The following is a 72,089-nucleotide window of genomic DNA, read 5'->3' as shown; positions in this document are numbered from 1 at the left end:
TCTATTTGACTTCCTTTACTAGTTGAATTGAAGAAGATGGGAGTTGAAATGTGCATGCATCTTTCTAGGGTACTTCTAGTAAGTTTTTAAATGTGGCAAGTTTCATTCAATAACATTTTTGAAGTTCAAATGGAAGGCCCCAAGTTAAAAATAACCAAAAGCTTATATTTCTCTGTAAGAATAGATGAAGCCTTAGTGTATAAGGGTTGGCTTTGTACTTCTGATATAAAGGAACCAAAAGGAGAGATTTTGGAGGAAGTGCATAATTCAATATACAAGATGCATCCAGGATGTACTAAGACGTATCAGACATTTACAAAGTACTACCAGTGGATTGGTATGAAGAGACAAGTTGTAGAGTTTGTATCGAAATGCTTGGTCTGTCAACAAGTGAAGGCTAAAAGAAAAAGCATTTAGGACATCTCCAATCCTTACCAATTCCATATGGAAGTGAGAGCATATCACTATGGATTTTGTGTTTAAACTCCCTCTTATTGCAAAAAGGTATAATGGTATATGGGTGATCGTCGACCAACTTACTAAATTAATATATTTTTAGAATGGTTTTTTCTAAAAATGTTGGCTGAGTTATTTGTGAAATGTATAGTGAGTCTGTACAAGGTACCAATGAGCATCACATTAGACAAAGATCCGCATTTCACCTCGAGGGTGTGGTAATATTTGGTGAATGTAGTAGGATCAAAGCTAAATTTTAGCACTGCTTCCATCTGCGGATAGATGCGCATTGTCAAACAACAATTTAGACCTTGAAGGACATGCTAATTCCTTGCATCATGTAGTTTAAAGCAAGATAGGATGAGCACTTATCATAAGTAAAATTTATCCATAGCAACAGTTAAAAATCGAGCATCTAAATGTCTTAGTATAAGGCACTATATGGAAGCAATGTAGGAACCCACTATGTTGGCTAAGGTGGATGAAGAAAAGCTTATTAAATCTGAAGATTTGGTTAGGTCTAATTACACTTGTAGATCGACCATGCACAAGATGAAAATCATCCGAGAAAGACTAAAGGTAGCAGAAGATCGACAAAAAATTTATGCAGTTGTGCAAAGGAAGGATCTTGAATTCGAAGTCGGTGATTGGGTATTTATGAAATTATCCTTATGGAAAGGAGTTTTAAAGTTTGGTAAACAAGGGAAACTAAACCCTTCGTAATAGATCCATATAGATGATAAGGAGGATTAGCCCAAAAGCATACAAGTCGGCTTTGTCAAAAAAGTTGGTATGGTGTATAATGTATTCCATGTCTCTATGCAACAAAGTACATTTCCAATCTATTGCATGTACTAGAGGCATCCAACATCAAGCTAAAAGAAGATCTATCTTACATGGAGCAATTAGTGCATCGCAACAAAACCATCCCTTTAGCAAAGGTTCTTTGGAAAACCTATTTGGTTGAGGAGTGAGGTGGGAATCCAACGAGCAAATGCGAGCCGAAAACCTTTACCTATTTCAGTAAAGTATGAAATTTTACAAATGAAATTAATGTAAGGGGTTTATAATAACACCCCTTACCAAAGTGTACCATAAATATTGTTCACATTTTAACTAAGTTTGACAGGAAATGACCAGGTTAATCGAGCAAGTCCCACAAGTCTTCCAGATGGAATTTTGCTTTGACCAAGGCAACACTGAGAGGCACATGTCATCATGAGTTTGTAGACTAGTAACATGCAAAATCAGAGTTGGGATAAAAAATTTATGGTCAGAAAAAGGTAAAGACTAAACTGATCGAGCGAGGTTGAGGTTAACCTTTTATTTGTATGAATTATGGTTTTTACTTATGTACCATTGTATAGTACTCATTGATAAAAGTCTATAGATTAGCAACACGCTTAATTTGAGCCTACAGTTGAAAAGTTATGGATGTATAAATTTGCAATTATTTTTCTAGAACTGACTTTATCGGGTATTTTGGACACCACATCTAAAATGTAAGATTAAAACATCAACTGACACATGCCACATGTCAACATGGGAATCACTTTTGTGAGTGCATAGTGGCACATTGGAGGGCTTTATTGGGCCACTTTGACCCATGAGAGAGGAGAGAAAGAGAGAGGGGAAAGAGAGAGAAGAGAAGGGACAACCACTTTCCCAGGCCAAACCACCCACCTCCAGCCACTATTCAACCTCACATGCCACTTCACTAGAGAGCCCACTCGACCATGCACTGGCCTACAAAATTTCACAACGAGTAAGCCGGCAATGCATAGGGATAGAATCATTTCTCTAGTGGTAATAGCAACATATTTCTTGGCCAATTTCATCCCTTTCCGACCTCCACTCTTCCTCACCACCCAAACCACCCTCATACCCACTTAAAAACTGATAAACCCTCAACTTTTCACGACTGATGGACCACTAACACACATAGATTGGAGACTTTTTTCTGCAACAATGATGGCTTGCCAATCCCCCCTTTTTGGGCAAGTTTCAGGCCGATCCACCACCATGTTTCACCATTTTTTACCTTCCTAAACCCAAATTTATGGCCTCTTTTAGCTCAATTAGAGCTAGTTTATGAGATTAAAGAGTATTAAATGATTGAGTCTTTCCAATGAGAACCCCACCATTGCCTAGCCGAATCTTTAACAGGTAAGATTTCATTCATAACCCTTGTACTCTAAGCTTCATTTCGATACATAGGTTGCTAGTTTTGACTGTGATTTATGTTTAATCCCACTAGTAAATTGTGTGTAAATACTCTATGAAATAATATTTTAATGGCTGTTGTTATTTTTGTTGATATTTTAGACAGCAATATGAACCAAAGAATGAATCCTGTGGAGGATTTGGTGTGATTCTCATTTTTAAATGACTGGCAAATTTTCTGAAATTTCTTTTTAGGTTTAAATTACATAAAATGCCATATGAATTTTGATGTCATTTAAATAAAAAAAAAGGAAGTTGGTATTTATATGTGTTTCATGAATGTATTTTCATATATGTTTTTGCAAAACAAAAATTGTTGGTTGAGTGCTATAAAATAAATTTTTCATGGAAAATTATGCTTTTGTAAGGATTGTGATTTTTACAAATACAATTTAATTAATTAAATAAATTATATGAGTTGATGTATTATGACGTCCTGGTAAAATTTACAAAAATGGAATTGTGGTGAATTTCGTATGTCTGTATTGTTTTTAGATCCATGATGTAGTATTAATGTTGCGTACTATGTTTATTTTTTATTAGCATGTAGGTATTATTTATCCATCCTATGGGAGTTAATGAGAGAGGGTTGGCAAGTTAGTCGCCCTCCCCTTAGCCATAGGATGGTAGGTTGTTAAATTAATGTCTTAGAACGCCAAGGGGTCCGATTGTAGGTGTCTTTTCCCACCTCTTTTTTAGTAAGTAGGTATTTAGAATGCCAAGTGCCACCTGGCATCACTCAGTATAAAGTGACATGCTTCAAGTATAAACCTAATATATGCTTGAAATATGTTTTCGATATATTTATTTAATTTATGATTTTAAATTAATTAATTAATCATTTATTAATTTATTAATTGTTTAAAATATAATATTTATTCTATTATATTATTTGTTTTCTTAATTTTACTTTTTTATTTTTAAAAATAAGACTTTTGGGGATATTTATTTAAATAATATTATGTTTCATTTTATTTAGATTTAATTTTATGTTATTTTACTTTATTTTATTTCATTCTCACAATGATATTTAAAAATTTGAGGATACAAAATCATGGATTTTGTGAAAATGATTTTTAATCAAGGGAATTTTTCAAATTGAGTGAATTAGTGAAGGTTTTGATAGAAAAATTATTCCTCTAAATTTTTATTTTAATTTCTTAAATTTTCCCAATTATTATTGTTGTTATTAATAATGTTGCTATTATTAAGGTCATGCAATTATTGTTGTAATTGGAACGGCACTAATGACTAGGGCAAACTTAGAGTTCTTGATTGTTTGATTGGTTTTTTCATCATGATCGATCTCTTTGCAATGTTTTCTAAAATTCTCGATGCTCCATCAACTTCTAAATTGATTAATGGTTTGTCTTCTTACATGGTTGTGTCATCTGCTCCTGCAACTGATGCAATTTAGATGACCTCAATTTCACGGGATGCTCATTCTTCTATTCCAACAAAGTCATTATTGACTCCTCATGTTTCTACTGCAAAACCCACTGCTAATTTTTTATTGAAGGATGTTTTGTCTGCATCTTAATGTTCTGAAGTCCCTAAAGGCCTCATGTTCATTTACCACTGTCGATAAGAATCCGCCTAAGCCTGCACAACTGACAACCCACTTGGGTGCTGACCCGAAACAGATGAAGATTGGACCGATTACTAGGGCTTAAGATAATAGATTTAAGGACAACCTGGCTGCTTTTATCCAGGGGGTAATTAATTCTCAAAAGGACTTGTCAATACCTGAAGATACAAGACCCGTTTTAAGCATATGGACTCCGGGCAACAAGAAATTGTTCCAACACTTCATGGATTCAATGAATATCATTAAGAGGACATGGAACCTAGCCAAGGAGGAATAAAAAGCATCTAAAATGGGCTTGCACAGACGGCAAGTCAATTTGGCCGAAAATGTGTTGTTTAGCCATTGGCTTTTACTGTTCTTCTTGTTCAACCAAGTTTGACCCATTCCAATCAAAAGGCAACTTGTGGGAATCATTATTTAATCATATTTGGCATTCTATATGGCATATGGAGGCTGATTTGGAGCCTAAAAAAGCTGAAAATTGGTCAAAATTAGCTTACTTAGAAAGATAGTCAATTTGTTTCCTAATTTGATTTTAACTTTTTGTTTTAGAAAATTAGTCTTTTATTTGGTATCTATTTATTGATTTGCTGAAAAATCAACTTAGAAAAGTTATTATTTTATTAGTTTCATTGTAAATTAATTAATTCCTATTTCAAAATTAAAAAATGAATTAATCCAAATTATATTAGGAAAGGAGGTGATTTTCGGCCATCATTAGGTTTCCTATTCTATGTGGCCAATTTTACCTAGTTAATTAGGGTTTTATTTTGTAGCTTTTTAGCCTAATTAAGGGCTCATTTTATCAATAATATTCAGTACATTATTCATATAGAAAATTAATTTGTGAGATTGAATTTCTCTTTATTCTCTTTGAACACTTAAAACACCGTTAGAAAGTGAGTGTTTTAGTTTTGACTTATCAATACGATATCCATCACCTATTGTGGCGTCTTCATTATACCAAGGTGTCTAATCATAGGTTGGTTAGGTGTTGAGGTCAATCCATTAAAATCTAAATTTAATTAAGATTTGGGCTAATATAATATGAGTTTATGCACGTGTCTACCTAGGTTCGTATCATTTGGTATCACAACCAAATTTTGTTCAGGTTTGATCTCTCTTTATTTGCTCTATTTGTTTTGTGTTAATCTACAATTTTAGCATTAGGTTAAGGTTACTTCTATCATCATACACGTTCTGCATATACAAAAAAAAAAAAAAAAGAAAAAAAAAATCATTCCTAGTTAAATTAGGTTTTCCTAGTATTACCGTATTTTTTGTTTCCTAGTTTGTTGATTGTTATTCATCATTGTTCTTGGTGATTTAGTTTATTGTTGATTTTTCTTTACTGTTTTGATCTTAAATATTTGCATTCGTATATTAAAACAGAAAAGCAAAAAAATAAAAAAAAGAAGTGTGTTTCTGGCAACATATCTAGATTTACAAAAAAAAAAAATTGCAAATTTGTATTTTGTTAATCTATCATGTTAGTATGAATATCACAAAAATAGAGTAGTACCTCATCAAATTCACTCTCTTACGTGTTTCACTCAATCAAGGTCTCGACACTCGTGTTTGCACACTAGTTTTGGCTTTTACCCTTTTTTAAGTTCACACTCTCTTGCCTTTTTCCACTCAAAGAATTATCTTAAAGTTCAAATTAAAGCACCCATGAAACAACAATTAGATCACAAGTATGTTTTAATTAGACTTATCAACAAAACAGTAGCAAAAAGCAAGCAATACTGAGTGAATTGTAAACACCTAATTCTAGGTTTTTCTAAACAAAAATAGGGCAAATTAACAAAGGAAATTTCGAAACGAATAAGAACTGGACCAGAGGGTAAGAAATTAAGAATCCAAGAATAAAATTTAGAGAAAGAAATTCAAACACGAAAAAGACTCAAATTGAACAAAACATAGAAAGTTGTTGGCTGTTGTTCTTTGTAATTCAAATTTTCGTATCAAATCCCTTCACTAATTTTAATCCAATATTTTTTGCACCAAAAATTCAAATATCTAGCAGCAAAAATAAATCTCCAGAAACTCCTCATCAAAAATTCAAATATCCAGCAGTAAAAATAAATCTCCAACAACTCCAAATATTAAATAAATAGTCAACAATTCAGCAGTTAAAAGAAATTTCTAGCAAACACCAAATTCAACAAACTGATTTTTCTTTTTCGGCATTTCTTCTTCTTTTTTTTGTTTTTTTCACTCACAGAATGTAAAACAACTCCAGTAGCAAAGATCAACACCAAAAATAGCAATTCCACACCAAAAATCCACCAAGAGGTGATCGATTCAAGGGTTAGAAGAGGAGATCCACCTTTGAGAATTAATGAAGAGGAGTCTATAGGATTTAAAGGCGATTCAGTAGCTACGGGGATTGGTGAGCAAATGGACATGAGAGCTATCTTAGAGCAATTACAGCGGATGAATGCTGAATTTGACCATATAAATGAAAGGATGGATAGATTAGAAACATTCCAAGGAATGCCGAATACAAGGTTTGATGTTCATGGAGACTAAGGTCAAGGTCGAGGAGGCCGAAGGTGACCTAAAGAGGAATTTTGTGAATGTAATTTTGAAGATGACTTGGACAAGGAGTTTGATGAAAATTTTGCACTCCAATGAAGGTAAAACTGTGGGAGACCAGCAAGGAATGAAGATGATGATCTTGGGAATATCAAGGTAAACATTCCACTTTTCATGGGAAAAAATGGCCCGGAAGCATATTTGGAATGGGAGGAGTGTATGGAGATGATTTTTTATCATCACAACAATTCGAAGGCTAAGAAAGTTAAATTGGCAGCAATGGAGTTTGGAAATTATGCACTCCAATAATGGACCAGTGAACAAAATACCTGAAGGAGAGTAGGTGATGAATTGATTACTACTTGATGACAAATGAAAGGAGCCATAAGGAAGCGATTTGTACCGACTAACTACCAGAAGTTGCTGCATCAAAGACTTCAATCTTTATCTCGAAGAAATAGGTTTGTGGAGGATTATTACAAGGAGATGGAGATGCTTATGATGAGGATAAGCATGAATGGAGATAGGGAAGCAACCACGGCAAGGTTTCTTGGTGGATTGAATCGTGAGATAGCTAACCAATTGGAATTACAACAATATGTGGAATTGGAGGAGATGTTGTATGTGACTAGTAAACTTGAGCATCAATTCAAGAGGTACAAGCTCAAGGTTTGGAGAGGTTTCAGCAGCGAGTGGAAAAATTCAACTAGTTGGAAAAGCAACCCCACGTTCGAGCCAAGGCTAAAATTGAATCAAGACGAAGGAAGTGCCATTCGGCCAAGGAAAGACAACCAAGCCGAACTTGTTCAAGCACACAAATCTGAAGGTAAATCTGATCCTAAACCTTCAAGGACTCAAGTATTGTTTGTTTTAAGTGCTAGGGTCGAGGACATATTACCAACCAATGCCCAAACTGAAGAATAATGGTGTTGAAGGACAATGGCGAGTTGGAATCTGATAATGATGATGCTGAAATTGAGACCGAGCATGAAAAGGAAGAAATTTAAGATGAAGCCAAAACCCTAAAGGCTTCAAATTCTGAATTGAGCTTGGTGGCAAGGAGAATGTTGAGTGTATACAAAGATGAGAATCAAGTTCAAAGAGAAAACATCTTCCATACCTGATGTGAAATTCAAGGTAATGTATGTAGTATGATAATTGATAGTGGAAGTTGTGCTAATATAATTAGTAATGTAATAGTTGATGAATTAGGATTAGCACCATTAAACATCCTAAAACATATAGATTACAATGGCTTAATGATAGTGGTGTGATGAAAATAAATAAACAAACCAAAGTAAAATTCAGCATTGATAAATATATGGATGTTGTATCGTGTGATGTTGTTCCTTTGCATGCGGGTCATATTTTATTGGATAGAACATGGCAGTTTGATAAGGATGCCATACATTATGGGAAAAAGAATTCCATTGTATTAAAATTTAAAGGGAAAAAAGTTAAGCTGGAGCCATTAACTTCAAAGGAAGTATTTAGAAATCAACTTCAAATGCAACAAAGGAGGGAGGCCGAAAAGCTTAAAGAAAGGACTAGTATGGCATCCACGGCAACAACACCAATCCAAGGAGGCAAGGCTGAACAAAAGCAACCAAGTAAGTGTTCTAAACTCAAACTTGAGGGGAAAGAAAGAGAGAAAGCCAAGAGAGAGAAAGAGAGAGAAAAACCCGAGAGTAAGAATGGAAAAAGTGGTTCCATAAGTCGGAAAGAAAAAGAAAGAAAGGAAAAGAAAAATAAAAATTTTTATCTTAGGTTTGGTGATGTTAATAAAGCAATTTTGAATAAAAAACCATTACCGGTTATGATTTATAAAGATACTTATTTAAAAATGCTTTTGTTGTATTGAACTTTATCTGTATTATTGAGAGCTTTACTTAGTGGAAATTTGAAAATTTGGAAAAGATTATTTGCTAACTTTAAAAAGTGCAATTTTTACCATAATGAGCATATATTTGTAGACTTTTTTGTGTTAGTGTTTCACCCAGGAGATTTGGTTTGGTTGCACTTAAGGAAGGAGAGGATTCCCAAACAAAGGAAGTCCAAGCTTATGCTTCATGGAGATGGACCTTTTCAAGTTTTGGAGCGGATTCATGAAAATGCCTGATTTACCGGTGAGTATAATGTTAGTACTACATTTAATGTTGGTGGCTTATCTTCTTTGGCCGTAGGTGATGATTTTGATTTGAGGGCAAATCCTTTTCAAGAGGAGGGGAATGATAAGAATCCGCTCGAGCCCGCATAATTGACAATTCGCTAAGGTGCTAATCCGATACGGATGAAGATCGGGCCAATCACTAGGGCTCAAGATAATAGATTTAAGGACAACCTGGCTGATTTTATCCAGGGAGTAATTAATTCTCAAAGGGGCTTGTCAATACCCGAAGATACAAGACCCATTTTAAGCATACAAGTGGCGAAGATCGATACGGACCCAAGTAGCTATTTTCGTGCAAATATAGACTCCGCACAGCAAGAAATGGTCCTAGCACTTCATTGATTCAATGAATATCATTAAGAGGACATGGAATCCAGCCAAGGTAGAATAAAAATCATCTAAAATGGACTTGTATGGATAGCAAATCAATTTGGCCGAAAATGTGTTGTTTAGCCGCTAGCTTTGACTGTTTTTCTTGTTCAAGCAATTTTGACCCATTACAATCAAGGAAAAATGTGTAGGAATCATTATTAATCATATTTGGCATCCTAAATGGCATATGGAAGCTGATTTGGAGCCCAAACAAGATGGAGAGCGGTCAAAGTTAGCTTACTTAGAAAGATAGTCAATTTGTTTCCTAATTTGATTTTAACTTTTTGTTTTAAGAAATTAGTCTCTTATTTGGTTTCTATTTATTTATTTGTTGGACAAATCAACTTAGGAAAGTTATTATTTTATTATTTTCATTGTAAATTAATTAATTCCTATTTCAAAATTAAGGAATTAATTAATCCAAATTAGATTAGGAAAGATTTAATTAGGGTTTTATTTGTAAATTTTTTAGCCTATTTAAACCTATTGTGGCGTCTTCATTATACCAAGATTTCAGATCACAGGTTGGTTAGGGGTTGAAGTCCATCCATTAAAATCTGAACTTAATTGAGATCCGAGCTAATATAACACAGGTTTAGGCGCATGTCGACCTAGGTTCATATCAACTGTTAATGAGGATAATCATGGGAGCACTCAAAGATGGAGTCCTGAGCCATTGGAGTTGCCAACTGGACCAATTACTAGAGCTCGTGCAAAGAGATTTGAACTAGCATTGAATGGTCTTATCCGTTGAATGGTCTTATCCGAGAAGTGTTTATCAATCAAGAATGCAAGAGTTTTGCTAAGGAATAATCAAAATTAGCAACAATATTGAGCATTGAAGGCTATGGATATGAAAACTTGAAGAAAAACAATATTAAGGGCAATTTGGTAATTTTTCAATAGCATGATGATGTGGAACTTTGATGACATGGCATCTTTGGACATGTGGCATTTAAGTGGCTGTCCAACATGGCTTGAAAAGAAAGAAATCGACTTGTTTCCTTTTTAGGCCAATTAGGTGTCTTACTTTACTTGATCACCAAATTACTTAATCATCAAGTTTTATTATTTTAGTCTTATTTTGATTTTAGGAAACCTTTAATTTTATTAGGTTTTTAATTATTTTTGGTTGGAAAATTAACTAATTTCCTAATCTTAAGTTGCTATGTAATTAGTCACTTTCCTAAACTATAACGGAGTTGAGTAGTCAATTTTAAATTACGAAATAAGTTAGAATTTAAGGTTTTGAGTTTAGGAAGGTATTTTAGATATTTTTTATTATTATTTCATGTATTTTAGCCTATAAAAAGGCTTCAAGTTCATTAATACAACAACTTTTAATCTTTAACAAAATTTAATAATTGTGAGAGTTAAACCTTTTGATTCTCTAACAACTATCCTTTGAACTTTTCTAACTTAAAAATTAAAGTTCAATCCTTTTGTGGTGTCATTCATTCCATAAGAACCTGAATCAGTTAGATGATCGTGCTTTAGTTTGTACGAATCTAGGTTAGATTAATTAGGCTCATCAATTTGGTATCAGAGCACAGTTTCTAATTTTCAGGTTGATTATCTTTTCATTTTTATTTTTGTGTTTTTGCTGTAATTTAGCATTAGGTTAGATTGCATTCTAGTATATTTGTGTTAGTTCTTCATTATGATCAACATCTAAAAAATAAAAATAAAAAAATCCAAAAAATTTCAACCAAAAAAATCTTGTTGCATTAGATTTTGTTTAAGTCCAATTCTTATTTAGGTTTTATCGAGTATCAAACTTTGTTTGGGTCTAAAACTTTTTGGTTTCCTTATTGTTTTCTAGTCTTGAATTTTGGCCGAAATTGCATCAATTGTTCTCTTTGAAGAATTTGGTTTTTGTGTGATCTTTTCTTACTAAATTCTAGTCATTAATTGTGCATTATTATGATATTATCTTGATAAAAAAAAAATTGCATCAAATTGCATCCTAGCCAAAATACATTAGTGGAAACGAATTGAATCAAGCTTCATCCATTGGTGTAGTTTGTGAGGTGGGTTGAAATATTTGGATTGAGATAGATATTTGGTGATATTGTTGCTATTGAATTACTTGATATTTGGTGATACTTCGTGATACATGGAAAAAAAAAAAGGTTAAGAAAAAAATAAAGTCAAAGTCAAAGTTTATTGTGAAGATTGCTGAGATCTTGTTGTTGGTTTTGGTAAAGATATATATATATATATATATTGTAAATTGAGTGATTTAGGTTTGGCTAGAAAAAGGAGCACTAAGCTTTAAGATTCAGAGAAACAATTAAGGCCGATTCAAGGTGTTATTTTTTTACTCTTTGATTCTTTGGTTTACTTGATTCTTTGTCATCTTAAATTGTCTTTTTGCAATCCAAATGATGTGTTACTTCTAGATTTGATATTGTGCTCAATTTGTTTCAATTCTTTGGTCAATTTCTTTCATTGGCTAAAACTAGTTGTTCTATTATTTATTCTTGCTTGCTTCTTGTTTTTCTAAGTTAGTTAATCTTTTTTGGTAAGTTAATTGGACTTAATTTTTATATTAGTATTGTTTGGGATTTAGTTGCAAATAACCAATAGATTTAACTAAAAGAGAAAAAAAGCAAGAGAGTGTGAGCTCATTAGAGGGTAAAAGCCAAATTAGTGTGCCAGCACGAGTGTTGAGACCTTAATTGAGTGAAACACGTGAGGGAGTGAAATTGTGAGGATCTCTTATATTATTGTGCTTTTATTGCTAATCTTTTTCTAGAATAAATGACACAAAAAATAGATTTTGATCCAAGACTTTACAAGTTCTAATTGGTGACATGACTGAGAAGCTCAAGGCAGAAATAAAGGAGCTTAGGGGAGAAATTAATGAAGTCAAATCAATGATGGATGCTTCCATACAACAAAAAACCTCATAAGTTAAAAGAAATAGGGGAAAAGGTGTGCAAAAATATGAACATACTAGTAGAATCGATGGGGATGGATCGGGAGAAAAAGAGGTTGATTCAACTAGCACAAGAAGGAGAAACCGTGGGCAAGACAATGGTCACCCCGAATCCGAAGGTTACGTGGCGCTATCACTTTTGAACGATTAGGATTGCTGATTGCTGGTGGTATCAAGCTTAAAATATCTTCATTGCATGGTAAGATGGATCCTGAAGCTGACCTTGAATGGAAGCAAAGAGTTGAGATGGTTTTTAACTGTCATGATTACTCGGAATCTAAGAAGGTTAAGCTGGTAAGTGTGAAGTTCTTGATTATGCTTTAAAGTGGTGGGATAAGGAATGCACTACTAGGAGGAGAGCTAGCTGAGCACCAATTTCTACATAGGAATAGATGAAAACTTTAATGAGAAAGAGATTTGTACCTAACTATTTTTATCATAATATTTATCAAAAGTTACAATCTTGTTCTCAGGGTTCAAGGAGTGTGGAGGAGTACCACCAAGATATGGAGTCTCTAATGCTTAGAGTTAATATGGTGGAAGATGAGGAATCTATAATGGCTCATTTTCTTGTGGGTTTGAACAAGAACATTGCTGACCAAGTGGATTTACATCAACATATGGATCTTGAGGAGATGTTGCATATGGAGATCAAAATAGAGCAACAACTAAAAAGCCCACACGTGTATCTAGTGCACCAAACCCTTGGAAATCAACAACCAATCTGTGGAGCACCAATAAAGCCAAACGAGATTTCAAAACAACTTCAAAACCAAAAATGGAAGCAAAGGCCAAAAGTTCTAAGCCACTCCAATCAAGTAAGTGTGATCCAACCCTTTCTCGTAATCGTGATATAATGTGTTTAAAGTGTCAAGACAGAGGACACATAGCTAGCCAATGTCCAAATTGAAGGACAATAATCATACAAGAAATTGGAGAAGTAGAGTCTGAAGAGGAGGATTCAACCGACAATGAAATGCCACCTTTGGAAGATTGCATTGATTATGGAGATGAGGAAGAGCTACCATATCATTAAGGATTGAATTTGGTGGTGAGACAAGCATTGGAATTGTACAAAAATGAGGAGGATATACAACATGAGAACATCTTCCACTCTAGATGCAAAATCCAAGACAAGGTATGTAGTGTGATAATTGATGGTGGTAGTTGTACAAATGTTGCTAGTACTTTGTTTATTGAAAAAACTAGGTTTACCTACATTTAAATATCCAGAACTCTATAGGTTACAATGGTTGAATGAAAGTGGTGATGTAAAGGTGACTAAACAAGTTAGGGTTACTTTTACTATCAAGAAAGACATTGATGATGTTTTGTGTGATGTAGTTCCTATGGAAGCTGGACACTTGTTATTAGGCCGTCCTTGGCAATATGACAAGGATACTTTGCATCATGGTCGAACTAACAAGTATGAGTTTAATTCTAAAGGTAAAAGAGTTGTACTTGCACCATTATCTCCTAAACAGGTACTGGAAGATCAAATAGCCTTACAAAAGTCAATGGGAAAGCAAAATACAAGAGAGGCCGAGTTGCATTCCAAGAAATTGAGTGTCAAACTCATAGGAGAAAGTGAGAGGAAAGAAAAAGAAAAACAAGAGGGAAAGAGGGAAAAGCAAAGAAAGGCATTTTATGTAAAACCAAGTGAAATAAAGAAAGCTTTCTTAAACAAAAAGCCAATGTTTGTAATGATGTATAAAGAATGTTATTTAAATTATTTAGATAACCCTAATGATCATGTTTTGCCTAGTTCTATTATATCTCTTTTGCAAGAATATGAAGATGTATTTCTAGAAGAGATTCCTAAAGGATTACCTTCATTAAGAGGAATTGAACGTCAAATATATATCATTCCTGGAGCTTCAATTCCCAACAAACCTGCAGATAGGACCAATCCAGAGGAAAGAAAGGAATTACAATGTCAGGGAAGTGAACTTCTTTATAAAGGCTATGTTAGAGAAAGTATGAGCCCTTGTGCTATGCCTGTGTTATTGGTGTCTAAAAAAGATGGAACATGGAGAATTTATGTTGATTATAGGGCCATTAATAACATAAAGATTAAGTGTAGACATCCAATACCTACGTTAGATGATATGCTTGATGAATTGCATGGTCTTGTGTTTCCTCTAAAATTGATCTTAAAAGTGGATATCATCAAATTCGCATGAAAAAGGATGATGAATGGAAAACAACCTTTAAAACTAAACATATATTATATGAATGACTAGTTATGCCTTTTGGTTTAACTAATGCACCTAGTATATTTATGCGTCTTATGAATCATGTTTTAAAAGCATATTTAGGAAAATTTGTTGTTGTGCATTTTGATGACATCTTAATATATAGTCAAAATTTAGAGGAGCACGTTGAGCATCTTAGGACTGTTTGTGATGTTCTAAGAAAAGAAATTGTATGCAAATCTTAATAAGTGTACTTTTTGCACTAGTGAACTTGTGTTTTTAGGTTTTATTGTTATTGCATAAGGCATCAATGTTGATAATGAAAATGTAAGGGCAATTAGGGAATAGCCGACCCCTACACCTATAACCAATGTTAGAAGTTTTCATGGTCTTGCTAGTTTTTACAGGAGGTTCATGAAGGACTTCAGTACCATTGCAGCACCACTTACAGAAGTGGTCAAAAAAAGTGTAGGCTTTAAATGGGGAAAAGAGCAAGAGAAGTGTTTTAATTTATTGAAAGATAAACTTACTAATACGCTTTTGTTTTTTTTTTTTGCCTAACTTTGCTAAAACATTTGAAATTGAGTGTGATACATTAGGTATTGGTATGGGAGCTATTTTTATGTAAGAAGGTAGACCCGTTGCCTACTTCAATGACAAATTGAATGGAGCCACATTGAATTATTCGACATATGATAAGGAGCTCTACTCATTAGTTAGAGCATTAAAAACATGACAGCATTACCTTTAGCCAAAAGAATTTATATTGTACACTGATCATAAGTCTTTAAAGCATTTGAAAGGTCAAACTAAACTTAGTCGGCATCATGGACATTGGATTGAATTCATTGAGACCTTTCTATATGTGATCAAGTATAAATCAGGTAAAGATAATGTAGTCGCTAATGCATTATCAAGAAGGTATACTTTACTTTCCACTTTGCATACTAAATTGTTATGGTTTGAACATATTAAAAGTCTTTATGCATGTGATAATAAGTTTGCTGATATTTATTTACAATGTAAAAGGCATGTTGAAGGAAAGTTTTATCTTTCTGAAGGTTTCATCTTTAAGGAAGATAAATTATGCATTCCTAACTGTAGTTTGCGTGAATTATTGGTTAGACAATCTCATAGTGGTGGTTTAATGGACATTTTGGTGTAGATAAGACATGAGCAATATTGCATGAACATCTTTATTGGCCGTGGATGAGAAAGGATGTAGAGAAAATTTATGACAAGTGTATTAAGTGTAAACAAGCTAAATCAAAGTTGAACCCTCATGGATTATACACGCCATTACCTATTCCTAGTCATCCTTGGATTGATATCTCTATGGACTTTGTGTTAGGACTACCTAGAACAAGGAATGGTAGGGATTCTATTTTTGTTGTAGTTGATAGGTTATCTAAATTGGCACATGAATTTTTTATTATTTTTGCATGTATTTTAGCCTATGAAAAGGCTTCAAGTTCATTAATTCAATAACTTTTGATCTTTAGCAAAATTTAATGCTTGTAAGAGTTAAATTTTTTGGTTCTCTAACAACTATCCTTTGAACTTTTCTAATTTGAGTATTCAAGTTCAATCCTTGACTTATCAATAGGATAATTCCGCAACCCTTTTATGGCATCATTCATTCCATAAGAACCTGAATCAATTAGATGATCACGCTTTAGTTCGTATGAATCTAGGTTGGATTGCTTAGGCTCATATTAACTGTGGTTACCTCTTATCAAGTTTCATATTTGCATGTCTACTAATCTATGTACTATTCCTATTCGTAAAGGGTACCAAGTCTCAGTTTGGGTTAATCAGAATGCTTAGAAAGAGTGTTTGAACTTGTGCCAACATTCTCTAATTGTTAGAGTGATAATGGCGAAGGGTGGCATCTCCATGGATGCTAGAGGAGTTGAAACAAAATTTCAATCTTTTTGGAAGCTTGACAATTGGAAACTTATATCTCCTATACAAGGCTATTATTAAGTATTGCTTTATTCAGCTGAAGATAAACAAAAGGTATCTTCTCTTAAGTCCTTAATCTCAAACCTGGTGTTGTTCACTTGCAAAATTGAGTGAAGAATTTTAACCCTCTTAAACAAAAATCTACTAATGCTCAAATATGGATACAGTTTTACAACTTGAGTTGGGAGTTTTGGCTTCCAAGAATTCTCATAGACTTAGCCAAAGGGATTGGGGTGCCTTTATGGATAGTTAACAATACTATTTCAGGTTCCCTTGGTCACTATGCATGTGTGTTGATTGATATAGACATGGCTGGCTTCATTTAAAAAAAGTTGTTACTTAAAATGGATGATTACCTTGAAATTGAGCTGTACCATGAAACATTCCCTGATTTTTGTTCTTCCTGCAAATTTGTTGGCCATTATGTGGCTTCCTTTCATTCTTTACTACAGAGAGTAGTTTTGAATAACAAAAAGAACTCTACTGTAAAAAGGCCTCATAACAAGATGGTAAATCTCATCCTATTTCTCATGTAGATGCTTCTACTGATAATAAACAATCTCTACATGTTTTAGGTTTCTAAGGTAGTGGGTTTACGAAATTCTTTTAAGTCTTTGGCAAAGCATCCTGACATTTTGGAAAAGTAACAAGAAAGCTCTTATTCTAGTTTCCTAGGTTTTCAGATCCACTCTATGACTGATCTAGATTTTAAAGTCATAGGTAGATACTACAAATGATGATGGTGGTGTTGAGGATTCTAGTGAACCAGGGGGTTCATCGGCAGGTGATAAAGAGGATGATATGGTTGCTGATGAGTTTGTTTTAGTTAGAGATAAGGTTATTTATTTTTTGAATATTGAAAATGTGGATGCAAAAAAATTGGCAATTTTTAATGCATGATAGTATCATGCTACGAAAGATGTTGTTCCTATCTCTAATGAAGCAGCTCAATTGGAGCTTGTTTCCATTGCTAATGACCCAACAATGACTGAACACAAAGATGTTGGTCCATAGCAATTGCCTAAGGAGAAAGCTAGTCAGCTGAAAAAAGAGGATTGAAAGCAGATTGCAGCTTTTAAGAAGAAAAAAAGTAAGTCTCTCACTGGTCAAAGCCTATTACAAGGATATGAAACAACCTCATTCTGAATAAAGGTCACGATTTGGAATTGCTGTGGAATGGGTAGTTTATCTACTTAGGGTACGTTGTATAATTTCTGTAGAGATATTTGGCCTAACTTGCTTTGTTTGGCGAGACCATTTATTGACTTTGATTCAATTCCTTCAAATTTTTAGCTTTCATTGGGTTTGTGTATTTTGGTTAATAATACGATTCCCGTAAGCCTTCTCATTCAGTATTTGCTTCTTCCATTGTTTTGTTGCACATAGTTATTCTTTTGGACTCACAATAAGTATCTTGGAGGGTTCTACATAATGGTTTGGCTCAAGTGTTTACTCTCATTTAAGGCAATGTTTTTATTTAGCAATGTAGGGAGCTTTTGGGATGTCTTGGTTACTCTTAGTCATACTTATCAGCTTCCTTGGCTATTTTTTGGAGAATTTAGAACAATTCTTGGCTTATACAAAAAAATATGCATTCTTCCTAAAAGAATTTCACGTGATAATTTTGAACAGAGATGAAGGATGCTAATCTCTCTGAAATGCACCTACATGAGGCTAAAAAGTTATGTCCAACATAAGCTAGATAGGGCTTTATGTTCCACTTCTTTTTTAGATTTTCGAAGTTCTATGACTTGTTGCTTTCTCCCTTGGCATCACTCAAATCATAACCCCTTTGTGCCTATGATGGATAATGATAGTGGTGGCAATCCTAGGTATTTTAAATTCTAGGGCATGTGCTTTCATCATCCTAGGTATTTTCCTACTGTAGAGGATCTTGCAAAGTTCATATCTGAAGCCCTCCGATGTATGTGTCTATAAGAAAATTGAAGCGGCTCAAGTTGGTTTTGAAGTAATGGAATCATGATGTTTTTGGGGATTTAAATATTTAGATTTCTAATGTTAAGGATTGGTTTACTTTAGCTCAAGCTCAAATTATGGAGAATATAGAAATTTTTAAGGAAGAAGTTAAGGCTCATTTGGCTATGGATAATTTGCTAAATTATAAGGATTGTGATGAGAATCCACTCGTGCCCGTTCAACCGATAACCTATTGGGGTGTAGATCCTATACAGTTGAAAACCAGGGCAATCACTAGGGCACAAGCCAAGAGATTTATGGAAAAATTGGCTGGCTTCATACAAGGAGTTATCAATTCTTAATAAGGCTTGTCAATACCCGAAGATTCAAAGCCTGTTTTAAGCATCCAAGTGGTGGAGGCAGATATGGACCCGGGTAGTTGTTTTAATGCATTTATGGACTCCGGGTAGCAAGGAATGCATTCAAAACTTCTTGAACTCAATTGATATCACTAAGAGGTCATGGAAACAAGTCAAGGCAGAAGCAAAAGCATCCAAGAAGGCCATTTGTACACGGAAGGAATTTTTGGCTGAATTTGTTATATTTGCCCCTAGCTTTGCTGTATTTTGTTGATTTGGCATTTTCTCTTTGTTCCAATCAAGGGCAATGTATGGGAATCATTATTAATCCTATTTGGCATCCGACATGGCATATGAGAGCTGATTTAGAGACTTTATAGGCTGGAAATTGGTCAAAGATAGCTTAGTTGTCAAACTAGTTAACTAGTTTCCTAATTTAAGTTTGACTTTTTGTTTTAGAAACTATCTTTTATTTTGGTTTTTATTTGTTTATTTTCTGGACAAATCAACTTAGGAAATTTAGAATTTTATTATTTTGATTGTAAATTAATTAATTCTTAATTCAAAATAAAGGAATTATATAATACAAATTAGCTTAGGAAAGGAGTGTGAAAATCGGCGAAGCTTGGTTTCCTAATCTCTTTGGCCGGTTTTGACTATTCTTTTAGGGTTTTATTTTGTTCATTCAAATCCTATTTAAGGCTTATTTTCAATGAGAAATTAGTATAGAAAATTTATTTGTGAGAAAGAATTCTCTTTGTTCTCTTTGAACACCTAAAACACCACTAAAGAGTGAGTGTTTTAGTTGACTTATCAGTAGGACATCCATCACCTATTGTGGTCTCTTCAACATATACCAAGTTTTCTAATAACAAGTTGATTAGGGGTTAAGGTGGCCATAAAAATTTGAACTTAATTATAATATGGGCTAATAATATAATATGGGTTTAGAAGAGTTGACCTAGGTTCGTATCAAATTGTCATCTAAAAGAGCAATGCAGATTAAAATGGTTACAAGATGGTGATTGGAACAATGAGTTCTTTCATTCTATGATGAGGTAGAGAAAATCTCAAAGGGCTATCACCTCTTTAGATATTGATGGTCGCATGATACTGGATAAGGATAAAATTCGGTCCCATATTGTTAACTACTTCAGTGGACTTTTTAGTGAGATGAAAATGTTTACAACATTGATTTTTCTTCTATTAGCTTAACTATTTTAGTTTTACTAAGGAATGATAAAATTTGAATTTAAAACGGTTGCCTTCAAATGAAGAGATAAAAGAAGGGGTTTTTTAGTCTTTGGACCCCTTTAGTGCACCTAGTCTCGATGCTTGTACAGGTAACTTTTTCCAAACTTGCTGGCATATTGTAAGTAGTGATCTTATGGCTACTGGTTGGGAATTTTTTTTTTTCTACGGATGTGCTTGCTTCGAGCTTAAATTCTAATTTTTTGGTGCTAGTGCTAAAAGTTTGGGATGTTACTTTTACTAATTAGTATCGTCCGATTATGGTTGGAAATTTCGTTTATAAAACTATTCCTAAAATCTTAGCTGATAGTTTGGGTGGCATAGCTACTCAAATATGTTCTCAAAACCAAATTGGATTCATTAAAAGTCATAGTATTGCAAGTTTAGATTGAGTCAACTCACTGAATACTAAATGTTTTAGAGGAAACATTGCTATGAAAGTATATATAAGGAAGGATTTTGAAGCAATGAAATGGTCATTTATTTTAGAAGTTTCAAAGGCTTCTAGGTTTTCGGCTACTTTTTGCTCTTATATCTTCACAATTCTTAAGTTTGCTTGGATTTATATCATTATTAATGGGTCTCATGATGGTTACTTTAAATGCTCTAAGGGCACTCATCAAGGCAATCCTTTATCACCTTTTCCTTTTGGTTTGGCAAAGGTTTTCCTTAGTAGATGTTTATTGAGACTCGTTCATTGAGGTTAATGGGATCTAATGTCTTTTCCTTGGAATAGCAAAGCTCCTACTCATCTTCTGTATGCGGTTGATATCCTATTGTTTTGTAAGGGTTTTATTTCTAATGTTTTATTGGTGGCACAACTATTTGATTTTTATGCTAGTATGTTAGGTCAGTGAATGAATTGGTAAAAATCTTACATCTACTTTGGTTCTCGCTTTCTAGTGCTAAACAACAAGCCTTATTAAGAAAGGTTGGCATGTACAGAGGTGCTTTTCCTTTTGTCTATTTGGGTGTCCTTTTATTAAAGGTAAGCCAAAATCTATCCATCTTTATCCTATTGCTAATAAAATTATATCTCAATTTATCACTTGGAATGGCAAATCTCTTTCTATGGCTAGTCGTGTTGGTATTGTCAAATCAGTAGTTTTCTTCAGATTTATCCATACTATTATGATATATAGATGGCCTTTTGATTTATTGAAGACTATGAATGTTGCTATTCATAATTTTATTTGGACTGGGCCTATTTCTCAACATAAATTGGTTTCCATTTCTTGGGACATTTGTTGTTCTCCTAGTAAGGATGGGGGGGTTTAGGTATGAAAGATCTGCTTTTCATGAACAAAGCTTTAATTGCTAAGGTTTCTTAGAAATTTTTGGCTAAAGACTCTTTTGTCTATATCTTTCAGAGAGCCCATTATATGAGTTCGCTAAATAGAAGTTATAGTAACCATATTCCTTCTGCTAAATAAAGGAAGCTTTATTCACTTTTAAATCTCAAAGTAAGTGGATTGTGGTGACTAATTCAAAAGTTCTTTCTTAGCATGATAATTTTTTAGGGCATCCTGTTGTTGATATGCATAACATTTTATATAGAGGAGGTGTTTCTAACTTCTTGGTTTTGAATTTGATCAGCTCAAATGGGAAATGGCAATTTCCTAAGGCTTTTTGTGCTAGATTTCTTTATATTTCAAGTCTCATTATGGATACTGTTATTTCTTCTTATTTCCCTAATTTGCTTGTTTGGATGCTAGATTTTAATGAAGATTTAACTATGAAAGGTTTTTTTTAATTATTTGGTTGGTGATCAAATGGGGGAGCCTTGGGGTAAGCATATTTGGCATAAATTTGTTCCTCCTACTCATTCTATCCTTTGTTGGCATTCACTTAGTAATCAGCATCCTATAGATAATGTGCTTGCTCATTCAAGTTTCATTTTTTCTTCTTGATGTCACTTATGCAGTCATAGTGAGGAGACTATTTCTCATATTCTTTTTTTGTATTGTGCTAATGATAGGGGCATTTGGGAAAGTATTTATTTTGTGTTTCATTGTTTTATGGACTCATCAGATAAAATTTAGAATTTTTACTTAAAAGCTATGACTATTAGTATGAGTTTTCAATTGCTATGACTGTTAGTATGAGTTCTCAATTGCTTAATGTTTGGAAAACAGCTACTTTTACAGGATTGTTTGCGACTTGTTTGCTTGGAGTAATGCTATTTTTTAAAGTGTTCAAATTCCTATTGCTCAACCATCGGTTTTTGTCTAGAAGTCAGTGAGGGAGGCCAATTTGTGGCAAATGGGTTCTATGCATAATACGATTTTCTATGCATAATACAATTTCTGATTCTGTCATTTTATATTCACCTGGTGTTAAAGGTTATGTGGCTAAAGCCTATAAAATTATTCATGCGTACTGGCTAGCTTCTAGCTTGGTTGGATAAAGTTGAATATTGATGGAACAGCTAATGGGAGTCCTAGTGCAACAGGTGGTAGTGAAAACATCCAGGGGTTTGCTAAAGGTTGTTTCATGGTTCCTTTTTATTCTTATACTACTTTTAAGGCAAAGTTACTTTCTATTACTTATGCAATGGATTTCATTAAGAGGTTTTCTTAGGATTTTATCTGGACTGAGTATGATTCTTTTTATGTGGTGACTACTTTAAAGAATTTTTCTTTGTTAGTTCCTTGGCATTTGAAGGCTTGTTAGGCTAATTGTCTTCAGTTTTTGGCTTCCATTTCTTATGTGGTCATGCATGTTTATCAAGAGGGCAATGGTATGGCTTATCCTCTTTCCAAAGCTACTATTAATAAGAGTAATGTTAGATGGTTTCTTTCAATTTCCATTTTTTTGTACTCTTCATCATTATAATGATCTTATTGGTGATCGAACTTTTAGGTATGGCTGAGTTTCTGCTTTTGGACTTTGGTACTCTTTTTTCTTTAATGTTTTTCCCCATAGGGGTATTTACATTAAAGGTTTTAAGGAGGCCAAGTCTTAGTGTTGTTGTACGGTTGTGGTTATTTGGAGTTTTTCTCTTAGATTTTGTACCTTTTATTTTATTTAATAATATTTTGCTTAGATGGTTCTGGATCTTCAAGAGGTGCCAACCTACTTGGAATGGATAGATTTCCTTCCCCTCGTAGTAGCTTTCTGATTAATATTGCTATTATTAAATTTTTTAATTCTTATTTAATAATATTTATTATTTTTTATACTAGTATTATATTTACTATTAATATTATTGTTAATACTACATGGATACCACTCACTGAAATAATTAGCATCTAATTAGCTTTTTTTTTTTTCCAAATGTGTTTTCCTAGGTCCAGGTAGTTAGTAGACCAACCACTAGGCTACACGCCTTCCTGACTACATCCTTCTGTTGCTATATTCAAGTAGAACATCTTTTTATCTCACTGTATTATTATTACTATTATTATTATTATTACTACCACTGCTACTACTATTTCTCATGTTTCTATAATGTATATGTTTCTTTAAGTAGTCTTAGACTTCTCTGATGCTGAATTGTGGATTTAGTGCTTTCTACAAAATTATTTTGGTTTATTAATAAATTATTTTTGTAATGCAGAAATCTTGTAGAAATATTCTAATAAAGGGGCAGGAATAAAGTGATTATATATTTTGGACGGTATTTTATGTGTAAGGAAATTTTGGGAAATGTCCAGTCTTAAAGGACATATTGCTGGATTTTCTATAGAATTTTTAGTAGGGTTTCTCTTGGTCAGGGCTAGCTCGAGGCTCAAGTAGAGAATCCTAGGAGGATCCTGACATCTTAATATTTTACTCACAACTTACAAACTTTGGCTCCATAATCCTCTCATGAAGACTATGGAATGAGTTAACAAATCGATACAGAACTAGGATGACCTGCTCCTAAACCCGTATTATATTAACCCGTATCTAATTATGTTCATGTTTTAATGGTCACCTTGACCCCTAACCAACCTGTGACTAGAAAACTTGGTATATAATGAAGATGCCACAATAGGTGATTGAAGGCCTATTGATAAAAGTCAAACTAAAATACTCATTCACTAATGGTGTTTTAGGTGTTCAAAAAAACAAAGAGAATTCAATCTCACAAATAATTTTCTATATAAAATCCAAGCTTGATTTCTCATTGAAAATAAGCCTTTAAATAGGCTTTGAATGAACAAAATATAATCCTAAAAGGATTAGGAAATTTCGGCCAATATAGAATCCAATTAGGAAATTGCCTAATTTCACATCCTTTCCTAATCTAATTTAGATTAATTAATTCCTTATTTTGAATTAGGAATTAATTAATTTACAATGAAAATAATAAAATAATAACTTTTCTAAAATTATTTTTCCACCAAATAAATAAATAAAAACCAAAAGTAAAGGTAATTTCCTAAAACAAAAAGTAGAAATCAAATTAGGAAACTAGAATACTAGCTTTTTGACTCAGTTAACTTTGACCTATCTTTGACCAATTTGAGCTCCAAATCAGCTTCTATATGCTTTTTAGGATGCCAAATAAGATTATTATGGAGTCCCACACGTTTCCCTTGCGTGGAGGAACGAAAAAAAGCCAACTCCGCAAAATACAGTAAAGCCAGCAAATAATATAGCAAAACCTAGCCATTTTCTCTCTCATGCGCACAGCTCTTAAATGACCAGCAAAGCTCCAGTCTTTGACCAGCTCCCATGACGTATTAGTGATATCAAGTGAATTCAAGAAGATGTGAACCCATTTCCCTCTGTCCGGAATCCATAAATGCACCAAAATTGCTATCCGGCTTCATATCGGCTTTCACCACTTGTATGCTCAAAATAGGCCTTGTATCTATAGGTATGGACAGCCCTTTTGAAAATGAATTACTCCCTAGATAAAGGCAGCAAGTTTGTCCTTAAACCTCTTAACTTGAGCCCTAATGATCGGCTTGGTCTTCATCCGCATCGAGTCAGCACCCCAGCAGGTTGTCGGTTGTGTGGCCTTGGGCGGATGCGCATCACAAATTTAATCAACTTGCCATAAAAGTTAAAGATCTTAACTTCTTCCATCCTTATGTTCGTAAACTTCATTGTTAGAGTTTAAAGTTTCGATCTCTTTATCATAGCATTTTCTTTTTATGCAAGTTCTAGAATATCCCAACCATCTTTGTTTAGTTCATAAGTTTAAGCTTTTTTAATCTCAAATACAATTAATGCACAAAATATTGCATTAAGTCGCTTGGAGTTCCAACCACTAGAATTGATCTTTTCATTAGTACATTGGTCCATTGGCTTTGGTTTTTCCATACCATCATAATATATAACAAGAGCTTTTGATCCCTTACCATTGACCAACAAACTCTCTCATCTAATACTTTCAAAAATGCCCTCATTTTTTAATTTTAAATTAATTATTTTTAATTTATTAAATGTAAGATAATATAATTATTTTAAATTTAAAAAAAATAGGCAATGCTTTTAAGACAAAAAGTGTTGCCTATATGTGTTTTTTATATTATTTTTTTGCAATTATAGGTGGACTTTTATTTTAAGACAAATAGGCGACGTTTTTTTATTTTTTGTGAAAACCTAAGGAAAAAAGTTTGTCCATTAGGTAATACTACTGTTGTTACTTTATTATCTGTTTTGGTAATCAAAAAATTTTATGTTGATTCAATGGCTGCGCTTAAAAGGTTAAATATAGTGTGTGACACAGTTTAATATATTAATTAGCAATATGAAGCGAAAATTGATAAAGATTTTTTTTTTATTTGAACTTTTTTTCAATTTTAATTATTGTTGCGTTTGTAATTTTAACTTAATTATTTCAATTTTGTTTGCAATTGTAAAATAATTATTTGTTAAATTAATAGAATTTGAAAGAAAAAAAAACAAACTTTAATTTTTCAATTTCAAGATATTAGGCGATACTTTTTGATAAGAATCCACCCGAGCTTGCATAACCGACAACCCGCTAGAGTACCAATCTGATACAAATGAAGACCGGACCGATCACTAGGGCTCAAGCTAAAAGGTTTAAGGATAACCTTGTTGCTTTTATCCATGAAGCAATTCATTCTCAAAAGGGCTTATCCATACCTGATGACATAAGGCTTGTTTTAAGCATCCAAGTGGTGGAGGCTAATATGGAACCGGGTAGCTATCATCAGACTTCGGAGTTCGGACATTTTACATCGAACACCCATACATCGGACATTGAAATTTTACATCGAACACCCATACATCAGACATCTGTCTTCGGACTTCGGATTTCGGACTTCAGACATTAGACATAATTTACTTCAGATATCAGGCAAACATAAGTTATCTCGGACATCAGACATAAGTTAGCTTAGACATCAGGCAGGCATAAGTTAGCTCAGACTTCAGGCAGACATCAGTTAGCTCGGACATCAGACATAATTTAGCTCAGACATCAGGCAGACTTAAGTTAGCTCTGACATCTGACATAAGTCAGCCTAGTTGTCAATCTAGTCAACTCGTTTTCTAATTTGCGTTTGACTTTTTTGGGTTTTTATTTATTTATTTGCTGGACAAATAAGTTTAGGAAAGTTATTATTTTATTATTATCATTGTAAATTAATTAATTCCTAATTCAAAATAAGAAAATTAATTAATCCAATTTAAATTAGGAAAGGATGTGAAATTAGACAATTTCCTAATTGGATTCTATGTTGGCCAAAATTTCCTAATCTTTTTAGGGTTTTATTTTGTTCATTCAAAGCCTATTTAAAGGCTTATTTTCAATGAGAAATCAAGCTTAAATTTTATACAGAAAATTATTTGTGAGATTGAATTCTCTTTATTCTTTTGAACACCTAATGAATGAGTGTTTTAGTTTGACTTATCAATAGGTCTTCCATCACCTATTATGGCATCTTCATTATATGACAAAGTTTCTAATCACAGGTTGGTTATGGGTCAAGGTGACCATTAGAACTTGAACATAATTAGATCCGGGCTAATATAATATAGGTTTAAGAGTAGGTAGTCCTAGGTTCGTGTCACTTTTACCATAAAAAATGTCACCTGTGTACCTTATTTTTAAAATTTTTGTTTAATGTTATGTTATTCCTATGTATATAAAATATATATATATATATATATATATATATATCTATAAATTGGAGAATAAATGGTTAATGAATTAGCATGATATATAAGAGACAAAAATTAGTGCTTGAAATATCTATGGATGCCTGGCGATTTCAAATTTACTAGACAGGAATATGATTAATGTGAGCCAAAATTATGTGCATGGCTGTGGATGTCGTGAGACAAATAGCCATTTATTCTTTCACTATTAGGTTGCCAAGGCTATTTGGTTTGCTACACGTTGGAGCACCAAGTGGGAAATGCTTGAAAATCAACCTTTGGAAGAGAAATAATTGGTTTTAACTAAACCTTCCACATTGCTCCCAGTCCATGTATAAGATGACCAAGATGAGTTCTTTCTCTATGCCACTCTTATTTTGCATCAAATATGGAAAATATGAAATAGTGTTTTTTTTCAAAACAAGCCCTTCTCTTTGGATGATGTCATGTCTAGGCTGAAAATCAAATTCCAAGAAGCAAAAAATGCAACCAAAAGTGATTCGGAAAGTCACAGTCTTATCCACTGCAGGCCAGCAAAAAGCAAACCTCCTTTACAATGCATTAAAATTAATACAGATGTAGCAATAAGGGACGGGTCAAGCTTGACAGGAGTAGTAGCCAGAGACCAGAAGGGCAAAATTCTAAAAATTAAGGCAGTCAAATGCCACTCAGATATTCCAAAAGTGGCTGAAGCTTTTGGAGTGTTACAGGGATTGTTATTGGCAAAAGAAGAAGGGTGGAACAAGATCTGGTGTGAGTCAAATATAAAGAGCATAATTCTAAGACTTAACAATCCGGATTCACAAACCAGTCATTAGGTAGCTGCAAAATATATCTTTGATAGTTTACATCTAAAGAAGAATTTCCAGGAAATTCACTTAGTCTGGATCCCAAGGGAGGAAAATATCCTAGCCCATTATATCAGCAGTTGGTGTATGAAAAACAATATCTGTGGATTTTTGTCTCAATCTTCCTTCCCTAGTAGTTTTTTTGTTTTTGTAATCCATGAAGAAAGTGGTGAATCACCAACTCTCGGTGCTTCTAGTGTATTTTGGGTTCTTTTGTTTTTTAAATAAACCTTACTTTGAAGCAAAAAATAAATAAATAAAGGGAACTCTACCACTATCTTTGCAACGATCCTCCTCACAAGAGCACGACTTCACTATTGTTGCAACGATCCTCCTCAGAAGGGCACGACTCAATATCAAATTGTTTCAACAAATCTATAGTAAAGTGATGAGATTTAAGTTTGAAAAGTCATTTTTGAAGATTTCAAAGTGAAATCATGCCCGCCTCTAGATTCAAAAGGGTGAAAGTGTGTTTCAAAGAAATCTAGAGAAAGCTAAAAGAAATGTGAAAATCATGTGTTTGAAGATGAAATGGAAATAAAAACATGATTTTCCTCACAAATCTCTCATAGATTGAATTGGAATAGGTTGGGACCAATTTCTAGAGAGAAAATGGGTTGTTGGAGGTGTTTGGCTCAAAATAAAACTAAAACCGAAAGGATAATAAATTGTTTTTGCATATCGATCAATTAATCTCCAATTCTTTCAAACTGAAAGGCCCAAACTTTTACACATTAAAAAGCATAAAATGAGGTGAAAATAAATGTTAAAGAAATTCCTCAAAACAGTTCGAAAAATTATCTTTTTGAAAAAAAAAAAAAAAAAAAAAAAAAAGGTGTTAGTGCCTAATCATCCAAAACAAGTAAAGTCTCTAAATTATTTACCATTCCTATACATAAGATTTAAACTCTAAGATTCAGAGCACATTGAGACAACACAAACTGACTGTGATTTGACATGAAAATTACCTAAATAAGATTGACTTTACAAGTTTACAAGGAACCCTACTTTTCTTTCACTCTGTAGCTATCCTCAACCCCAGAGGTTTGCAGCAAACATAATAGTTTTTTACTAATAAATTATCAAAATACCTTTCAAAACTGACTTTAATAGGCTCATCAATTAACGACATGTTAACACAACAGGTTTTTTTACATGTTTTTGGTGTATAATAGGTTTTGATATGTTAACCCAAAAGGAAACCACCATGATGCAGTTATACCGAATTGCATCACACTAATTGGTCTAAGGTAAATTGGGAAAAGAATGACTATCTTATTTCCATAGAATTTCATTTATCCATTTATAAGTTTATTTACGCATAATTAAAGTTAGCGTTTGTCGCATGACACCATGAAAGATATTCTCAACAAATCATACAGTAAGCTTTCACTTATCAATCCTTGTATATACTCAATTGTTGTTTCTGTCTCCATGCATCATGCAATACAAAAGGGCATTAATTCTAAATCTTACAGTTACCAACAGCCACTACCGTTTAAATCATACATGCAGACCTAGTTCAGTTTATAAATTAGGGATGGCGACTTCTAAAGGCCATGCAGAAAAGGACTTCAAGGCCTGTGTTTCGTGCACCTTTAGTATTTCTCTGCTTTAATGGTCCGAAATGTTGGACTCGATCTCAACATCTTTTTTGCCAAGTTGCGGATATCTTCTCTACTAGACTCGACAGATATCCGAACTAGCTCCTTCACCCCTCCACTGGATATGAAATCCTCAACATTGTCCTCTACACCCACAATAAAACAAAAAACAGAAACAAAAAATGAATAAATAATAAACAAAAACAAAGGTGATTAATATTTTGTCCATGGCAATCTTCAACCTTCAAGCAATTGTGATAGAATAAATAACGATGCATAAAAATAATGAAAATAATAATGCGAAAAAGTACAGTGCATAAATATGTATATATATATATATATATGTTTTAGAAACCATTTACAGTCTAAGGAAAGAATGTACATCGCACAAAAAAATACATAAATGAATAAAATAAGATGAATAATGTATCACATATCATATCTACAACAAAAGGAAGAAACAAGTGTACTAGCAGTCAGGTTTTGTAAAAAAGTAGCATTTTAATCTTCTAAAGTCAGTGCAATACATATCTACTTAGAGATAACTTTGAATTCAAGGTTTTCTCTGTCCGGATTTGAAGCTGTGCCAATAATCTGTGACATGATGATTAAAACAAAACTGTCATAACCAAATGCTCAAAAGCAAAGGCAAAGAATGCAGTTTGTAAGAATCCCGCTACTATGTAATAAGGCTAGTTGGTGAACCTCTGAAAACATGATAGTTGACTAACAGCAAGCATCCTCTTGAAATTCACATGAACGAACTTTGATTGATTATATTTTTATAGGTAACCATTAGCTTCGGTATGATATCAACATGATGACACCAATACAATCAACGACACCTATGAATTGAATAATTCCTACATTAGTCCGTGTTAATCTATAAAATATATTAAAACAACTTCTAACATGCTCTTCTTGATGATCATCATTCAAAATGTTTGCAATGTTATCACTAAGAATTTGACTCCTACTCCTGATTAATTTTGAAATTCATTAAAATTCGACATCAATAATGCTCAGTCTCAATCAGAAACTTACCATTTTGTGCTAAATGGCAGAGAGCAAGTTCCACATGGCGCTGGGCTGAAGTTGAGCTATTATTTGAATTGGCAATCAGCCAACCAAGAGCACCATCGTCCATTAGAAGAGAACGACCTTTCCTCTGACCTGAATATTTTAAAAGCTCTTGACATTCATGACTATAACAAATGCATGACAACAAAAATTATTAAGGGACAATTTCCACTAACCTAGATTTATTCCACGGGATTCACATTTTGCAAAGTTTGCAATTCCTCTAGCGATTTGAGCAGTGACATCATTACTACCAGATCTACCCATTTCCAAGAGTGCCTTAATACCTCCATCTTCTTTTAGCATGATATGCAATTTTTCTGCATCACATCAAAACCTCTGCATCATTAAACAAGAGTTTCTTCTATGCACAATAGCAAAACCTGTCAGCAAGACATTACTCCACCTAATATATCAAACAAAATGGAGCATTCACCATATCTTGATGTTATCAATAATAGCATTTAAGATAACAACATAAAATTTGAGTTTAATCCGTATCTACATACATCAAATACAGCAGAATACCTATGTGAATTAACAAAACATCTGGCATAACTGTTGCAAAAGCACCAAAGACTAACCATTTCCACATAAATTAGCTAATGCACCAGCAACCATCCTTAGAGTTTGTAGATCGGTCGTCTTTGAAGCTATCTTGGCTAATAGCTGAGCTCCACCTTTGCTCATTATCAGGCCTTGATTCAACTCTAAGAATATTAAAAGAAAAATGAAATTTAAGAGAAGAAATTTGAAGGATTATTAATTATGAAGGCTATAATACTCTATGAACTTCCTTCTCTATATGCTCAGCACAATGTCCACAACAAAACAACAACAACAATAATTGATAATTAAAAAAAAAGCAATGGAAATAGAATGCTGTGACATTCCCCAAACAAATTGTGAACAGTCCATATTCCCTAAGCAATTAGAAAGAGAAACTATTAAAATAAAACGTTCCACACTAAGCAAGAAGAATCCAAAGTCACTGATTGATATTAAGATGCAAACATTTAAAAAAATAAAAAATAAATAAAAAATAAAAAAAAAGGGAAGAAAAAACTTTTAAGCTCGTCTGTCGAAACAATATTTTGCATTAGGTAAATGCATGCTCTCAACGAATTGCAAAAATAACAAATCTAATAGAATGACCAATAAAGGTCAACATTATTGGTTCACTAATCAGGGATCCATAAGAAAGATCAACTATGAATCAGAAAACAGGATTACCATTCATTGCCAAATTGGCAATGGCTCCAGAAGTCACTCTAAGAATAGTAGTATTTTGTGAAGATCGCAACAGCATAAGCAAAGCATCTAAACCACCTTCCTCCACAATCTTTTCCTGATTAAAATCTGCAATATTTAAAACTTATTGGTAAAATTAATCATGTACTTATTCTAATCAGCCGCAGAATTATGAATTAACTTTCAGTTCAAATGAATAAACTACTTAGCTATTGGACAGCAATCAAGGTGGTAAAAAGCTATATTATGACTATCAAATGTAGATTATATTCAGAGAGCATTAAATCTTTCCTACTAAGCTTTTTAATATTCTGATGTCGAACTATATTATATATTATAAAAATCACAGGACATTTAAATATTTGACCAGTAAGTTAAATGAAGCTCAATGTACAACAGTCAAACATCGGTATCCATTCACATTTATCATGATAAATGTAAAAATATACATGACCTACCATGAGAAGGTATTTGGCCACTATAAGGCCCCATTAGGTTTGTGCTAAACTTTGTGGGAAACTGAGATTCCTTTAAAAAGTAAAGACGTTTATTTTCTTTGCCTTAAGAAGTGTTTATCATTCAATTGTACATAGAGCATGTTTTTGAGTGAAGAATGAGCGGGTGCAATGTCCTTTAAAGTGTTTAACAACCTTTTCATTTTGAAAAAGCACATTATTATGAGGAAAGTTTTTATAGCTGGAAAAAGAAATGACACGATAGAACTGATTATTCTGTGCTTCATGTCACAAGCAAAAACAAAGAGATAAAATTTTGGCATTTATATGAAATAGGCCAGCATACTGCACCTTCTGCAGCAAGATTGGCTACCACCTTAACAGCATGAATTTGGACATCTGAATCTTCGGATGTTAACAGTTGTAATATCTTCTGCAGCCCAACTGATTGATCAAGCACACAACTTGTTTATCAAGGTATCTCGAGAAGTCAATATCAGAATAACAAAAATTTCTTCCAACTTTATGTAGAATCTAACCTTCTTCACATATTTTTGCAATTGTGGCTCTTTGGCCAGAAAGTGTCTCTCTTAATGAATTTGTCTTTTGGGATCCAATTCTAGTCCCAAATGTAGAAGATGCTTTAGTATTTCCATTCATATATAATATCTTATCCTGGAAAATATAAAGTGCAAGACCTAAAATTATAAAACAAAAATGTTATTTTTAAAGCAAATAAAAAATTTACCACAAAATCATTCTCCTTTTCAGGTACAGACTTCTGAAGCTTTACCAACTCATATTCTATAGTCTTCCTCTGATTCTCTTCAACCGAAAGTCTCTCCCTCACAGCTTGCAGTTCTTCATTTAGTCTTGCCTTTGGATTTCCATTTTTTATTATAATTAATAAATAATTTCCAACATTCATCATCAAAAAAAAATTCACGATCAATAAGATATTTCACACGACATGAATCAAAACAATATGTCAAATATACCTTTTCTCCTAATAGACCTTCCTGCTCTGATTTCAAGGATTGAAGTTCACTTAGAGTTTGTCCATGCAGCTGATACATTTCTTGTAACTTCACAGTAAGTTCATCAACCTCTTTCTGCCCCTGGATTCCAAAATAAATATATTTACCATCTCAAAAAGAGTTCCAAGTATAAAAGGATATTTTATTAAAATTCAAAACAACCAGGTATAATGGAGGAAGATCGTTGAATAAAAACAGGAAACATATATTGGGGACAAAATAAAAACCAGGACTGGAAATATGTATTTAAAATAAATAAATAAAAAGAGTGATTCTATTTACTATGACTGTAAAAAGTATATATTATGTAGAAGCAACAAAAATGTGCATATAATAAGCCTTCTTTATCTTAAGTTATAGGGATAAAGTTAACCTGCATTAAATTTTGATGTTTGCTCACATGCTTCTTCGTCAAATCCAATTGTTGTTCTAGATCTTGAATATGGGTATGGTCATGCTTAATTTGGTTGAACAGTTCAGCTATTTTGTTCTCATACATCTTAGTATCTGCTAGTGCTTTCTGGTATGTAGAATTTTCCATTTCATGTTGCTAAGAGAAATAAAAAGAGCAATGCGGTTAATGCTCATGTTCCAATAACTTGTACTAAGATGTTATTCTTACATAACAACCTGAAAACAGCCTATAGGAACATGGTCACAAAAATGAAATACAAAAGAATGAAAACATAAACCAGGCTTTAATTTGAGAAATCGATACATGCAAATGAAAAACTATTTAAATTTTTTAAATATAAGTTCTTCAAGAAAACCATTAAAATGGAATGTGAAAATGAAGCATTAACTCAAAGTGGTCTTTTGTAATGACAAATACATAAATGACTTACCTGGATAGTTTTTTGACTGTCATTCAGGAGCTTCTTCATTGCATTTAATTGTTCCTCCACACTTTTGGCATGAGCATGCTCATCTTTTAGCTGCTTAATCAATTCTGCTATTTTCTTCTCATACATCTGAGTAGTATCAGCAAGTACTTTCTGATATGTTGAACTTTCAAGCTGATGTTGCTACTAACAATTAAAACACAACATAAATGCTTGTGCTGATCGGACAAAATATTTGGCAGACAAAACTAGTAAAAAACATATATCTATAGAAAGATTCCAAGGCTTGTAATAATCATTAACAGACACAAGAATTTCATTTGATTCGGTGTCCTTCAGGGGACTTCTCAGATGGCTAAGCCATCCTTTCTTTAGTACTAGGTCCTTTGTCCTATCAGGACTTCTTTTATTATATCCCCAGTATACTCTAAAAAAGCAATGGGATCTAGGAAAAGTTCTAAGCCATAAGCTTTGACTTCATCTTAATTAACACCCATATTCAAAGCTCCCAGTTGGCAAGATATCTGCCCTATTGATACCATCACCTCTTGGCCTCTCAGTGGCATGGATTACAACTAAACCCCATCCAAAATTTATGTCTACAAGTTATCAAAGGCACCATTAATCATAATACTGAACAAAGAAATTTGACCCTGATGTAAATCAATGTCTTAAAAAGAAAAAATATAAATTTATGTCTCCTTTGAAACAAAATATCATTCAGCGAAAAGGTAATTTTGACAGACTTATTCAATCATGCAAACTTATGAACATGCACACATTATGATATTGAAAGAGGGCTGCCCCATGGTCTAAGAGTGAAATGGCATCTACCATGAAGGTCCCATGGCTACCAAAAGCATGGTTAGTCATTGACGTTATTTTGTGAATATCGCAAAATTTCATGAATTTCTTGTTTGAGTAATCTAGTATTTATGGAGTTTCACCAAGAAAAAGTTTGTCCAATGTTCTGGTTACTTCTTTTATTTCTTATAAGATTCTATTAGAAATTAAAACTTGATCTTGAGTTTCTTATTATGTCAAACACGTTTAATCTTCCCCTCGCCACTTTCCACAAGCACAAAAGGCCAGAAGCATATTACAACAAATTGGTTGGATGTGAGGCGTTTTTTAACCCCTTTTCCGGTTAAATGTGAAGTTCAGTGTAATTGACTGTTTTCATTTTCATATGAAAGAAAAAAAATTTCTGTTGGTTTTCTTTTTTCCATATAAAATTTTACAACGAAGAAAGGATATTACAACAAATTGGTCGGATATAAAAAGTTCTTTGACCCCTTGCCAGTTAAATATTAGTTCAATGTAATTGATGACTACCTTCTTTTTTATGTGGAAGAAAAAATTTTCTTATTGCTTTTTTCTATTCCTGTATAAAATTTGATCAGATGCAATAAGTCATACAGTAACTCAGTTGCAAATATTTTAGTTTCAAAAGTCATTGACTATTAAACTATTAAATGCCATAGTAGTCTAAAACGGTTCTTGATGGTGTTTTTAGGCTTCCACATCTAATAAATACATGTAAAGGTAAAATTTCAAAGAAATATGATTTAAGACACGTTCATAATCACAAGAATAGGACATAATAGATGCAAGATTATCCAGCTTAAGTCAAAATTAAAACAACTAGATTAACAGCCATCAAATTACAAAAATAAAACAAATTTAAATAACTTTTCTTTTTTTCTGTTTAAAAAAAAAAACTAGGTGAAGAAACTTTCTCCATCTCAAAAGAAAGGAAAATACCTTGCTACATTTTATGTTCACTTCCAGCCGCGCAGCTTTTTCAGACATCAAATCATTATGATCTTTCTGACACTTCAGTTCATTTAAGAGATCTTTCATCTCCACCTCTAAACGAGTATTTTCCTTCTCCAGAAACTGCTAGGACAAAGAAGATATTAGATAGGAAGAAAGCTGACTGAAAAATGAACTACAGTCCCCTCATGAAAATCTGGTGTATTTTTGGCCTGGTATTTTATCAACTCAACTTTGAATGATATGGGAAAGACAACTACCTCAGACCTTGTAATTAGATTCCTTTTGGCTTCAGCGAAAGAGTCCTGACACTCTTTGAGCTCTTTTTCCAACTTGTATTTGTCATCTTCTCTCAACTTCTGCTTCCTTTCAACTTCTGCAGTAAGATGGTCTACTTGGTGCTCAAGCTTCCGGCATAAACCTTCATAATCAAATTCTTCTTTAAGCTTTACCATGTTTACTATTTTAATTGCCTGCAGAAACAAACAAGTAGCAAATTTTGAATAGAAGATACAAAATCAACCATCAAAATCACAAGCTTTAGTTTGTTTACTAGCAACAACAATGGAAGCATTATAAATATAGGCCAGCAACAAGAAAATTGTCCATTCACATATTAAATCAAATTATCCATACAGGAAAGTTAAAACAATTAAGCACCAGAGCTATTAGGTAGAGTGTAAGATCAGTTATAAAGGACGAAAAAATAAATCAAGGGATGTTAACAAGAATGCATTATCCAATTAGCTCTTAGCATGCTGTTTCTTATCCTTTGGTCCCCAACTCATGGAGCACAGAATCTAGTAGTAAACCCTAGAAATGACCAAACCAATGCCTAATCCAGGACAAGTTAGCAGAAAATTCTTTAGAAGAATAATGGACTAGGCAGTTGTACCAGTTAAATAATCATAAAATTTTCTAACCATCATAAAAGCATAATATATGCAATGATTGATGTGGCAGCGGGAAGTTCAGAGATATTAATAAGAACTTATCATAACCTTAAAACTCCCAAAACCATACAAATTATTTGTTGAAATTGGAGGGCTGAAATATTAAAGCATCAAGATGACAAAACACAGCATCAAAATGCATTTAGATTACAGAACCCCTGTCTGACTAGAATATAAAGTTTTCAAGCTAGCTCACCCGTTGTCCGAACATAACTGAACTAGTTGTCTCTGCATAATGTCGTGCTGAAGGCCCAATTGTAATTATAAGCGAAGTCCTGGCAGAACCTGTTTGAACCAAAGTAATAGTGCAATTCCATTAAGAAATTTCATATCAAGCATGCATAAATTACCAAAACATACCATACAGACAGTAAGTACAAAAAGACAGAAAAATTACTAATCCAGAACCTAATGTGCATTATCCATTATACCTCATGTATTTGTTTAGAGACTAGTATACAATATTAAATATATAAAGAAACACAAGATGATTATTACAGTGACCTCCAAATGAATCACGAAGCAATCTTGTCAGCTTAGAATCTCTTAAAGGTATATGTGGACTATTTTCAGCCAAAGCATTTATACATTTGCCAAGGGAAGTGAGAGAAAGATTTATGAATTTAGCCTCCTCAAGCAAATGCCCCTCACTGCCTGCAACATGAGAAGAAAAGGAACTTGTTAGAGTTGATCATATCCCAAACCAACTGGCCACGTTCAAAATTCAAAGATTGAATTTCTTGGTGATTAAATTGAGTTATACTTGTATGAATATCTAATGTCAGAGGCTAAAAGGGAAAGATCTCAACTATAAATCTAGCACTAAAAATTATTAAGCCCTAAACAAGATCTGAAAGAAGTTAAATTGAAAATGCAAACTTGTTTTCATGTATACCATCAACAATATACCTGACTTGTCTATTCTTTCAGATCCTGCGAGATCAACAATCAGCAACTTGCTTTTTCGAATTAAAGGTATGGCATTGCTACCAGATAAAGTGGTCCTAGGGACTTTTTCCCAAGAAGTAATGCCATCTTCTACTTTCTCATGGACAGATCTCCGGATGTAAACCTTATTAAATCATGAAGTGATTTGGAGAAAGAATGAGCTTAAATCATTACAATTTTTAAAAAATGATGAAGATATCCACTACAAACCAACAAATGCTAAAAGCAAAACCATACAAGATACCCACCATGAGAATTGCATGACTACGTGAAGATTCAGTATTCAGCTTTGTATTAGCTGCATGACGATTCGCTTCACCTATTTGTAGTAGCTGTGAAAACTGATCCAGGTTTTGAACTTTGACTACAGAAGCACCGGGCAATGATATTTCTCCAGTCTTGGGATCCTCATTTATAGGAATATTAATCTTTTCTGGAGCAAGCAGATCTTGAATACATTCCATATACAACTGGGAACAACAGTACATATATAAATAAAAGAACAACCATCCATAGTTTTTACTTTAACACAGCTAATTTGATTAAATGTCAACTCCTGGGCTTTTCTAATATGAGTAATTGAAATTTTTCCAGAAATTTGAACGATAGAAAAATTAAAGATCTAAGTTCCTTATTTAGATATCTTAGGAAATTTCCATACTAACCCCTTGATTTCTGACAAAATAAAATGGTCATTTGATTCTTTGGGATCTACACGCAAATCTTATTTCATACTATAACTGATAGTGGTGGAAGTTTGAACTTTAAGCCTTTGGATTTTATTTGGAAATCAAACTTTAAGCCTTCGGACTTTATTTGGAAGCCAAGTGTTCCCTATGGAGCGAAAGTCTTTGCTTGGCTGGTTTTTCATAGAAGTTAAAATATTTGCTACCTCTCCATCCTGGTGCATTCTGTAAGGAGGAAGAAGAAACTTTAGACCATTTATTTCTCCATTGAAAGTTATAAGAAGTTTGTGGATTACATCGATACAAGAAGCTGGGTTTTTTTTGGGGCATTTCCTAAATACTATGGGTCCTCGATGGTAGAAAAACCAATTGGTTTTGGTACTAATAATTTGGCCGAGGAGATGATAGAAAGGACCAACCGAATCTTTGAAGACAAAGAGATGAGCAGTGAAGATCATTTTGAGAAAGCTAAATACTTAGAGCATCTTTGTGCTTCTACAAATAGAGCTTTCAAAGAGTCTCCTTTTTCTTTGATTGTTCTAAATTGGAAAGATGCCATGGGTTGCTGATGCATTCATAAGATTTATTATTGTCTTAATTTTACCTTTTTCAGTTTTTTTTTTTTTTCCTTTTTTAAATATTTCTGTTTTTGAGGATTTCTTGTTCTCTCTTTTACCCTTTGTATTGATTTCCTATAGATAAAAGATCATTTCTTAATAAAAAATAAAATAAAATAAATCAAAAATAAAAACCAAACAAATAAACAAACAAAAAAGAAGAAAAAGCAAGAAATTGCATTCACGATCCTATATTAAAAGATGTGGCATGAACATGAAGGGAAAACAAAATGTCAATACTAAGATTTTAATGAAAAAATACTAACACGTGGTAATTCTTCTTCAACTATGACAAGTGTTCCATAGTATATGGTCAAAATTAAAACCAGCTACTCGGTGCCTTATTGTAGACTTACAGATGGGTGGAGGGAAGGGGGATGTCATGGTCCATGAGCCCCCAAACCATTCCATTGTTTAAGAACATATATGCATTACACTTGTATTTTTTTTTCTAGTGCGATTCATTTAAGCCGAAACTGATTCCTTCTATTCTTTTTTTTCCATGTTAATTAGTTTTTTGCCTCTTATATTTTCATGACATTCAAAAGTTGTATAAAATTTATAGCATTTTCTATGAATCTGTAATTTTTCATTTTTCAGCTCACCAGTATCTGTAAAAGAAACGACATTTTGGCAACTAAAGCAGTGAACAAAACCATGCCTATGGTGGCATCAACAGTAAATTAAAATCAAAGCAATATCAGAGGCAAGTCAACATAGATTAGCACCTGGAAATAGGAAACTTCTACACAATCAGAAGCAGAAACACTGGCCAATATGTCCTCTAGAGCTCTGGCCATTATACCACGCTCAGAAGCATCATCTTTACCAAGTTTTCCAAGCGTGTAAGTTTTACCAGTACCTGTTTGACCGTAAGCCATAACTGTCCCACTATATCCATTCAATACACTCTGCAAAAGTATACCAAAATTGACTGTACACAATTACCATGACATCCAAACCTTTTCAAGATTAATTTCTTCAGAAACAATGGAAGAAAGGAATTGAATGTGGTTCAAACTCATCAATTCAAGAACTAGAAATGCAAGATGAAGAGATACAAGTTGCAAACATCTAATATATGGAAAGACATAATAAAAGTACTGACTAAAGAATCCCTAGGCTATAGGAACAGATATATATATATATACATACACACTTATAATTTTATTTTACTAGGCGACGTCCCCCAATATAAGCTGGGTGATAAACGCCTCTCCACTTGTGACGGGTCGTATAAATATATTTATACACCCCACCCCACTACATAGCCCATTAGAAAATTACTGCACACACACACTTTTATATATATATATATATATATAGTTTTTTTTATGATGTGGACATCTGCGAGTTAAAAAATTTGTAGATACACGTCATGCAACATGTTCCAGGACAATTTTTCCGCACACCATGTTGCATGAAACCTGATATTCACACCTTAGAATTATTACATGTATACATCATACTTAACGCCATGACCTCTCACAAAAGGAGCATAGCTAATCAACAATTTATCATGCTGGAACTTATAATCCCCTTGAAAACCTACCTCAACAACAGGTTTTGCTACCACTTCATAAACACGCTTTTGGGAAGCAGTTTCTGTAAAAACTTCATCAAATCTGTAAGATTCAGAAGTCCAGTTGTTTTTTCTCAACTTTAGCCGCTTTAGCTACACAAGGAAAATGGAGACTTTGATTAAGAAAAATTTTGGCTGCATAAATGAACGTGTGTGTTTGAGCGTGAGAAATGAACATTCGCAGGGCTATTTATTAGGAAAATAATAACTGTTCAATCAATGAAACCCAGTGTGCTTTAACCATAACAAACATGAGAAGTGCTTTCTCTGAAAGACGCAAAAATAAATAAATAAATCATTTGATGGTTAATCACCTCTGGCTGCAACTCAACACAATCAGCAAAGTCAGAATCCAAAATAATATCCTCGGCATTTTTGGGTCGAAGTCTGACAGCAACTCTCACCCTTCCACGATCTGTGGTAAATGCAAAGAAAAACTTCGTTTGGAGAACCATGAATCAAATTTTGAGAAAAAAACTAATAATATTATGCAGCAAGGACAAATCTTTCATCAAAAAGCAAAACTAACATGATTTACATCTAAGAAGTTTCACTCTCTTTCTAGCATATGATATCCCCCAAATTCCACAATGTTAAAAATAAAAAATAAAAAAATCCCTCAACTTCCAATGGCTAAAAGAGAAACAAAACAATTAAGTTTGACTTCAAGAGTTTCATTAATAGAATAAAGACAAATGACAGTTTTTTTAGCAACTAAAAATGAAAGGCCCGTGCACCTCAACCCTCCAAACAAGAAAAAGACAAACAAATAAAGCTATCTTAACTAAGCTCAAATAAGGACTACAAATAACACAGGAAATTATAAGAGCACACCAACTATGTACATTAAAAACTTCATGATTGATTACCTACATGGTTTTAATGATGGTGGAGATACATGGAAATTGAATTAAGGTAAATTCAATGGAAAAAAGGATAAAACCAAATCTATATTAGTGAATGCGATGATGTTCACCACAACTAGAAATATAATGGTTTTTAATTGTAATTATATGTATCAGCGTAAGACAGATATTTTGCAAGAGTGTGGCGAGAGAGAGAGAGACAGAGACAGACAGACAGAAAGACAGAAAGACAGAAAGACAGAAACACCTTGGCAGGTTCACTAGGTTGAAAACAGTTTCTGACAAATTCACAAGTTTTCCTCCTCAATAAAGCAACAATTATAACCTATGAGCTATGTTCGGCACTTGGAACTGCTAAATGAAAAGGAAACCCAAAAAAATAAATAAATATAAGAATTATTTTTGTTTTATTTTTTGCTTAAGAGAAAATTAGACCAAGAAAAATACAACCTAGAAACAAGAATACCCTCTAAAAGGTTTAATGTTCCATAGAAACATATGGGGACTTTTCAATCGAATCGAAGTTCCAAATAAAAGAATAGAAGAATTTGATAACAAGATTTCGAATGAGAATCTAAATGGTGACGAATTGATGAGAAGAGTTGGAACCATTTTCACAGTAAATGCAAATCATTAATGTCAAAGTAGCACAACCATGGTAAAAAGGAACACCATCAGTGAGTTGCAAATAGCTCCTAGGATATCGACAACATGAATTCTCTAGAATGAAATAAATCAATAACACATGAGCAATGCAAGTTCTAAAGCAATTACGTCATTAAATGGTGTAGCTTCACTCGTTTGAGTTGACACAACAAACTTCTATTTCTGATGCCCTAAAGGATTGCATAGATATAGAACTTGGAAACTCGCCAACAGCAAATAGCAATCTCAGAATTTCTATAAGAAATGGCCCTGATGATTTAAGTTATAAAATATGTAAACGAAAACTATCCCCTGATAAGTTGTTAACTTTCTAACCTGGTCCCAAAAAAAAAAAAAAAACAAAAAAAAAAAAAAAGCATGTAAAATTAGCTCTTACAAGCTTGCCTATATAATATTTGTTGGTCTTTCCTAAATTTGACTTAGAATTATTTAACACCAATTACCAGTTTTCAAGTGCCTAACAGTACCAAATAAAATATTCAAAAAAATTCACTGCCAGAAAAGGAAAGAAACTATTTTCCAATCGACATTGGCAGGTATAATGATTTTGGGCTTAACACTAGCCTAATTATTTAAAATTCTCATTACTAAAACCAGGCTCAAATGTTAATACGCTAATATTGTCAAAGCCAATAATATTTCTGAGTTGGGTTAGGCTTTATATCTTCTCTCTTTTTCTTTTCTTTCTATGAATTGGCCAAACAGAGTATAATGAAAGGTTCACTAACCGACCTTGTTTCGTTCCTTACACTGGTTATGATTCAACTCAGTTACACGAATATCGTTACAATTTGAGACCCTACCAACCATGAAAAGACGTACACTTAATGGGCCAGGAACCATGCCTTCTTCATTGTTCGGATTAGCCATAAGAGACAACTGTAAACTTCAAACCAATTAAATTTTGGCATTGATTCTCATTTTTGTCTTCTATCTTTTAATCTAAATTCCCAACAGCAACCAAAATCCCGCAATGCGTCAAAAATAAAACTTTGAAATGTAAACCACAATATCGATAAAATTATGGAGATGAACGTCTCATAATTAAACCCATATTGGCATTCTAATCATTGTCGGAACCAACCAACATCCTCAAGTAACTGTGTAAATACAAAAGAAATTAACATAGTATCCGAACAATTCCAACAAATGGAAGCCGTCTAAAAAAAGACAAAGAAAAGAAGAAAAAGAAGCACAAACATCATTATACATCATTCAATTAAAATTGTAAACGCGTATAATTGAACCAGTAGCCACAAAACCAATAATTGAATTATTTTTAATAATTCACATAATAATTCCACCCCCACATCCGACCCCAAAAAACAAAAACATAAAATAATATATAATAAAATAAAATACATAACTAACCAAATCTGCAGAAATCCATCAATTAATCATAACACAGACGCAGAACAGAAACTAGATATTAAACCCAACCGGATAGAAACACACGCATAAATACAGAAACACACGAAAAAGAGCGAAAGAGATAAAAGACAGAAAGACCTTCTTCATAGTCAGAACCAGAGTTGGTCCGGGAATTGGGAGTGACAGAGCGTCTGGAAGAGGGAGCTTTAGAACGACCAGGAAGATGGGTCTGTCCGAAACTGACACCTCCTTGTGTAGAAACAGCAGAAGAAGAAGAAGAAGAAGAAGAAGAAGAAGATCCATTCCCATGAAGCTGCCTCTCAAACCTACCACTGCTACTAAGCGCTCCTCCTCCTGCTGCTGTTGTGAATGATGATGATGATGATGAAGATCTCAAACCAGAAGCCATTGATTTCTTCAATACCACCTCCTCCAAACTATTTCACCAACATAAAACACTCAGAGAGAGAACTTGTCTTCTATTATTGAAGGAGAGAGAGTATGTATGTGTGTGAGGCCGGCACGATGCAATAGAAAGAGAAACAAAAAATATTTGTTTTTTAATGCAGGAAATTAAAAGAGAGAGATAGGATAGAGGAGGGAATGGTTCCCGCGTTTGTAATGCGTAATTTTTGTCTAATATTATGAAAAAAAACATATATATATATATATATGTTTATATTCAATCAATATTGGGTTTCAACTAGGAGAGAATAAAGCATAATTGCATAACCTTTCATAACCCCATTATTACTTACTTTTTCTGATTTCTGAATGCCGTAAAGCCAAAACTTTTATTCCTCTCGAAGATATTCGCATGAATTTCGCCGAGCCACTTTTAGCTTTTTCGGTTTTAGCTTTGGCAAAATGCTTTGTCATTTTAAAACAGAAGAAAATCTATATATTTATAGTTATATAATATATATATAAAAAAAAAAAAAAACCATATGCGACACATATTAAGTATATAATTCATCCAAATTTTTTTCAAAAGCACGATTTTTATTTATTATTTTATTTTATTTATTATCAATTATTATTTATTATATTTATTATCTTACCATATATGAATATAACCAAATATGTATAAAATTAATTTTCGATATAATTTTCCATAACTATCAAATAATAATGATATATACATTAAAGGTTTTGACTCAATAATAACACATGAAAATTTTCAAACAACGATTATCAATGATATCATATAAATCAATTTGAGACCAAATTTGATCAACTTTTCAATATAAACCATCCCAAAAATAAAAATAAAAATAAAATCCCAAAACAAACAGAAACAGTCGCACACAGTGAGCAATGAAGGAGCTCAACTCACATGTTGTGCGTTCATAGCAAAGAATGAAGCCAATCCCGCTTATCTTTTTCCTTTTGTGATTAACATAATGTTGTAGCTTCTTTTTGGCATTAGAATTGAAGCGCAGAAGTTTTCCTTAGGATGTTTTCAATTCGATTTTGGGAATATAGAACTATCTGTTCCACTTTTTTTGGGTTTGCATTTTTATTTTTTCCGCTCTAGAATCCAAATTTTTGCTTTCCTTTCAAAACAAATTGTTGATGGGTTTTTGAAACTGATATTGCATTTTGCTGCATTTTTGAGATATGGGTTGTCGGTGGTCTGTCAGTTTTTGGACTTTTTTGGTCTGCATGCTTTATTTACTTTTGCTGGTTTTAGCTTATGTGGGTTTGTTTTGAATGCTTCATTTTCTAACTTTCATTTCTAGGTTGATTTGCTTTCTTTCGCTTTCAATGCTACCGAACGGGATACGGATTGATGTCTTTTAAATCCCTCTTTCATCAGCATAGGTATGAAATTTCTATACATTTTTTTCTTTTTGTTAATATAAAAATATATATAAATATATTCTGATTTTATTGTCTCTGATTTCTCTTTCTTGATAACAGTTTTAAGAATTTTGTTGTTCATTTCTCTCGTAACAATTAGTTTTTCCCTTAACAAAATGTGAATGCTATGGATAATCGATAACTTATAAATACTAAATTCATTAGTTGAAAAGGCAAAGATATTCAATGATAACTTATAAATACTAAATTCATTATAATATCAGTAATGCTACCTATTAAATTATTCTTTTCCTATTCCTAATTGGTCAAACTTTAATTGTAAAATATTTTTAGTAATAAAATAATTCATAGATCCAATTTGAAAAAGAAGATAAGAGGATATCGGCATCAGTTTAGAAATCAATGGCCATTCTTTACGAATTTAACAATATATGTATATATTGTTCACCATTACTTATAAGTATATATTTGATTTTAATATTCTTCTTTTTATTTTCTTTCCTTTTTAGAATATATAATTTTCTAAAAATATAAAAAAATAAAAAATAAAATAACGAAACTAAAGTTGACCAATTTAATAACCTAACACTATTTAAATTTTAATTATTTTACTTGAGGATAAATATCAATTTATCCCATAAATAACTTCTTTCCATGATTATAGTCTTAAGGTTGATTCCATGATTATAGTTTTAGGGTTAATTATTTTAGGGTTACATATCTCATAATTTGATTACTTGATTAACTGATAAAAAATATTCTGTATATTTTTATCCATGACTTTACTTATATATTGTTCTACTGTTCCTTCCTTTTTAAAATATATGTATATATTATTCACCATTACTTATATGTATATATAACATAATATTCTTCTTTTTGTTTTCCTTCCTTTTTAGAATATATATTTTTCTGAAAAAATATAAAAAATAAAAACTAAAATAAGGAAACTAACTACTAGTAAGGAAAATGTTGAACTATTTAATTAACCCTAAAACTATTGGTATAATTATTTTACTTTAAGATAAATATCAATTTATCCCAAAAATAACCTCCTTCCATGATTATAATTTTAGGGTTAATTAATCTCTTTCTATCATTATAGTTTTAGGGTTAATTATTTTAACATTAAATATCTTGTAATTTGATTACTTGATTATCTAATAAAAAATATTTTGTATATTTTTTACTTTTTTAAGTTCGTAGAAATTGGGAATAATTTATTAGATATCAAGTAAAGATATGTATATGTATATATAATATTGTATTCGATACTTTGCAATTTTCCAAAATTACAACCATGTGACAGTAAGTATAATATATAACTTTACTTATATATTTTTCACCATTCTTTTCTTTTCAGAATATATGTATATATTGTTCATCGTTACTTATATGAATATATAATATAGTATTCTTCTTTTTATTTCCTTCTTTTTTAGAATATATAATTTTCTGAAAATATAAAAAATAAAAAACTAAAATAAGAAAACTAACTACTAATAAGGAAAATATTGACCTATTTAAATAACCCTAAAACTATTTAAATTTTAATTATTTTACTTGAGGGTAAATATCAACTTATCTCATAAACAAATTTTGTAGAAAATCAGAATCATAATTTCAAAACTTTATCATTTTCGGGAAGCCTAATATATATTATCCTTTCTCTGCATATTAAGTATTGTTTTGTATACATTGGTGGTTTGGGGGGGGGGGGGGGGGGGGGGGGGAAGATCCAAAACTACTTATTATCAATAAAACGTTTATATAGATTTTCAAATATGATCGGACATATCGATATTATCAATTAAAACAATGCTACCAAGACGTAATAGACAATCAAAGTTCGTCTCCTAAAACTTTGAAAGGTCTCATGCTTTGATAATAAATCAGAAACTAGTAGCAATAATTAAATTAAAAAAAATAGTTAGAATAAAAAAATATTAAAATAGATTTATAATCTCTTTATTAATATCTTTGTTAGTTTAATATATTTATTTTATTGTAATATAAAAAGATTTTGTATATTGTAATTAATAATTAGATTCCATACATTAATACATATACATATATAGATATTCAATAAATAAAATTTCAATATCATAATATATAGATTTCAATAATGAAATTAATCTCCTTATTTGATCTTAATACAATATATCTAACCATAAATAAATTACCCCATAAGGTTATATGGTAAATAATAATGATAATAATAATAACAATGATAACAATAATAAATATAATTACATTATATTATGAGGATTTAGTATAGATAAATTAATTAATTGCAATATCATAATATATAGATTTTAATATCATAATATAATTAATTATTTAAAATTAATTATGATGATTCAATATTATAATATATAGATTCCAATACTAAAATTGATCTCCTTATTTAATTTTCTTAAAAGAGAGATGGTGACTATATATGGTCAATTTTCAAGTTAATTCAAATAATAATAATAAAAAAAACTTTAATTTGGATTAATTGTCAAAATCATCTATTGCAGTTATACTACCGTGCATTGCACGGGATCAATATAGTCTATATAAAATACTCACATGAACCTTTTGTTTTATTATTATTGGTTAACATATAACTTTTAATCTTCCAAACTATCCCTTACTTTTCACTTTGTCTCTAACATTTCAAAATTGTTGCACCATAAATTTTGATTTTTTCTTTCGTTGCCATATTACTCCCATTGACGACATCATGTGTTTTTTAAACGAGGATATTCAAAAAAGAGAATTGTTCCCACTGCTTAAAATTCAATATTTAGTCCTATTTTGTTTGGGTTGATTTTATAAAAAAATAAAAAAATAATGATAATAATAAAGATTGGAGTTTGATTATCCGTTGGCATCTTATAAGTTGGTCCAACTTCCCCCCCCCCCCCCCCCCCTCTGTAAAGGTTAAAACATATTTTTGTTTTAACTCTTTCCCTTCTACTTTTTATTTTATTTTATGTTCAATTATAAAAAATAAAATAACAATAATTGGAGTTTTATAATCAACTAAAGTTGGCTTAGTCACTATGTCACTCTCGTCTAGATAAGATTATGTATTCAAAACATGGGGATGGAGGACATTATTGTTATTTTTAAAAATAATCAAAAAATTAGTTTTATAAATTGTATTTTATGTGACATAAAGGTTAAAAGAGCTTTTTAATCTATATTGTATGAATTTCTACTTGATTAATATTCAATTTTAAAATTAATCTTTATAGTTAAATCCCAATTGATTAATGATGTGTATATTTATTTTTTTAAATAAAATAATAATAATAAGTAAAATCTATCTATTTATTTTTTTTCCTTTTAAAAAAAAATATTTCTGATGAATATTATTTTGAGTCACCATGTTTTAGCAAACCATTTAATATAAACAGTTTGTTTAATAATATCTATTTATTTGTTTTAGTTATATTAAATTGACAGAGTTATTTGACAGATTTTTTTTTCTAATGAATGTCTATATTTTTTATGTGACAAACAAAATTTAGCAATCTATAGAGTATTTGAAAATGCTCTTAACTAGTTGTATGGAAATTTAATTGATTATGTAAATTGTATATGTCTAAATTATAATTTATTTTGAATCAAAAATGGAAAAAAAAAAACCATTAACAAACATTTTTTTGAGTAATTTTCCCTAAAATTAAAGTTACATTATCAAATATTCAATAAAATAAATAAATATAAAAAATATATAGAGAAATAAAGACACAGAGAAAATAATATATATTGTAATCAAGGTTCAAAAAATCGATATCGATGAAAATATCGAGAGTTTAAAATACAAAAATTTCCATAAAAATATAAAAAAATATATCGAATATCGATAAAAAATTATAAAAAATGATGAAAATTTGTTTTAAAAAATAGAAATTTTTATTAAAACTTTAGAATTAGTTTATTTAATCAATCAATTATCAAATTGATTATAAAACTTGTAAAAATATTGAACGGATATTATATTCTTGTTAGTGAATTGATTTATAATAAACATTAATAAGCATAGATGAATTATTATTAATAAAAATATGTCAAAAAAATACATATATGATCAAATTATTTATTAACTAAAATATATAAGACAATTATTACAATTACATTGTAGTTCATAAATGTCATCTTAATACCACAGAACTTCTGGGTAGTTGAAAATTATCGCTTTCTTCCTCATTTTGATTTTAAGATGTGAAATGTGAAAAGTAGTTATGAAAAGTTGTATCTCCCTTATAATTTTGCATATAATTATTAATATATCAACCATATGAATCTTGCATTATTGGTTGACTATATGCATAACTATTACTCTCGGATGATTGAGTTTGTGATGGTACCCATGAGTTGCTACTTGATGACGTTCCATAAATATCTATTGAATAAGGATTATGAAAATGATTTCCAACTCTCATAGATCCAAAATTCATAAAATATTTTAAGCATTTTTTGTAAGATATTGAAAAAAATGTATCATCCATTTTAAATTTCTAATAAATAGATCAATCTCATTATTAATTATCATATATTAATCTTATTATTTTATAATAAAATTCTATTTATCGCATATCCACATATAAATATGTATTAGTGTATAGAGTTTTTGTATGAAATATCTTTAATAATAAAAATATTTTTTATTATATACATGTTTTTTACCTTACATTTAAAATTTTCAAATAGAAACCAAATAAGGAGGATAAAAATTCCTCTTGCCAAGTATCATTCCATCAACAAAATTAAAATCTTCAAACTCACAAATTATGAAAATTTTCAAAAATCAAGATTAATGTTTTCCTTCCAATTTTTATGAAGATTATATACTTTTTATTTGTGGATATATTATTCATATAAATTATGCTAAAATTGTTTTACACGTTATTATGAAGATTTATAGCCAAATCTTGATAATACCGATACAATAGCGAAATTTTCAAAAATCAAGATTAAATTATTTCTTTCAAGTTTTTTTAAGATTGTAGAATTTTTTAAACAATTTTATTTCTAAATTTTAATTTATTGTAATGGCTTTAAAAGGAAATAAAATGAATTTAAGGATGATATATCATATCATGTAATTATAGATAATTTTAATTTTGTATATTATATAGATAGTTTGAACAATCTGAATATATATCATGTAATCATAATAAAAATATATAATATATTCAACTTGTCATCAACTTGAAATAAAATATAAAAACAAGTACTAGTTATTAATATATTTACTTCTTATATATATAAGTGATAAAAATATTAGATATGAGAAGGGGCCATTAAAAAAATGGAATTGGCAGATCTTATGACATCAGAACAACTTGGATAATGAAATAAACATAAGCACTTCGGTGAGAACATTGCAGAAAATATGAAAAGTCTTAGAATTTGAAACATGTTAGTTTAACAAGGTAGGTCCTGCCTAAATGCCTCCAGCATTTTCATGTCTCTTTCCATATTCAATAGCTTAGACGATCTCTCTAATTGAGATTCTAGCCTAACAGTAAATAACGAAAAAATTTGATAAAAATAAATCACATTGAAAAAATTAAAAATTTAATGCTCCAGTGTCCACAGCTATCAAATTGCATGTATATTGCCAATGTATACAATATATATATATATATATATATATATATATATATATAGATATAAGAATATAACTACTTAGCTTTTACGTTGTTGATTGAATGTCCTCGACAAACTCCTTATGAATCTCATGAAGCTCGAAATTGTAGGATCAAAGGTATGTCAACTTTGAAGGCTGTGACGAGTCTATTTGTTAATACAATTGAAACTCCAATTGGATCTCAGGAAGCCTATCTTCCTCACTTCACATGGCTCTATCATAGGCCTATTTTTTATAGACATGCAATTTCAAAATTCACAGCTATGTAAATCACATCTCCAAACCATCAATTTCTCTAATCCAAATATATATATGTACACAGAAAATCAGCAACATCACAAGTATTAGAAGGAGATTTTCCACCATTGAAACATATATAGTAAATAAATTATACAGATAAAATATATGCATATAGGAATAACTACACATAGATGACATATATACATTGCGGCATTTAGAATAACCAACAAGAAAAGATCAATTTAGCTTTAAATAGAATAATCTAAAGGATTGCTTCATGGCCTCTTGAGGAGTTTGGAAAGAAACATATATGTTCTAAATAATATTATTTCAACCAAACTAGCTTCCTTCCGGATATGTTTAGGCTGCTAATGCAAGCATCAAGCACTTAGCCAAATCTCTTTTTCTTTTGCTGCACATTTAATTAATATCTATCTATCTATCTATCTTTCTATATATATATATATATATATATATATATACATATATAGTTTATCCATTGTGCGGACCATTCGCATGCGAGTTTGCAGTATTGATGATGGTTTTTGAAAAAACCGTCGTCAATACCATTACATAGAGACAGTATTGATGACAGTTTCTTCAAATATCATCATCAATACTACAGACTCACATGTGGACCGTCCTTATATATATATATTTTTCTATATAAATAAACTTTTGAAACAAAGGAGTGTTAAAAAAAAAAATGCAAACAAAGGATTTCTATATGTAGCAAAGTACATAAATAAATAAATATAAAATTACTTAGCTTTATATATAAGCCAGAAATTATTTTCAATCAATTCATAGGAGATTTTGTTTTTCCTCCTTAGACTCGACCTTGATTGTCATATGACAGCAAAATAGTGCTCTTGTGTCCATTTGGACGATTTCATCAACAAATTGGAGACTCAAACTCAATTACAAAAAAAAAAAAAAAAAAAAAAGAAATATAGAACTTTGTGCTGATAACGTATTATAAAATAAAGACATAGGAAAAATAGAAAGAAATCATAGTATCTCATTAATTTTTTGTGTATCCTAATCTCTCCTTATGTAAATAAAGAGCAAGGTTTACTAGTGTAAGTGATGATAGAGACATAATTGACAAGACCTATCCCAGGAGTTCTCCTAGGATCTCCTAGGTGGTACTGCTGAGTAAAATTCTATTGGGCAATTCCTAAAGAATACCCGATGGGACTCACTTAAACTGGAGACAAACAAATATATAAAGATATAACCACAACGGTATGCAAAACCACAACTACAACCTATTATACTACAGGCTATAACTTTACATGTATAAAAGGGTCATTACCATATCCAATATTTAGGTTAGAGTATTCTAAGAGTGACTGCAAAATTTAGAAATACAATTAATGATAATAAATTTAGAAAAATAAAGATAAACAAAGAAAGTTAAATATTGTTGCTGCTATAGCAAATATGGAATAATAAGTGATGAGCGAGTTAGACTGTCAACTAATTGCCTAGATCTAAGGGAACAAATTTTAAAACAAATAAAATATGAGATAAAAATATCTTAGTGAGTGGCATAATAAAATAAAAAAATAATAGTTTATTTCTATAAATAATTTTCTAAGTACCTCTCGTTTCACTCTTTCGAAAAATTCCCCGTTTAAAAATTATTTCAAAAAACTCAACTTGTACCCCAAATTAATATCATAAAACCGATGCTCAAATAGTATAAAATCAATGACCATTAAAATATTATAAACTGGATTAATTATGATATAAATATTGAGCATAGAATAATATACATAATTTTACAAAATAAATAACAAAAATATAGTAAAACCATAAATATAAAAAAAACCAACAATGTACTCAGAAATATAAACAATCTACCATACAATATATTTACTGTTATCAAATGGTGCACGGCATCCCTAAATACCATTTGATAGTAAAAGAAAAAAAACCTATAGGATGCTTTAGCTTGCTAAAAGCATCATGGCAATATAAACCTATGGGATGAGCCTATCTCACGACCTTTAGTATACGAAAGGTATTGTGGCAATAATGAACTTGTCAGATTCGGATGAACCCAACCTCACGACCTTTAGCATAAAACATGCATTATACCTGCGCACTATAATATAATACTAAACTGAAATACTGGTACTATATAATACATCAATTAAAAGTAACATTACAACATCCATAAAACAATCTTTATAAGATCATACTTTTTCAAACAATACTGTACCATAAAGTGTAATTTCATATTCAAATTCAACTGTTTCTTTAAATATTCCTAAAATTTCAAATCATTATTTCATGCTAAAACATAAATATTGTAGTAAAATATACATCATGTTAAATCATTTTTAACTATTTAAAACTATAAAACACTTAAACATGCTTAAAAATATATATAATTTCCAATTCACTTTCTCAAAATAAATTATTTTCCAAAATGATTCAAACCTCAATTCAAATACCATAATCCACAAGCTCACTATAAACTTATCAAAGTTTGAATCATTTAAAATCTTGTCAAAGATAATATAAAATGATAACACATATATGTAAAAATAGATATTCATATAAGCATAAAATAAATATTTAAATCAAACAATATATACATAAATTATCCAAACCACATATATTATACTAGATACTAGCATGCTTAAAACTATTTAAAAATATAATGTCAGGACCCGTCCAGAATTCCTTCCCCGGAACCCTAGACAGCCCTGATCCCAGGGAAACCCTACCGAACCTTCCAACGGAAAATCCGGCAGAGCCTCCCCTAAGGGATTTACTTACCACAAATTTACCTGCACTGAAAACACACTTCAAAAATATCCCCTTATTCCTCCCACAAACTACAAATTGATTCCACAAATTGCAGCACTTCAAAAATAAAACAACAGCAGCAACCCAGTGCATAAATAAAAACAACACGTCCAATACAGTATACAGAGCGTTATACAGAAACATGCGGAATTTATAAAATGACAGATACGGAAACAATACAAGATAGAGAGGAAAAAGGGAAGAAAAACTTCTTGAACCTTCGGCAAACGAACTGAGACATTGGGCTCGCCCCGGACAATCAACGTCTCCAACCTGGACCTAGGGGAACGGAATTTAAGAGTGTGAGATGCTAATCATCTCAGTGAGTGACCCTATCTACTATACAATATAATATCACAGTAATACAGTAGATAGATAATAATTAATTGGAAAATAATAATTTCTCTCAAAACCCTTACAATTCTCTCAGTTGGAAAAGTTCCCCTTTTAAAACATTTTCACAAAACCCTTGTACGTACTTCCCAAAAACCAAGAAACCAAATAATTTAATAAACAACAAATAAACAAATAAATAAATAAATAAATACATAAATACATAAATACCCCAAATATAAATAACTGCAATAAATTATAATAAATAATTTTTTTTGAACACCTTTGGGGTTTTAAACTTTAATTGCAATTTACACCGACAATTACACCTGACGCACCACACCATATACCGGTGATGCCCTCCGATACCCAGCGTCCCGAGCACCGACTGGCGGGAGGTTAAAGAGAGAAACCTGCAGCGGTCACTTCGGTGTCCCGACAGTACCGACTGCTAAAAACCATCACCCGGCCAAGGAGGGGGGGCGGCTGTGCACAACAATAACCTTGCCTGCCCACGGTCCAATGGCAACTCACGGGTGAAGTAATAACCGCACGCTAAACCACATAATAACCGCGTGCTAAACCACGTGTCCATACACCATACACCAGAACACCAATACTGTATGAGTGCGTCCAAAAATAAACAATAATAACCAACCGTACCGTTTTTCCAAAAACCACCATGGGAAGTATACCAAATTTTCACAAAACACCATCCCACATATTTTTATTCAACAACCCGGTACGAAACAGCGATAATCAACAAACCACAATTTTCCTCGAAATACGAGATGCAACCATAAAAATACCGCGGGCATAATTTATAAAATATAACCAAATATTTTCGTAAAATATTTAACCCAATTATGCCCGGAAAATCAAATTTAAAACCACGTACAAATACCATCAAAATTCACTTTGCTCATGCATAATAAATTAAACAACAATAAGACCATAATTAAATCACACCACATGAGCATAATTTAAATATCAATTTAAATACCAATTAAATATAATTAATTGCCCAAAAATGATATAAAATCCAGACGCAATTAATTATTGAAAATACTTGCTCATGTGTAATAATTACCATTTAATCATAATGAAATAATAATCGGGAATTTCTAATGACCCAAAATTTCATTTAACACCAATGGGTAAATATATATATAACATAATATTTGTCCCGATTATATTTAAAATACACCACATGAGCACAAATTACAGATATCAAATTAATACCACATAAATACAATTAATTACCCCAAAAATATTTTTAAAGGTGGGTCACTCACCTGGAGCACGCAATTAACCCATGATCCACCACGGGATCAATTCTACGACTCACCGGTGCTCCTAGAACAAAATTCACAGACAGTCAAATAAATTAATATTTTAATCGGGTAAATAATACCCGGTACCCGGGGGGTCAAACGCAAACTTTAACCAAAATAGGCGAATGATATACCGAATCGAAGCTTGTGGGACGAGGATCACCAATCCGGTCTCCGTCGACCCCAATTCCACCGGAGGTGGCCGGAATTTGGCCGGAAAGGTTCGGCCGGTGTTCACTTCTCCATATCTCGCAAAGCGCTTCGAATTTTTGGGATTGAAGGCCATTTTTGGATTCAGAGGACCCAAAATAGGGGGATAGGAGGCTCAATTGGGAGTGGGCTGGCTGGAAAACACAAGAAAAGAGGAGAGAGAAAATCCGGCGGCGGCCGAGCTCGCCTCCTCCTTCCGCACGTCATTGGCCGGCGCGTGTACTGTGTAGGTGGCCGGAATTTGAAAACACAGAAGAGAGAGAGGGACGGACGGGAGAGAAAGAAAACTGCGTGTGTGTGTGTTTAGGGTTCGGGGAAGAAGAAAGGAAAAAAAGAAAAAAAAGAAAAAGAAAAAGAAAAAGAAAGAATTGGTGTTTTCCCACGTGGGGAAAAGAAAAGAAAAAGAAAAAGAAAAATAAAAGAAAAAGGAAAAGAAAAAGAAATAAAGAAAGAAATAATTAAATAATATTAATAATAATATTATTATTCAAAAATAATAAAATAATTTAATTTTTTACATGGTTGACATGTGGCATTTCACCATGGTGACACATGGCCACTTTCATTGAGTCACACGTGGCACATCGTTATACGTGTAAAAATAATATTAAAATAATACAGTATTTGAAAAACTTTACAGGTCCATAACTTTCAAACCACATGTCCAAATCGGACGTGCCGCTAGTCTACGGACTCGTATCGACGAGCACTTCACAACCATGTATGAGTCAACGCTCAACCTTGCATGAATAAAAAGTCAACTCCGGCACCCCTTGGACAGTTTGGACCTCAACTTGTTTTGCTCATAACTTTCAAACCGTAGCTCCGTTTTCAACGTGCTACCAGTCTACGAACTCGTGCCAATGTGTACTTCGTAACGGTACCTCAGTCAACCTAGAATTCCAACCGAGTCAAAAAGTCAACTTTTGACCCCTTCGGTCAACGGTCAACGGTCAACCTCGGTCAACGTGCAAAAATTCCGACATGGTTCGGGACGGGGTGTTACATATAACCCCTCACAAATACTGTTAATGCTCATTTATACTCCTCCACATGATCTCCTCCACACTCAATATAGGTGCATGTAATATAATAAAATATTTTTCAAGCTCTAACAACTAAACTAAAGACATTGGTGTGTACCAAATGTCTTAAAACAATCCACACAGCTATAAAATTGTATAAATTGGACACCAAGCGGTCCAATTGTACCGTAAACCCTTTAGGTTTCAATACCACAATTGGAATTTTCACCTGAAAAGCCAATTTTACAAAATTGAACATTCTAATGGGTTTTATTAACATCTAATTACACTAATCCAGCTTCAATTTGATCAATTTTTGTCCAAAATACTGTCCAAATTTACCTAGGTTTTTAATTAATTGATCCAAAAAATGGAAAAATATCAAATGACATCCAAACTTTACGAATTTTATATCAATGAAAAGCTCAAGAGATAAGAAATACAATGGTATGCTCATCTTGGTCCAAAAGTGTCACCGATGACTAAAAACTCATCACAAAACTCGGCCAAATTTTCCATTGATAGATCTTTCAAACCATGAGAAATCTTGGTAAATAGAGTATTAGAATGGATTCAGAAGGTCCAAAAATGGGGGAGAGGTGTATGGGTTGGTTTGGAATGATCGAAAATGATAAATTGGTTCGAAAATACCAAACAGCCGTCGTGGCTTCAAAGAACAAATTCTGACACATCAGCCAATGGTTTGGCTAGAAATTTGGCCAGGTTGGTCACCTGAAGATGGACCCCCATGGTGCCTGGCACGTGTGGCATTATGGTGGGTAGAAAGTCATTAAAACCAACTTGACTCAGTAGGTGGTCAAACTGGTTTGGGTCCACTTGGTTCGGACCCATGGGTCTAGGGAAAAGTTTTTCTAATTTGCGGGACAAAATGAAAATTTTGAATGCTTCCCAACACTTATATAGGGCCTTGGATCACTAGTAGATAAAAATCTGAGGCTGGTTTGAATACTGATATAAAATTGATATTCAAAACTTTCCAAAACTATAACTTTTTAACCGTAACTCGGAATTTGGTATACTGCCAATTTATGAACTCTAATTAATGTGCTCTACGCAATGGTACATCGGTCAAATCAAAATACTGACTGTATAAAAGTCAATTTTGAGACCCATAAACAATTTAATGGTCAAACGCGATCAAAGTTTCAAATTTTTGTGTATCTTTAAAGACGGGATGCTAAAATCTACCCCCTCTTATGAAAATTTCATCCTAGAAATTCCATATTAAATAACATTGTTGTCTCCATAAGATCCATTCATTTACAATCCCACATAACTCCAAATTTTAGAGAATTTGAGAAATTTTCATTAATAGAAATTACTTGTTTGCGAGATCTCACTCAATCCAATAAAGCTCACATTTGGAGAACACTAATACCATAATGTAAACCATTAAGCACTTACTTTTCAACCCTAAAAGTATAACAATTTTAATTTTACAAGACAAAAGTTGACCTCTTGAATATCACAATTACAATACAGAACAAACTCTAATATTTCTACAAATAATCCAAAAAATAAAAACCAACTTCTAGTAGAGTGATCAACAATAAATCCACCAAAACGTCATAGTAGCAAGAGAATACTATTAAGCTCCTAAACAAAATCACATAAGAACATATCTTTTACTATCTGCTCCAAAGTTATTCGTAATCATCAATATCACTCTTGCACGACTCATAAGTTTTCTAATTTGTAACTATCTCTAAAATTCATTCATCAAATCAAAGGTAAAGTTTAGAACTTAAGTTTAATCTTCTTAAACCAAATACCTGTGATACAAAGTTAAAATTGAGATTGTTCTTTTTGCCTCTGACCACATTCTTAGTACTTATAATTATAAGATTTATATTCCTCATTAATTATCCAATTTTCTTTACCTCAACAAAAATCATTCTTTTCACCAAATTCATCAAAGTCAAAAAACAAAAATTCTCATACTTATTCTAATGGAAGGCCTTAGATAGCTTATAAAGCTTAACGTAATCCTCAAGATTGTCAACACCGAAAAGTATATCATTCTCGAAAAAATATCAGATTCTTCTAATTTCAAATGGACTCCAAGAATCCATACTTCAAGCAATAAAGAAATTTAAATCTTAATTTTAATATCATAACCAAATACTAAAAACTAATTACCAGGTCTTTGAATCATAGGAAAACATCCATCATTTTCTTATTTTAGCTATGCCCCAAAAATCATATTCCTTAGAAGGTCAAGTTATCACCAAGAATATCTACCACGTTAGACCATTAAACATTATCAATATAAAACCATTAATCTCTAAGAAAACAAAATATCAAAACCAATATCTAAAACCATCGCTACAAGAAAATGCCATAAAACCAACTTATGAAATTCCCAACTTAATTCTCTACAAATTGTCTCACACAAGATCACCAAAATTCATCAACCATCTTGGTTTATATTAGGTTCTAATATCAAGATCTTAATTTTTGTGAAAAGAAAATAACTACTCTTAAACATCTATGTAGGTCAGAAGAACCCTCTTATGGCTGTGAAATTCCATGTGACACCCCTAACTCGTGCAACATACCCTTAAGCACGTGCATCACCATTAAGCATAGATAATGTACCTGTCACAACATTAGGGTGGTCTATGCCTCCTGCTTGGTCATAGCAAAGACCCTATCTTTGGTAGATGGTCATCCTCTCTAAACTCCGTCTTGGATTGCGAATGCAGATTGCTCTCCAATGCTGGTAGAACCGCCTAAAGTCTGGCTTGTCTGTGTATCCTATCCTCTATACCTACAAGTTTATTGAAAGCCAATATGCTAAAACTGAGCACCCGATCCTGAGGCCTTAGCCAGGTTGTGTACTCGATAAGGGCAATCACTCTTAAAGTGTACTGACTAACTGCGCAATGAATGCATGGTCCATCCTATTGGCATAGTCCATCATGAAACTTGGCATAGAAGCTACATGCAGAGTAGAAACTACTTTGTCTTGCAGATCTCTGGTCATGGGTGCTACCACTATTCACTAGCCCAAATCCTAAACCCTGAGTATGTTCACCTCTTTGGAATCTATTGCCTATGGGGTTATGCCTACCTCCTATGAATACTCCACTGCTCAAAGATTCTAGACTGAAACTACCCCTCTTAGAATATCCCTGAATGGGATTCCTCGAAGATAAGCCATCAAATGATTGATGCTTTTGATGCTTAAATCTATGCATCATGATCTACCTTTCTACCTTTAAAGTTGCATCATTCATAGATTGATATATGGGGTCAACTACACCTAAATGCTCAACACTATAGGCTCACTTAAATGGCCAAGAAACCTTCTTTTCTTACTGACCTTATAGGAAACCAAGTTGGGACAAACTCTAATAACTCCCTATATTTCCACTCGTACTGAAAACCTATAAGCTGCCATGAGTGAGCATTTCAAACTCCATCCTTTTAGTCTTAACAAAGATTGGATGCCAAACTTCGGTGTGAAATGCAGTCTTGAGCTATGCCAAAGTGTGACGCGTCCTAGTCCTCTTATACTTTGACCCTTTTCATATGTTTCCATATAGCATAAAGCTAGCAATCCTGACCTTCGCCTCATTTGGACATTACATACCTCCATCCAAGATTTTTTTCATGTCAGTTAGCCAAGATAACATTGCAATAGTGTCCATGGAGCCATCAAAACCCACTACTCCAAGTTTACGAGCCTGATTGATAGAATGTATAAAAAGCCCACTCCTCTCAAGTGATCGAGTCAGACGTGCGACAAGATGCTCCTAATAAGGGGATATATCTCTACTTCCAGAGAAAGTTTACGGAGCACCACATTTACCTCCTCACAACATCAAGAAAAACTTATGTACAAAAGAATAAGTCAAAATATAATTAACATCAACAAAAGGGTAGGCATGGAGGGCAAAACACAAGATGAGTTGTACAAATACATAACTCCAATGAATTTAGAACCTAATGCTCTGATACCAAGCTGACAGGACCCACCTTGGGAATCCTTTTAGGATCTCCTTAGTGGTCCTGCCTATTAAAGCCCTGTTGAGCAATTCCTAAAGAATAACCAATGGCTCCTCACATAAATCACGGACAAAAAAACAAATGTAATAATAAATAATACATCAATATAAATATAAAATCACAATAACGTGCAAAACCACAACTATAGTCGTCATACTACAAGCCATAACTATACATACATAAAAGAGTCACTATCGTGTTCAATATTTAGGTCAGAGCATTGTAAGAGTAATTATAAAATTTCAAAATGCAAATGATGCGAATAAGTCTAAAAAAATCAAGATAAATAAGAAAAGCTAAATACTATTATTGCTGTGGAAAATATGGAATAACAGGTAATGCACGAGTTGGGCTATCAGCTAACTGCCTAGACTTAGGAAAATGAATTTAAAAGCAAAAAAAATGTAAGATAAAAATATCTTGGTCAGTGGCATGATACAATTGAAAATTAATATTTTATTTCTATAAATCCTTCTGTAAAGACCTCTTTTTCCACTCTTTTGAAAGGTTTCCCTTTTAAAAATCATTTCATAAAACTTAACTTGTATCCCAAATCAGTATTATAAAACTGACACTCAAATTGTATAACATCAATGACCATTAAAATATTATGATCTAGATTAATCATGATATAAACATTGAGCAGAAAATAATATAAATATAATTTCACAAAATAATTATGAAAATGTAGCAAAACCATAAATATCATAAAAACTGACAATGTACTCAAAAATATAAACAATGTACCATACAATATACCTAGCACTGACAAATGGTGCACAATAAAAGAAAGAAACCGATACGAACCTAGGTCGACTTGCTCCTAAACTCGTATTATACTAGTCCGGATCGAAATTAAATTCCGATTCTAATGGTTACCTTTACCCCTAATCACTTGTAATTAGAAATTTTGGTATATGATGAAGACGCCACAATAGGTGATGGTGGTCCTATTGATAATTCAAACTAAAACACTTGATCTCTATTAAGTGTTTTAGATATTCAAAGAGAATAAAGAGAATTCTTTTCTCACAGATAAATTTTTGAATAATATCTAAGATACATTTTCATTGAAAAATAAGTCCTTAAATAAGCTAAGGTTTACAAAACAAAAACCCTAAATCACCTTAGGAAACCGGCCATAGGTTTAGGAAACAATATGTGGCCAAATTTCCTTACTTTCATAATCTAAATTGGATTAATTAATTCTTTAATTTGGAAATAGGAATTAATTAATTTACAGCCAAAATAATATAGTATCAACCTTCCTAAAGTATTTTTTCCAGCAATAAATAAATAAAAATCATAATAAAAGGCTAATTTCCTAAACCAAAAGTTAAATTTCAGATTAGAAAACTAGTTGACTAGTTTTACAACTAAGTTGTCTTTCTCTAATCACCATCTAGTTTAGGCTCCAAATCAGCTCCAATATGCCATTTAGGTTGCCAAATAGGATTAATATTGATTCACATACGTTGTCCTTGATTGGAATAAGAAAAACTTGCTTGAACAACAAGAAAGAGCATAGTTAGCGCAAAAAGCACTTAAATTTGGCCATATTGAACTCCACATGCAAATGATGGCTTTGAATGCTTTTGCTTCTACCTTGATATGATTTTATGGTCCCTTGGAGTGCTCAATCTAGTTCATAAGTCAAAAAAATTTATTCTTTGCTGCCCAGAGTCCATAGATATACTAAAACAGCTTCCCGAGTCCATGTCTACTTTCATAACTTGGATGCATAAAATGGGCTTTGGATCTTCGGGTATTATCATGCCCTCTTAAGAATCAATAACACATTGTATGAAACTAATTAGGTTTTCCTTAAATCTCTTAGCTTATACCCATGTGATTGGTCCCATCTTTAGTTGTATAGGATCAGCACCCTAGCGAGTAGTCGGTTGTATGGGTATAGGCGGATTCTCATCAAAAACCTATGAGATGAACCCACTTCACAACCCTTAGCATCTTAAAGGTATCATGACAATATAAATCTGCGGGATGAATCCATCTCAAGACCTTTAGTGTACGAAAGGTATCATGACAATAATGAACTTGTTGGATGAACCTAACCTCACAACCCTTAGCATACTACAGGCATCGTGGCACATCTACATACTATAGTATAATACGTAATCAAAATACTGGTACTATATAGTACATCAATTAAAAATAACAGTACAATGTCCATAAAACAATCCTTGTAAGATCATATTTTTCCAAACAATACTGTACCATAAAGCTTACTTTCATATTCAAATCTAACTGTTTATTTAAATATTCCATTACTTGTAAATCATCATTTCAAGCTCAAACATAAATACCACTGTGAAATTTATATCATATTAAATTATTTTTAAACACTTAAAAATATAAAACACTTAAACATGCTTAAAAACATATAATTTTCAATCCACTTTTCCAAAATCAATTATTTTTCAAAATGATTAAAACCTCAATTCAAAAACCAACATATTTAAATACCATGATTCACAAATCAACTATGACCTCATCAGAGTTTGGACCATTTAAAATCTTGTCAAAAGTCTTATAAAATGATAATGCATATCTGTAAAAGCAGATATTCATATATGCATAAAACAATTTTGGACCATTACTGTAATTTTAATTTTGTCCAATTTGATCAATTTTTGTCCATATGCATCCAAATTTTGCATGATATTTAATGATTAAAACAAACATGTAAAAATTATTAAAAGACTTCCAAAATTTATAAACACTTTATATCAATGGAAAGCCTGAGAGACAAAGAATACAATGGTGTGCTCACCTTAATCCAAAGTATCATAGATGGCCAAAAGATTTGTTGCTAAATTCAGTCAAACTTTCTGTTGATAAATCTCTCAAACTATTAGGAATCTTAGTAAATAGAGTATAGGATTGGATTTAGAAGGTCAAAAATGGGAGGAGGTTATGGGTTAGCCTAGAATGGCCAATAAATGGCCAATTAATATAAAAATACCAAACAGCTACTATCGACTTCAAATGCTGATCTCGGTTTGTCAGTCAATGGTTTGGCTAGAAATTTAGCTATTTGGTCACTCAGAGATGGGCTTACATGGTGGCCAGCGCATGTGGCATTATGTTGGTCAAAAAGTGATTAAAATCGACTTTACCTAGCTGGTGTTAAAACGGGTTTGGGTTGACTCGATTCGAACCCATGGATCTAGGTTGAGGTTTCTGTAGTTTGTGAGACAAAAAGGGTATTTTGGAATTTTTTTCATTGTTGGGCATGCTTACCAATACTTATATAGTGTCTTGGGTCACTAGTGGATAAAATTGTGGGATAGGTTTTGAAACTGATATAAAACTTATGTATAAAATTTTCAAAAACCATAATTTTTTATCTGTAACTTAAAATTTGGCATATTGCTAATCTATGAACTTGTATCGATGTACTTTACGTAATGGTATACTGGTCAAATAAAAATATTAATCATACAAAAACTCAAAATTGGGATCATTAAACAGTCAAGTTAGTCAAACTCGATCAAAGTTTCAAAATTTTGGACATCTGAAAATTAAAATTAGTATGGCGTATTTATACCATTCAAATTTTTTTTGAAAAAAAATCATAAAATATCCTATAATTTCATATAGTGGTTACAATAATATTTGTAATATATACATTATAATTTCATTATAATAATTTCGTATTGTAAATACAATATGACTATCATATTAAATATATGGTAAATTGGAAAAGAAAATAATAATTAAAAGAACTTTTAGGTCAAAGGAATTTTATATATAAAAACCATATATTATTGTAAAATAGAAAAAGACAATCTTAAATGATTAAAATTTAACAATATACAATCAAAAAACTAAAGTGATAAATATTTAACAAAACTATGTACAATATAGCATAAATTTGTCATAAATAAGGATATAATGTTAGCATGCTACATTTTTTACGGCATAATAGTTCTCGTTTTTGAAAAAATATGGAGAAGTATTGTATAAACTTTCATATAGTGATCTCAGAAGTTTCTGTAATAGGTACATTCTAATGATGATTGATCAATAAATAAGAACTCACAAAAAGAAGAGTTAATGATCATATGTTTAGATTGTTTATAATAAAGTATTTATATGTCGTTTACACTAAACATATGATCTATTTGCTGATAGAAAAAAAATTAATAATTGGAAAGACTTTGAATCTTAAAGAGAAATTTTACAAAATCTTGCATGATACTTATATAGAAGACCATGATTAAAATTAAAAAACACATAACCATGAAACAAAAATTGATGCATAAAATTACAAAAGAAATCTAATATGATAATAATATAATCATAAGTTAAGAAATACTACTTAATACAATACTATTCAGAGGCTAAAAGAGTTGAGTTGGCCGCTTTGGAATTTGGACATTATGCATTACAATGGTGGAATAATGAGCAAGGTACCCAAAGAAGAGTTGGTAATGAACTACTAACCACTTGGCAACAAATGAAAGGAGCCATGAGGAAAAGGTTTGTACCAAGCCATTACCATAGAATGTTGCATCAAAGATTACAATCTTTATCACAAGGAAGTAGGTCGGTGGAGGACTACTACAAGTAGATAGAGATGCTCATGATGAGCTTGAGCATGAATGAAGATCATGAAGTAATAGTGCCTAGGTTTCTTGGAGGATTAGACCAAGAGATTGCCAACTAAGTGGAATTACAACAATATGTGGAGTTGGAAGAGATGCTACATGTTGCCATCAAAATTAAAAACCAATTCAAGAGGAGGGGTACTAGCTCATGGTTTGGAGGGCTTTTAAGTAGCAAGAGGTCAAGCTCAAGTGTTTGGAGAAGCAACCCCGTGTTTGAATCAAGGCCAAAATCGAAACTAGAAAGGGAGAGCTCCAATCGGCCAAGAAGAAATACAAGAACCCAACCTGCACAAACACAAAAATCCAAAGGTAAAGCTAATCCTAAACCATCTAGAACCTGTGATATTGTGTGTTTTAAGTGTCAGGGCCAAGGATATATTGTCTATCAATGCTCAAATAAAAGAATTAGGATGCTGAAAGGTAATGGAGAGTTGGAATTTGAAAGTGAGGGATCAGAAGATGAAACCGAACTTGTTGAGGAAGAAATTGAAGATGAAGAACAAGATGAACCCGAGACTTTAAAAGCTTCAAGGGGCGAATTGAGTTTGGTGGCATGAAGAGTATTGACCGTGTACAAGGATGAAGATCAAGTACTAAGGAAAAACATCTTCCATACTAGATGTGACATTCAAGGTAATATTTGTAGTATAATTATTGATAGTGGAAGTTGTGCCAATGTTATTAGTAATGTTGTGGTGGAGATATTAGGTTTAACAATGATCAAACATCCCAAACCATATAGACTTCAATGGCTTAATAACAGTGGAAAGATGAAAGTAAAAACAAGTCAAGGTAAAGTTTAGTATTGATAAATATGTGAATGTGGTTATATGTGATGTTGTACTTATGCATATTGATCACATTTTGTTGGAAAGACCATGACAATTTGAAAAGGATACCATACATTATGGTTGAGAAAATGCCATTGTATTCCAATTTAAAAAAAACAAGATTAGGCTTGAGCCATTCACACCTAAAAAAGTACTTAAAAATTAATTACAAATGCAACAAAGGAGGGAGGCCAAATGACAAAAGGAGAAGGCAAGCATGCCACCCATAGCTTCATCTATCAAATAAAAAAACAAGGTCAAACCACACAACCAAGGTAAGCTTTCTAAACCTGAGATTGAGGGGGAAAAAAGAGAGGAAGCCAAGAGTGAAAGAAAAATAGAGAAAGCCGAGAGTGTTAAAGGGAAAGAGAGAAAGCCGAAAGTGTTAAAGGGAAAGAGAAATCTGAGAGTGAGAAAGAGAGGAGAGAGAAGAAAAAGAAATTTTTTTATCTTAGCCAAGGTGAGGTTAAAAAGGCATTTTTAGGTAATAAACCTATGCTAGTCATGATGTTTAAATATGCTAATTTAAATCATCTAGATAACTTTGAAAAGCTTGTATTGCCAAGTTCTATATCTTCTCTTATGTAAGAATTTGATGATGTCTTTCCGGAGGAGATTTCTAGTGGTTTACTACCTCTTTGAGAGATTGAATATCAAATTAATTTTATTTCTAGAGCTACAATTCCTAATAGGCCTGCATGTAGAAGTAATTTCAAGGAGATAAAGGAACTACAAAGCCAGATAAATGAATTGCTTGAAAAATGATATATTAGAGAAAGCATGAGTTCATGTATTGTCCATGTTTTGTTAGTACCTAAGAAAGATGGATCATGGCGTATGTGTGTAGATTGTAGGGCTATTAATAATATAACCATTAAGTATAGGCATCCTATTCCTAGATTAGATGATATGCTTGATAAATTATATGGTGCATGCATGTTTTCTAAAATTGATATTAGAAGTGGGTATCATCAAATTAGAATAAAAGAAGGAAATGAGTGGAAAACTGCATTTAAAACTAAGTATGGTTTGTATAAGTGGTTAGTAATGCCTTTTGGTTTAACTAATGCACCTAGCATTTTCATGAGATTAATGAACCATGTTATGCATCCGTTTATTGGAAAATTTTTGGTTGTTTACTTTGACGATATTCTTGTATATACTCGATATTTAGATGATCATGTAGGACAACTTAGGAAGGAAAGATGGTTTGCTAATATTAAAAAGTGTGATTTTTACTAAAATGAGCTTGTATTTTTAGGATTTTGTGTAAGTGCTTAGGGTAATATTACAGTTGACCAATCCAAGGTCAAAGCTATACAAGAGTGGCCGAAACCTACTAGTATTACCCAAGTAAGGAGTTTTCATTATTTGGCTAGTTTTTATAGGAGATTTGTCAAGATTTTAGCACCATTGCAACACCTTTGATCGAAATTATCAAGAAGAATGTTGGATTTCGATGAGGAAAAGCACAAGAGAAGTCATTTAATTTGTTGAAAGAAAAATTAACTAATGCTCATTTATTAGTTTTACCTAATTTCGTTAATACTTTTGAAATTGAATGTGATACTTTGGGTATAGGTATTGGAACTGTATTGACGCAAGATGGAAGACCTATAGCCTACTTTAGTGAGCAGTTAAATTGAGCAACATTGAAGTATCCAACCTACAATAAAAAGATGTATGCTTTGGTTCGAGCTTTAGAAACATGGCAATATTATTTAATGCCGAAGGAATTTGTGATTCACATGGATCATGAATCATTGAAGCACATCAAAGGCCAATGGAATCTCAATCGAAGGCATGGAAGATGGATTGAATTCATTGAGACTTATCCTTATGTCATTTGCTACAAAAAAGAGAAGGAAACGTGGTTTCCGATGTATTATCCCGAAGATATATATTATTTTCAACCTTAGATGCTAGATTGTTTGGTTTTACACAATTAAAATAAATTTATGAGCATGATAGTCACTTTGGCAAAATATGTAGAAATTGAGCTAAGCATGGCTATGATAAATTTTATATTGTTTAAGGGTATTTGTTTCGGGAAAGTGAACTTGGTGTACCTAATTGTAGCATTAGAGAATTGTTAATTAGGAAGGGTCATGATGAGGGCTTAATGGGACACTTTGGTGTTGTAAAAACTTTATTCATATTGCAAGAATATTTTTATTGGTCGAATATGAGGAAAGATCTGGAGAGGATATGTGGAAGGTGTTTAAAGTGTTGGAAATCAAAGTCCAAATTAAAACAGCACAACTTGTACATGTCATTGCCGATTCCATCACATTCGTGGGTCGATTTGTCTATGGATTTTGTATTTGGTTTGTCTAGGTCTAAGATGGAAAAAGATTCAATTTTTGTGATAGTTGATAGGTTTTCTAAGATGACACATTTTATTGCATATAATAAAACTGATGATGCATCTCATATAGCTAACTTGTTCTTTAAGGAAGTGGTGAGACTTCATGATATGCCTAAGACAATTGTTTTCGATAGAGATGCTAAGTTCTTAAAGTTATTTTTAGAAAATATTGTCGGCTAAGTTATGGACTAAACTCTTATTTTCAACTACTTTTTGTCCACAAACTGATGGTCAAACTGAAGTAGTGAATAGAATTTTGTTTGCATTGTTAAGAGCATTAATTAGTAGGAATTTAAGAACTTGGGAGGAATATTTGCATGTATATCTTCTCCTCCAAATCACCATGAAGAAATAATATCTTCACATCTAGCTACTCTAGATGAAGATCTTTAGCTGCAATAATACTCAAAACTGAATTGATCATTGTCAGTTTTATCATTAGTGAGAAAATTTCAATGTAGTTTTATCATAGTACTCGGTGATTAGCTGCAATCACCCGACATGCTTCATCATAGTACTCGGCCTCTTCACCATCTCTCAATAATAGATAGTTCATATACTTCCTATTTGGTTTATGTGGTCCATTGGATCTTTTGAGTGGAACTAGTTCCTGTGGTTGCTCCAGTTTTTATGCACTGGCTTTGTGAATCAATTTCTTTAACTTGCACATCTACCTTTTTTTATCTTGATAAGCCTGTCCAGACTGCTTACTATGTTTGCAAGGACATCATTATCATCAAGCTCAAAAGTAGATTCAGAATTTACCAACCTTGTACGATTTGAAGCATCTTTGTTCTTGTACATAACCTTTTCATTGAAGACTACATCTCTACTTTTGATGATTTTTCTATTCTACTTATCCCAGAGTTTATATTCAAGATCATCTCCACCATACCTAGTAAATGTGCACCTTTATAATTTGGCATCCAGTTTGCTCCTAACTTAATCACTAATGTGCATATAAGACACACATCCAAATACCCTCAAATAAGAAAGACTAACCTTTTTCCCATTCTATGCCTCCTCTAATATTCTATGCTCCAATGGTATTGATGGTCCTATGTTGATACTACTCTATTGACTACTTCTGCCCAAAACTACTTTGGCAAGCCTACATGCAACCTCATGCTTTTGGCTTTTTCAGTTAACGTTCTATTCATTTGTTCTACTACACCATCCCCCTGTGGCATTCCTTAGCATAGTTCTCTTTAGCTTGATTTCTTGCTCATAGTAGAAATTCTTGGCTTGATGTTTTTATATTCACCACCATTGTCTAACCACAACTTGTTGATTTTCAACCCTATTTCATTCTCCACTATAGCTTTCCACTTCTTGAACACCTCAAACACCTTTGATTTCTATCTTAGAAAATAAACCTAAAATTTTCACAAATGGTCATCAATAAAGGTTACAAAATATGACTTACCTCCTAATGACAAAACTGAAATAGGTCTTCATACATTATATACATTAGCGAAAGCTTCTTATCCTTTAGAATTCCACTAATACTTTTGAAGCTAACTGTGTCATGCTTTCTTAGATGTAGCTCTCATGCATATCAATATCCACTAACTTTAGGATCCAGTAGCTTTCCCATTTGATTGCATGATTTTCACCCCCTTCTCGCTCATGTAGCTAAGTCTCTAATGCCATAAATTGAACTCCTCTATACTCTCAGCCAATCTAAGAAACCTTCTTGCATGAGCCATTTTCGAAAATCTTCCACTTGTCTCCTGCAAATGTTGTCAACTATCCCTCCTCTGCCAACTAGCTAATGGATATTAAATTCTTCCTATTATTGAAGTCATGTCTTAAATTATGTAGCTTCCAAACTGACCCGTTCAGCTTAAGTTTCACAACTCCACTACCAACAATATCACGTGCCTAATCATCACCTAGATAAATCTTACCCAAATGATCTAAAATATAGTCTTCCAGAAATTCTTTTCATGAGGTAGCATGGAATGACACCCTCAAATCAAGAAACCAAGACTAAGTTTTACTTTCCACTGAACAAATCAGAGTATCATTTAAATCCTTTAACACAAACCTTTGCCTTATTGCTATCGCCATCCTTCTTAAGGGCTCTATACTGTGCCTTGTATTGCCCAAATTTTCCACAGTTTCAATGTTCAATGTCCAACTTCTTTGTGGCTTTTGGTGTCGACGCCTTCTAATCTCTTTAGTCATGATCATATCCACAACCTATGAAAATTTCAATTTAGATTTTCCAAAAGAGCCATTAATTGAAGTGACAATAACCTTCCAACAATTAGGCAATTGTCCAATGATCAATAAGGCTACATAATTTAATTGATCTGTTATCTCATTAAATTTGTTCAAGTGCTTTTAAAATTACTTCTTTTAGGCATCTTTAAATTAAAAAGTCTTTTGACAAGGTATACCTTATTAGCGGTAAAAGATTGTTCTTCCATATTGGATAAGACTTTCATGAGAGATGCTATTGTATTCTAAGCTTTAATGTTGAAGACCAGCTATTTTGAAAATGTTAGCCTAATTACACCTAAGTCTTTGAGATCAAGCAAATCCCATTATTCTTATTTCTTTGCTTTTGGTTTCTAACCCAAAGACAAATACATATCCTTCTGATAAAGGTAATCCTCCATCTATATTTTCTAATGCCCGAAATTCAATCTTTGAATCTTTCTTTGAATCCACCACTTGAATCAAAATTTCTATGCCGGAGATCTATTAGCCGAACCAAGCTCCAATACCAATTGTTAGGGGAAAAATTGAGGTCTATCCAATTCTTTAGGATCTTGGAATTGATGACAAAGAGAAATCAATGAAATAATATATCAAAGCACACACACAAAACAATAAAAATGAAAGATAAGACAATAAATTTTTAATGTGATTCAACGATCAACGTGATCCCTACGTTCACAAAACACATCTACTCAAAATCCACTATCAAACTTGGAGGTATTATAATAATAGTAAGAACTCTCTCTTGTTCATTTTTTGTCTGAACCTCCTTAAGCTATCTCTAAATTTCACAAACTCAGAATATCACACAACAAACTTAGGGCACAACAGAACTCTTTAAACCAAGGATAAAATTGACAAAAAATTAACGACCTCAAAAAATTTGCTGTAGTGTCGTAGCCCTATACAATGGGTGCTGTGGCTTTCTCTTCTAA

General features: G+C 32.3%; 2 protein-coding genes across 12 annotated transcripts; one reads left to right on the top strand and one right to left on the bottom strand.

The window, feature by feature from the left end:
* The first annotated feature begins 13,370 nt into the window (after positions 1-13,370).
* LOC107413820 (uncharacterized) lies at positions 13,371-17,465 on the top strand. Its single transcript, XM_060819839.1, has 5 exons — positions 13,371-13,429; positions 13,535-13,878; positions 14,029-14,423; positions 17,172-17,288; positions 17,355-17,465. The coding sequence occupies exons 1-5, from the start codon at positions 13,371-13,373 to the stop codon at positions 17,463-17,465; spliced, it is 1,026 nt and encodes a 341-aa protein (XP_060675822.1).
* Positions 17,466-29,254: 11,789 nt separating this feature from the next.
* On the bottom strand, positions 29,255-44,504 carry LOC107413821 (kinesin-like protein KIN-UC). 11 transcript variants are annotated; one of them, XR_007239667.2, is made up of 23 exons: positions 43,764-44,267; positions 41,037-41,137; positions 40,693-40,815; positions 39,869-40,051; positions 38,086-38,307; positions 37,799-37,961; positions 37,388-37,543; positions 37,086-37,174; positions 36,197-36,409; positions 35,925-36,059; positions 34,164-34,343; positions 33,692-33,868; positions 33,280-33,399; positions 33,075-33,158; positions 32,821-32,956; positions 32,633-32,725; positions 31,809-31,934; positions 31,160-31,285; positions 30,752-30,895; positions 30,540-30,668; positions 30,201-30,340; positions 30,023-30,089; positions 29,624-29,641 (listed from the first exon to the last, which is right to left on the bottom strand). XR_007239667.2 is itself a non-coding variant. In XM_048470192.2 (22 exons), the coding sequence occupies exons 2-22, from the start codon at positions 44,032-44,034 to the stop codon at positions 29,490-29,492; spliced, it is 3,123 nt and encodes a 1,040-aa protein (XP_048326149.2). In that variant the 5' UTR covers positions 44,035-44,062; positions 44,384-44,504; the 3' UTR covers positions 29,255-29,489. The 11 variants fall into 11 exon arrangements, 10 of the variants coding, with proteins under 10 accessions (XP_048326149.2, XP_048326152.2, XP_048326150.2 ...); XM_048470192.2 differs by lacking the exons at positions 30,023-30,089; positions 30,201-30,340 and adding an exon at positions 44,384-44,504 and having other exon boundaries at positions 29,255-29,641; positions 43,764-44,062; XM_048470196.2 differs by lacking the exon at positions 30,201-30,340 and having other exon boundaries at positions 29,501-29,641.
* Positions 44,505-72,089: the final 27,585 nt, after the last annotated feature.

Source organism: Ziziphus jujuba, chromosome 8 (assembly GCF_031755915.1).
Source record: "Ziziphus jujuba cultivar Dongzao chromosome 8, ASM3175591v1".
Taxonomy (NCBI): Eukaryota; Viridiplantae; Streptophyta; class Magnoliopsida; order Rosales; family Rhamnaceae; genus Ziziphus; species Ziziphus jujuba.
This window is presented reverse-complemented; position numbering and strand designations above follow the sequence as displayed.

Bases quoted from the DNA above. Each gene is read 5' to 3' on its own strand.
- LOC107413821 (XM_048470192.2), bottom strand. From the start codon at position 44,034: ATGGCTTCTGGTTTGAGATCTTCATCATCATCATCATCATTCACAACA. The intron at 31,286-31,808 runs GTAATCCTGTTT...TAATATTCTTAG, and splicing joins TGCCAATTTGGCAATGAATG to AGTTGAATCAAGGCCTGATA. The intron at 30,669-30,751 runs GTTAGTGGAAAT...TAAAATATTCAG, and splicing joins ATCCCGTGGAATAAATCTAG to GTCAGAGGAAAGGTCGTTCT.
- LOC107413820 (XM_060819839.1), top strand. From the start codon at position 13,371: ATGAGGAGGATATACAACATGAGAACATCTTCCACTCTAGATGCAAAA. The intron at 13,879-14,028 runs GTGAGAGGAAAG...TAAATTATTTAG, and splicing joins TGTCAAACTCATAGGAGAAA to ATAACCCTAATGATCATGTT. The intron at 17,289-17,354 runs GTTATTTATTTT...AATGCATGATAG, and splicing joins TTGTTTTAGTTAGAGATAAG to TATCATGCTACGAAAGATGT.